The 66,856-nt window shown below is 63.5% G+C and overlaps 4 long non-coding RNA genes across 6 annotated transcripts; all 4 read left to right on the top strand.

The window, feature by feature from the left end:
• The first annotated feature begins 14,561 nt into the window (after positions 1-14,561).
• On the top strand, positions 14,562-17,810 carry LOC141961251 (uncharacterized). Of its 2 annotated transcripts, none has more exons than XR_012633750.1 (4): positions 14,562-14,642; positions 15,695-15,811; positions 16,159-16,306; positions 17,719-17,810. It is a non-coding gene; the product is annotated as an uncharacterized LOC141961251 (long non-coding RNA). The 2 variants fall into 2 exon arrangements; XR_012633751.1 differs by lacking the exon at positions 14,562-14,642 and adding an exon at positions 15,240-15,558.
• Positions 17,811-29,891: 12,081 nt separating this feature from the next.
• Positions 29,892-33,135, top strand: LOC141961250 (uncharacterized). Of its 2 annotated transcripts, none has more exons than XR_012633748.1 (4): positions 29,892-29,967; positions 31,020-31,136; positions 31,484-31,631; positions 33,044-33,135. It is a non-coding gene; the product is annotated as an uncharacterized LOC141961250 (long non-coding RNA). The 2 variants fall into 2 exon arrangements; XR_012633749.1 differs by lacking the exon at positions 29,892-29,967 and adding an exon at positions 30,565-30,883.
• Positions 33,136-44,946: 11,811 nt separating this feature from the next.
• Positions 44,947-48,230, top strand: LOC141961249 (uncharacterized). Its single transcript, XR_012633747.1, has 4 exons — positions 44,947-45,045; positions 46,114-46,230; positions 46,579-46,726; positions 48,139-48,230. It is a non-coding gene; the product is annotated as an uncharacterized LOC141961249 (long non-coding RNA).
• Positions 48,231-57,713: 9,483 nt separating this feature from the next.
• Positions 57,714-60,998, top strand: LOC141961248 (uncharacterized). The gene is made up of 4 exons (XR_012633746.1): positions 57,714-57,812; positions 58,882-58,998; positions 59,347-59,494; positions 60,907-60,998. It is a non-coding gene; the product is annotated as an uncharacterized LOC141961248 (long non-coding RNA).
• The last annotated feature ends 5,858 nt before the right edge of the window (positions 60,999-66,856 follow it).

Below are 66,856 nucleotides of genomic sequence, written 5' to 3'. Positions count from 1 at the left end.
CAGTCTCTCTGTTTTGCGGAGGAATCGCTCTGTAACTGTGGAGTCACAAGGCGGGTATGTTCATCCAGCGCCGGGCGCATGGGGGATCGCTCCACCACAAGCATGCGCGTGGTTTGCAGCTCCCGCCCGGCTGATCTGTCGCAGAATAGTGCACGTTCACAGAACGCCTGTACATACACATAGCCTACCCCCGCCTCCCCTCGCTCCTCACGGCAATCAGGTCTCCTCCCCTTGTGCCTGCGCCATGAGCTCTTCAAGTTCCGGGCAGGGGTTGCAAATTTCTGGGCAAGGGTTCTATAGATGAAGCACCTCTTCTTCCTCGCGGATGAACTTTTCACCCTGTTCCTCTGCGCAGCCTCAGTTGTTCCCTGGGCCCTGCCCAGACCGCCAGGCCAGTTTGTGCTGGAATCTCGGGTGATTTGTTGCTGGAACATACAACTTCAAGGACCAGAAGAAACTCCTCTTCAGGCTAGGAGATTGCAGCCTAGCGATGTGATCAGCACCTGGTATGTCTTTGCAAACAGCCCCATACGCCTCCTTTTGTTTTTGCACAAGTCTTGCACCATCAATCTTAAGATTATTTAGACTCCCCATCTTGTTGGAGAACGGCTTGCAGAGAGCAAGGCCATGGGTCCCTGCAGAAGCTGATTGCAGCCATCTGAGGTAAACAAAGGAAAAAACCCAGGGTACAGTTATGCCAAACAACAGACTGTTATGTTAACAAAGAGAGAAACTGAGGTACACAATGGCCTTGATGGTAAAAACAACCTTGGGAAAGGAGGCAGGCCAGAAGAGGGAAGATGTTGTGACATGTCTGAGATGCCACAGGGGGCTGGGATATTATAATGTAGCTTTTCACATGTATCCAGTAGATTTGTGAGTAGTGTGCATGATTATTGTAGAGTGCTTATATAAGGGGTGATTTTTTTCAGTAAAGCTGAAGCTTGCTCTATCATTCACATTGAATCGGCTGCTTGCTTCCTCCGCCCGCCACAAGTGGCGCACCGAACAGGGTTACCCGAACCCTGCTTTTCCACCTAACGGAACCCGGGAAGCGGCGGAACGGATTTTTCGGAGCTGGAAGGCGATAAGGTCGCTGCTGACGGCAGTAGACGTGTGCCATCTCCTAAAGCGTCGGGATTCGTAAGTCTGACATCGGGGCAGCTGGTCCGGCTTCAGGAGATTTTGGTGTCCGTGGATGGCTACCCCGGAATTGGCCGAATAGGGGTGAGACCCAGGAAAGGCCAGAGGAATTAAAGGCTGAATAGGGATTTGTTACCCAGGAAAAGCCTTCACTGGTGTCTGGCTACTTGATCGGACTTTGAGGAAGGTCGTCGAGCTGCACCAGGAATTTGTGGAATTTGTGGAATTTGAGGAATTGCTGCCCGGGCAGGAACGTGGAACGAGAGGTAGCCATTCAACTTTTACAGCGCTTTTTAGAAAAGCGGGGAGTAGGTCCGTTAAAAGACTTAGCCGCGCTGATTGGTCTGGGCAAGGCTAAGGGACACTTTAAAGAGCCAAATTTATTGTTTGAAGAAGCAGAATGGTGTGATAATCTTTTAGACCCTGATGCTGTAAATCCTGAAAAAGAATCTGGACTGTCTGGTCTGTATCCTCCTTTAATTGGGGATGATCCATAGATAAAACTGAGGCGAAAAAACCGTGAAAGTGAGGCGAAAAAAAAACTTTGGCGCAAGGGAATATGGACATTGCCAGAAAAATTCTTACTCCTGTAAGCTATGAGCCGAGTCATCAGCCACGTTGGGAAGAACGGCTTTTTTCTGTTATTAAAGATTTAAGCATTAATAAGAACGGGCTGCAAAACCTCAGACTACACCAGCTGTACTGGAGGCGACGGCTCAGGGATATCGATTGGCCCCATAAAAATTGGCTAACGCTTTTAAGAAGAAAAACCGGCATTCACGCCGGCACAGCACTCTACCTGGAAAACCGAGCGTGTGGATCTCCGTGCTCAGCGTTCGGAGCTGGCGGCGGCGGCCCGGGGCCTCCCCGACCCCACACCGCGGAGCGGCCGCCTGCGGCTGAGCCCGATCCCGCGCGCTCAGCACCCCCCACCCCCCCACCCCCCCCGCCAAAAGCGGCAGGGTTATGCAGCACAGGCTTTAGATGTGCTTAATGGAATCTTCGTATTTGTAATATTTGTCATTTTACGTTGTGAGTAATGAGTGTCAGGAGCTCCTCTGTGTAGTTGTGTGAGTGTGTGTGAGTGTGTGTGAGTGTGTGTGAGTGTGTGTGAGTGTGTGTGAGTGTGTGTGAGTGTGTGTGAGTGTGTGTGTGTGTGAGTGTGTGTGTGAGTGTGTGTGTGAGTGTGTGTGTGAGTGTGTGTGTGAGTGTGTGTGTGAGTGTGTGTGTGAGTGTGTGTGAGTGTGTGTGAGTGTGTGTGAGTGTGTGTGAGTGTGTGTGAGTGTGTGTGAGAGTGTGTGTGAGAGTGTGTGTGAGAGTGTGTGTGTGAGTGTGTGTGTGAGTGTGTGTGTGAGTGTGTGTGTGAGTGTGTGTGTGAGTGTGTGTGTGAGTGTGTGTGAGTGTGTGTGTGAGTGTGTGTGTGAGTGTGTGTGTGAGTGTGTGTGTGAGTGTGTGTGTGAGTGTGTGTGTGAGTGTGTGTGTGAGTGTGTGTGTGAGTGTGTGTGTGTGTGTGTGTGTGAGTGTGTGAGTGTGTGAGTGTGTGAGTGTGTGAGTGTGTGAGTGTGTGAGTGTGTGAGTGTGTGAGTGTGTGAGTGTGTGAGTGTGTGAGTGTGTGAGTGTGTGAGTGTGTGAGTGCGTGTGAGTGCGTGTGAGTGCGTGTGAGTGCGTGTGAGTGCGTGTGAGTGCGTGTGAGTGCGTGTGAGTGCGTGTGAGTGCGTGAGTGCGTGAGTGCGTGAGTGCGTGAGTGCGAGAGTGCGAGAGTGCGAGAGTGCGAGAGTGCGAGAGTGCGAGAGTGCGAGAGTGCGCGAGTGTGCGAGTGTGCCGCGGCCGCTGCAGCCGCGGAGTTCTCCGGCCAGGGAAGCGGCCGGCGAGGAACTGCAGGGTCCTAGTGCCCGCCCGCTGGGGCATCGGTGCTGCGGTTGGTTTGGGCTCAGTGCTCTCAGTGTCACAGGTGAAATACCTCCTCTAGCAGGAGGCAGTCATTCTGTGTTGATTGCTGTTTTGAATTTAGGCGCATACTCTGCGGGGAGAGTGCACCTCTGAACCATCTGCCTAATGGAAATATTGTTAAAAAATCATCTGCAACCTCACAGGGGTTGTTTGTTTTACCAGGGGTTGTAGATGCTGATTATGAAGAGAAAAATCAAAATCATGGTCTGTACCCCTGTGTTCTGTAACAAAAAAAAAAGTAAAAAATTGTTCAGCTTGTTAAAGAAGCTGCAATTACTCAGGATTTGGATCGGCAGGTACCCCTTAAATATTTTTGGACTAAAACAGTAACACAAGGTTAACTTCTGGTAAAATGTACTCTCGTTGAAGCTAAAAAGTCTGTCGAGCTGACAGGCATTTTAGATACTGGTGCAGATGTGACCATAATATCTGTGAGCAGATTGGCTGTTAGCCCTGGTACCTCAAATGCTTTTCAGGGTTGATGTCATGCTGTAACAATTTAAAGCAAGGATCTCATTCATGTAAGGGGCCCAGAAAATTGGGTAGCAAATATTAATCCATTTATATTGGAAAACCCCTATTGCATTTTGGGGTCGTAACTGTATGACTCAATGAGGAACTCAAATTGCATCAGATTTGTCTTAATAACCACTGTAGCACAACCCACCCTGAAACCCACCCTGACACTAACCTTGTGAACCGAATCACCTGTGTGTATTGTCCTGCAACAACTTAAAACTGTTATTAAGACTTTAAAAGTTTTACAGACACTGTTAGGAACCATAAATTAGATACAGCCGTGGGCCTAACTGATGTTGATCTGCATAGCTTATTTGATATTTTGTGAAAAGATCCTTCACTGACATCACCCAAAGTACTTACAGAGAAAGCAAAACAAGATCTTCCCCGTATAGCTAACAACCATCGCAGGTATACTGCATTCCCCCACAGGACAAACCATCGTAGAAAGAGCGCACCAGACCTTGAAAGTGCTTTTGCAAAAACAAAAGGGGGGAGAGATCTTGGCTCCAGGTCAACCGTTTGCTCTGCTGTAAAACGCATGCATTTCTTCCACCAGAATGTCAGAGCAACACAAAACCAGTTTTCTTTATCAAGGCATCCAGCTAAAAACATCACTGCAACTTGCCCTGAATACCAGAAAGACTCCATCTCTTCAAACCTTTTAAACATCTCCCCTGTGTTACAGGTGTCACCGGTATTGTGTCATTTTTCATCACAGATACCAGATCGACAAGAAGTCCAGAGCAAAGCTCAAGTGTTAACAAAAACCTAGAAAGGGGTAACTGGGAAGGACCATTTTCTTTAATAACCTGAGGAAGAGGTTATGCTTGTGTCTCCACAGGTCTCAGTCTCCAATGGTCACCGACAAGGTGTGTGCAACCACAGCTGAGGGTGAGAGGCAGCCAGCACTCAGGATCCAGCTGTGGGTGCTGTGAGTGCCCCTGTGCGGACAGTCTGCGGTCTCTTCGACTGATCTTTTAAGCAGAATGTCTGAGTAATGTTTGCTACTGCAACAGGACAAACTACACTACAGTTGCCAATTCTTTTAAGAGAAAATGCTAACAGTAACTGCAACTCCTTAATGAAATATATAGGCTTACTAGTCACTTGTGCAAGATGTAGTTTAGATAAAATATAGTTATTAATAAGGATAAGATGCTGTAAGAATGTACGTATTCCACTTTCTTTGTTTAGTAATATTAAGAGTTGAGAGCTCAAGTATTTAACCTTATTTAGAAACTCCCTTGGTTTTCCCCCTGGAGTAATGGCCAAGCTCCAGGTGGAACCCAACAGGAGGATGAAATCAGATGTTTCCGCTCAAAGGAAGTTGCCGGTTATTTTGGCCTGTTGATTTAGAGGCTGGACCTGCTTGCATCGACTTTGGATGCCTCACCTACGGATGGACGCATCACGTAGGGTTTCCAGTTTGTGAGGAAGGGCACTCTAAATTATCGCTGTATCCAGGGTTCCCTAGCAATTGCGGATCTGAATGTTAGTACCGTACTTTCCTTACTGTTTATTTTTGTACTATTTAGTCATATCCCTTAAATATGGATAGTAAAATTAGTCTTCTCTTTTTAATTAGAACTATTCTAAGTATGCTGTGTTTTGAAGTTTGTCTAACCCTTAATTGATACAGCTCTCAAACAAGTCTTGCAGGTGCCACAGCAAAACAAAGAAAGGGGAGGGCTGGAAGGCATCGCCCTCACACAACTTTTGACAAACAGCGAAGCTTTGATGAAGAACAGGCCTCGTAAGATAGATAAGAAACTGCAGAGTTGTGCCAAGGTGGCAGGGAAAGATCAATCAGGACAGTAGGCATTTTGCCTGGGCTTAGCAACTGCTGCCGACCCATCCCAGACCTGTTTGGTATGCCATTTGTACTGGTCATTATGGTTGGTAAAATCAGACAATCTGGCTGAGATGGCAAGGTGTGACTCCTTCAGCAGTACCGGTGAATAGCACTAGGTTTTGTAGTGATGTTTATACAATGAATTTACATCTTGAAGAAGGAAGAGGGTTTAATAATGATTTGACTAAAAGGTTACCAATTATTAGATGGTTAAAAAATGTTTTGTTTTTACATGGAATAACAGTTTAAATTGTCATTGTAATCCTTTTAATGATATTAACCTGTGTGTGGAAGTGTTTTATGAGAACGATGGACTGAACAATAAAAGGGGTCTGGATCACTCAAAAACAAAAAGGGGGATCTGTGGAATGCCTGGGAAACAGCGGACATGTTATGAGTGATCCAGACTGAGTGGCATCACTGTCATCAGGCTGTAGCTGTTGGGAAGAACACCGGCAAGGCCAAGAGGATGAGAAACTGCGTGAGTAGCAAAGAAATAAGGATGCCGGACTGTGGGAAATAAAATGTTTGCCTAACAGAAGAACTACGTGTGAACACCATAACGGGACCAACCATAGAGGGCGTGAAGGCTTGTGGACAGTGGTATAGAACCAATCCTAGTTTGTTTGCTTTCATGTGATTGCTCTTCGATAGTATGTGGGATGCTTTGTACTCGATAAGGTACCTTCGACAGTTTAAGGTGTGCTGTATTACAGAGTCGAGCTGCCATACACTTTCTTTTGCTTGCCCAGGGGCATGGATGTAAAGATTTTGATGGGATGTGTTGTTTTAATCTATCCGACCACAGTCAATTAATGCAAAACCAATTACAATGGATGAAGCAACGTTTACAAAAAACACAAGTGGTTGTCAATCCTTGAGACAAATGGTTACAATCTGTTTTTGGTCTGTCCCTATGGCTACAAGGTCTGTTACAAGAAGGATTGCGGTGATTAGGAATAGTACTATTGATTGTAGTAATTATTAAAATAGCATATAGTTGTATAATGACAAATATTAGTAAATTTATGCTTGTGCAGCCTGCACAAAAAGAAAAAGGGGGAATTGTTGGAGAACGGCTTGCAGAGAGCAAGGCCATGGGTCCCTGCAGAAGCTGATTGCAGCCATCTGAGGTAAACAAAGGAAAAAACCCAGGGTACAGTTATGCCAAACAACAGACTGTTATGTTAACAAAGAGAGAAACTGAGGTACACAATGGCCTTGATGGTAAAAACAACCTTGGGAAAGGAGGCAGGCCAGAAGAGGGAAGATGTTGTGACATGTCTGAGATGCCACAGGGGGCTGGGATATTATAATGTAGCTTTTCACATGTATCCAGTAGATTTGTGAGTAGTGTGCATGATTATTGTAGAGTGCTTATATAAGGGGTGATTTCTTTCAGTAAAGCTGAAGCTTGCTCTATCATTCACATCGAATCGGCTGCTTGCTTCCTCCGCCCGCCGCACCATCTCACTTTCCTAGTACAAACTCGTGCCCAGCTCCCGTGCCCTTCCCTTCTGCTCCGTGGGCCTTTCCCTTTCAGCTTGTAGCCCGTCCCGATCCCTCTCCCTTTCTCAATCTCTTGCTCTCTCATGCCTTCAATCCCTCTGTCTTCTTGACCGTCCCTTGCTCTCCCTCCTTCCCACCTTCCTTTCCCCCCACAGGTGATTTCTCTCTGTCTTTCTAGTCTCGACCCATCATTACCTCTCTTCCTCTGTCTTGCTCCGTGATCCTGTTTTGCTTCCAACATATGCCTGTAGATCCCCCCCCTTCCTTTTCTAAGTGATTTCACCGTCTCTAATTCCACCAGGGCCTCTCATCCCTTTTTGGCTATCCAGCCCTTTTCAAACACTAATGCCCATCAGAGCGTGCACCTCCTTCCGGCATCTCCGCTTTCCTGGCAGAAATTTGCCCTGTGGCGTCTAGGCCTCCACTTTCCTGCAGCCTGCCAGTCATTTTGTTCATTCCACCACATTTTGGCCTCTACTTTTTCCTGCCCTTCACTTACCCCAACTCTCCCTCCCTCCAGCAGCCTCCCTGCCTGCCTGCCTGCCTGCCTGCCTGCCTCCCTCCCTGCCTTCCTGCCTGCCTCCCTCCCTGCCTGCCTGCCTCCCTGCCTCCCTCCCTCCCTCCCTCCCTGCCTCCCTCCCTCCCTGCCTGCCTCCCTCCCTGCCTGCCTGCCTCCCTCCCTGCCTGCCTCCGGCAGCCTGCGTCCCTCCGCTTTCGGCACACCCCCCACGCGGAGAGGACAATGAGGACACTCGAGTTGACGGATGGGGACCGACCCCGAGCTTGGCAGCTTTTCTTAGGGTGAGGAGCCGAGTCCCTTCACCGTTTTGCTTTACGGGAGGGACCGGTTTCTCCCGTTCGCCCTCGGTGCCTGCGGGTCCGAGCCCCGCGGAGTGAGGAAGTGAAGGGTGCGGGCGGGCGGCCGCCGCGCCGGGGAGGGCGAGGGGGCGGGACCAGGGCGGGAACGGCGCGCGCCGACGTGAGGGGCGGAGCTTTCGCCTGAGGCGAAGGGCGGGAACGGCGCGCGCAGCAGTGAGGCGCCGCGCGGCCGCCTGAGAGGAGCGGGAGCGGCGCCCCCGGAAAAGGCTGCTCGGCGATCGGCGCCGCCTCGGCGGGGACCTCATCGGCTCGGCTCGGCTCGGGGCGGGCGGGGGTGGACCCGAGTCGCCTGTGGGGGGGCGAGCGCCATTGTCTGAGGGGCTCAGGAGAGTCCTGGACCCGCCAGGCGCGGCAAGGTGCCTGGAGCAGACGAGTGCCCGGCGCGGTCGTCCCTGCAGGAAGTGCTGGAGCAGCGGCTCTGGTGAGAAAAGCCGATCTGTGAGGTTTTTTTCGGGGGGGAAGGGGGGGTTGGAGGGCGGCCGGGGTTCGGGTGGTGCTGTGGACACTTCTCGCCGGGGACCGGCGTCCTTCTCAGACCTGACGGCACACTCCTGCCCTTGCAGCAGCTGGTGGCGGAGAAGGGAGAGATGTCCACTGCGTGTGGAAGGACCTGCGAGGCAAGAGCGAGCGGGAGGAGCAGCGGAGGAAGTCTGGGCAGCAAGAGGAAAGAGAAGGGCGCTCTGAACAAAGCGCCGCTGTGAGGGGCGGAGCGGTCGCCTGAGGGGGACCTGCCCGGGGAAGGGGCGAGCAGGAGTCGAACCTGCCTGGGGAAGTACCGGATCGACTTGGGAACGGGGGGGGGGGACGGGACGGGAGCCGCCTTGGAGAGGGGGTCGGTGTCGTCGCCTCGGCGGGGGGGGAGCAGTGTCGTCGCCTCGGCTGGGGAGGGGGGGGGGTGCAATGTCGTCGCCTCGGCGGGGGAGGGGGGGGGAGCAGTGTCGTCGCCTCGGCGGGGGGGGGGGGGTGGAGCAGTGTCGTCGCCTCGGCGGGGGAGGGGGGGGAGCAGTGTCGTCGCCTCGGCGCGGGGGAGGGGGGGGAGCAGTGTCGTCGCCTCGGCGGGGCAGGGGGGGGGAGCAGTGTCGTCGCCTCGGCGGGGGGGGGGGGGTGGAGCAGTGTCGTCGCCTCGGCGGGGGAGGGGGGGGGAGCAGTGTCGTCGCCTCGGCGCGGGGGAGGGGGGGGAGCAGTGTCGTCGCCTCGGCGGGGCAGGGGGGGGGAGCAGTGTCGTCGCCTCGGCGGGGCAGGGGGGGGGAGCAGTGTCGTCGCCTCGGCGGGGGGGGGGGGGAGCAGTGTCGTCGCCTGGTGGGGGGAAGTGGGGTGGTGTCATCACCTGGGGGGGGGAGTGTCGTCAACGGCGGGGGGTGGGGGAGCGGAGCTTCCTCAGGACCGGTGAGAGGGGACTGGAGCTGCCTGAGGAGGGACGGCCATCGCCTCAGGGGCGGTGGAGGGTCCAAGCCTCGCTGAACGCGGCCAGGAGCCCGGAGGAGAAAAGCGCCCGTCGTAGACATCCCTGCAGGAAGTGCTGGAGCATGGACTGGGTGAGGAAAGCCAATCTGTGAGTTTTTTTCGCAAGGAGGGGGGATGGTGGTGGTGGTGGGAGGGCGGCCGGGGTTCGGGTGGTGCTGTGGCCAGCTCTCGCCGGGGACCAGCATCGCTCTCGGACCTGACGGCATCCTCCTGCCCTTGCAGCAGGCGGCGGAGCGGCGTGGAGGTCTCCGTCCTGTACCGCTGCAGGCCAAGAGGGAGTGGGACGAGGCGCGGAGGAAGTCTGGGCAGCAAGAGGAGGAAGGAGAAGGGCGCTCTGGGCAAAGGGACCTCCCTGTCACCGGGGCTGTGGTCGCACCAGCGTGTCGCCAGGACCTTCGGTGCCCTGGCCGGCTTTGTGCCGGGTGACCCCCCTGTAAGCAGGGCTCGGGTCTTTGGGTTTTTGCCGGCCTTTTGCCACGTCACCCCGTGGTCAGGCTGCCGGGCAGGTGGCAACCCTCTAAGGGGGGTGAGCGGCGCCGTCTCTGCGGCCGGGGCGGGAAGCGGAGCTCCTGAAGCGCGCCGTGGTGGTGAGCCGCAGCCAGGCCGGCCGGCCTGTAACTTGGGCGCGGGGGGGGGCCTGGCAGCGGGGCCGGGGCCTCTGCTCTGTCCTCCGGGTGGGGGAGCTGGCGCCTGGCTGCGCCTTCCTTCCGAGCACCAGCTCCTCGAGAAGCAAGACAAGGCATCGTGAAGGAGCTGCGAGGCCAGAGCGAGGGAGAGGAGGAGCGGCGGGCTGAAGAGAGGGCTGGGGGGAGAGGCGGGAGCTCAGGGCAAAGGGGCCTCCCCACGGCACCGTTGCCGGCACCTTTGGTGTCCTGGCCGGCGCTGCGCCGGGTGACCTCCCTGTAAGCAGGGCTCGGGTCTCTGGCCTTTTGCCCCCTTGCCCCGACGGTTTGGCTGCCCGGAGAGAGGGGCGAGCCTGTAAGGAGAGAGCGGCACCGTCCCCGCACCGAGGGGCAAATGGGGCTCTCTGGCCCCCAAGCCCGCCCTGTAGGCAGGGGAGGGCTGTTTCCCCGGCCCTGGCGGCTTTCTGCCTGCTGGCGGCCTGGCCAGCGTGACCCCCTGGAGTCGGGGTGCGTCGCGGCACTTGTCCCTTGGTCCCCCGCGAAGCCCCGTGGCACGTTGAGTCCCTCTGGGCTCCGTGCGTCCGGGGGGTCAGGTCCGAGGCTCTGCTCTCTTGCTCGCGGGAGGGGACGGCTCCCCAGACATTGGCTGCACAGAGCTCGCTCTCTCTCCTGGGAAGTTTTCTTTCCCCAGTCCGTGTCCGTGTGCCTGCCTGTGTCCGCGTCGGTGCGAGTGAGCGAGTGAAGGAGCTTCTTGTTTAGGCCCCTGTTGAAATCGCTGCAGCGTACTTAGCTTAAACTTCCCGGGAGGGAAAGAGGGGCTCTGTGCAGCAACAGGGGGTCGGTCCCCGCTGAGCCCGCGAGCGGAGGGCGAGTCCCGGCTGGCCCCTCCTTTCCAAGGACGGAGCCAAGCCGCGCGGTCGTAGCACGGCCGACGCGTGACCCGCCCGCTCTCTGGGCCTGGGTGGCTGCCTGTCCTGCTGGCGACCTGCCAGCGTGCCGGCCCCGTACTCGGGGCGAGTGCCACGAGCCGTGGAGCCCTCTGACCCGACGGCCCTGTAAGCAGGGTTGTGCCCGTCCCCCGCCCTCGGCAGGAGGAGCGGGTAGCGAGCGGGCGTCTGCGGCCCCCGGCCTTCGAGGGCAAAGGCTCGGCAGTTGTGTCCCCTTCACCGAGAACCGCGGTAGCCTCTAGAAACGCAGGGAACGGCCCTGAGCCAAGTACCTGCCCCAGAGTCCTCGAGACCCTCCCAGAGTTGCCCAGGACGCTCTTGTCCCACAGCAGCCGTGGTGACAGGGAGGGCCCTTTGCCCGCAGCCCCTTTCTCTTTCCCCGGTTTCAGCGTGCCGCTCCTCCTCTCGCTTGCCCTCGCCTCGTAGTTTCTTCCGCAGGCCACGGATGCCTCTTCCTTCTGTCTTCTCCGGGAGCTGGTGCCTGGAAGGATGGCGCGGTCGGGCGCCAGCTCCTCTGCCTGGACGACGGGGAAGCCGGCCGCCTGAGGGACCTTCCCTCAGCGTGCTCTGGCCCCCGGCCCTCCCTCCTGCCCCCTGCCCCGGCCTGAGCCGCCTCAGACCCCATTTTCTCACCTGGTGGTGCCCGGCGGCCTGGGGGCTTAAAGCATAGAGGGAGAGGGGACAGGGGTACGGCAGGGCAGGGGGAGATTTAGGGGGACAGGCAGCACGGGTGGGCCTCAGCCGCCAGCCCCTTGCAACCAGCTGCTCCGCAGTGACGCGGCAGCTTCTCCCAAGCGATGAGGAACCCCCCTCGGGAAGTTCTGCTTCCCCAGCCCCCAGAACCTCTTGGGAAAGGGCCGCTGCTGCCGATTCACCTGCCTTCAGGGCAGACAGCGCCCAGCACTCTCGATAGTGCTTGGCTGGCGCCTTGTGTGGGGTGGCGGCCCTGTTAGCGGGGTGCGGGTCAGGGCGCCCCTGTAGCGGAGAGGAGGGGCCTCGTGGGCCTTTGGGACCGGGGCTGCCCTGTAAGTCGGGGCCTGGCCCGTGCCCTGCAGTCCCGGGCACTTTGCAGTCCCGGCAGCGGCTCGAGCCCCCTGTAAGCAGGGGCGCAGCCTCGGTGGCCGCCGCTCTGCATGCCCAGCTCCGTTTGCCCAGAGTGCCCGACTCCGAGCCCAGCTCCAGCGCCCGCCGCGACTCCACGTGTGGCAGCACCGGAGCACCGATTGGGTAAGAAAAGCCGATCTGTGAGGTTTTTTCGGGGGGGCGGGGGTATAGGGCTGTGTGAGGGCGGCCGGTGTTCAGGTGGTGCTGTGGCCAGCTCTCACCCAGGACCGTCGTCGCTCTCAGACCTGATGGCATTCTCCTGCTCTTGCAGCAGTTGGTCGTGGAGAAGAAGGGAGAGACATCCACCGCGTGCAGAAGGACCTGCGAGGCAAGAGCGAGCGGGAGGAGTAGCGGCAGCGGTCCGGCAAAGAGGCGAGAGAAAGCCTTCCTGGGCAGGGGATCTCCCTGTCACCTGGGCTGTGGTCGCCTCCAGCGTCCCTGCCCCTTTGGGGATGTTTTCTTTGCCTCGTGAGCAAGTACTCGGCTCTTGGTAGTTCTCCAGTTTTAGAACCTGCTCCCATTCCACCTGACGATGACCCAACTTCCTGAAGTTTTCTCAAAACTCCTTTCTGTACTTGGATGTGGCTGCACCAGCCGTGGGGAGCGGGAGGGCTCTGCAGCCACCCGCAGCGCCCTTTGAGGCTGCGTGGGATGCCGGGGGAAGAGCAGTCGGGAGCAGGGTTTTGGAGGTGGATTCCCCTGCTCTGAGTGCTTCTCTTTCCGCACCTGTACGGGGAAGGAAGCGGCTGGATCTCAGCCTCTGGAGGAGCACGTTCCTCTTCCCTGCCCCAAAAGGGCGTTTGTGCCCACCCTTTCCCCATCTGTTCAGTGCCGGGGGTGCTCAGTCAGATGCTTTCTCCAACTGCGTGTTCCCCATTTAGCTCCTTTTCTGCCCAACTCGGCTTTAACCGCTGCCTGCCACGTGGCGCTGCGCGTGGGATTTGAACCTTTGGCAGCCGCTGGAATGTTTGCGGCGTGTGTTGGTCCTGGCTGCTTGCAAGGGGACTCTCGGGGTGAAGCGCTAAGGCTTGGACAATAGGGCCAAGCCAGAGTTGACCTGTAGACGAGTCCTGTGTATTTTATAACTGTTAACCATTGTGCTAACAGGTATTTTACTAAGTGATAACCAACCACCTATTCCGATGTAAAAAGTGGAAGTATTGAAGCCTGAACAACAGGCCCTGAGCCGAAGCTGCTCACTCAGTATGTCATCGTTAGTGAAACAGGTGTGGAAGACGTGGCTCTCTTGAATGTACATTTATCTTTCTTTGCGTGGGGATAAAATAACCGGGTCGTGGAGACCGTAGTCTGGCCCTGTGGCCTGACGTGAGCCCTTGCACCTAGTCTGCCTGGGTAAGCAGAGGAGCTCCCTTAGCTTCTCCCCTGAGCCCTGGCCAGGCTCCGGGGGAATCTAATGTGAGATTGAAACCAGATATTTCCGCTCCAAACCAAGGTGCCAGCTCTTCTGGCTTGCCGATTTTGGGGTATAGAAGGGTGGACCCGCTCACAGCGACTTTGGAGGCCTCAGCTACGGGTGGACGCACCGCGTAGGGTTTCCCACTTGCCGGGAAAGGCTCTGCAAACCCTCGCTGTAACCGGGGCTGCCTGCGGGTCTGGGTGATGGCAACGGGTGCAGGTGCTGAGGGATCTTTTTTTAATCGCTGTTCCCTCTCTCTCAGGCAGTCAGGATTTGATGCGTTACCCTGTATTTTCCTGTCTGTGTGAGTGCACTATTCCGTCTTTCCTGACTGCGTGTTTTCCATATTCTTCTGTTATTTAGTTATTTCTAATAAAATACGCCTGCTCCTTTCACTCCGGTGTCTGAGTTGAATTGATATCCCTAATCAGCAAAACGGGGGGAGATGAGGGGGCGCTTTCCAGAGCCGAGGTCGGTGTCGGTTTGGCTTTGGGCTGAGCTGTAGCCGCCGCGGCGCTAGTTCCTGGCAAGGGGACGGACGGGGGAGCTGTCGGGGCCAGAGCTGCCGTAAATATAATCAGACAGCTTGCTCGGGTTCTCCAGCTCCTAGCGTACGCTCCAGAAGAGCGGCTGAACGCGGGCAGAAATGTTCCTGGATCTATCTGGGTTTTTTTAAAAAACTATTTCTGCTATCACCAGGATTTGAAAAACTAAATTGGAAAATGTGAGTTTAGGAAAAATATCTAACAATACGTGTGCTTTTAATAGTTACTGTACTGGTCTCCCAGGGACCGAAGTTACGCTGTTTCGTCCTTAAAACAACTCTGCGCTCCCGTGTCGCGTTGTCACAGGCTTTCCTCCCCCTTCCACCCGTCCAAAGAGCCCTGAGGCTGCTCTGACCGACACTTCGGTCACCCCGCTGAGTTCTGGGTCACAAGGCGAGACTGCGCTGCCCTGCGCTGCGGCCGTGCCGGAGCTCCTCCCTCTCCGGGGGGTTATAAGATTTGGCAGCGTCGGTCCCGTCGGCCCGCGCACCGGAGCGGTCTCGTCCAGCGGCTGCTCCCGCTGCCCGGGGAAGGTTCCCCCGGCGGGGAGAGGCGACCTGCGGCGTGCGGCTGCGCCGGGCGGCCCCCGGAGTGCGCGTGCGCGGCGGCGGCCCCGCGACCGGAGGACCGGCGGCCCGTAGAGCGCGAGCTCGGAGGAGTGACGGGCATCTCCGGCGTTTATTAACGGTGCTGGTCGCTATAGTTACCGGGGGGGGGGGGGGAGCGTGGGCCGGGCCGGAGGAGCCGCAGGGGCGGGCAGGGAGGCTGCAGGCAGCGACCCCTCCCTGTCCGGGGCCGGTGCTGGAGGAGGGGCCGGTGCGAGCCGAGGCAGGAGCGGGGCCGCGCGGCCGGGCGGCTGCGGGGAAAGGTGCGGCGGGACCGGGGGCGGAGGCCGCTCCGCGTCGGGGCCGGGCGGCGGCGGCGCTGCCCGGAGCCGCGCGGGGCTGCGCTCGGCCGGGCTTCCGGGTGCGCGGGCGGTGCGGCGGGAGCCGTAGTCACGTGCAGGGGGCTTCCGGTCGGCCATGTTGGCTCCCCGGGGCACGCCGGGAGCTGCAGTTTCTGCGCTCTCGGTTCCCCGCAGCCGCGGCGCTGGCGGGCGCGCGCGGCACGGCACAGCCCTCGGTACCGGCGCGGCCCGAGACGCGGTTTTGTGGCGGTTTCCCGCGGGCTGCCCGCGGCTCCCCGAGACGCGGTGTGCCCCCCGGCCCGGGGGTGCGCATGCGCGGCCGCGGCGTCTCCCGGGAGTGCGCGTGCGCGGCGGAGGTGAGTGTTGGGGCTGCGGCCGGGCCGGTCCGCGGCAATAAGGGTCCCTGCCGCCTCCGTGCCCCCTCCCGAGGCCGCGCGTGTCCGTTCCTGCCCCGGGGATGCCGCCGGCTGCGCCCAGCTCGGGCTGGCGTGGGGTGTCTCTGCCCGGCCTGGCGCTCCTCACGACTCGGGGGCCAGAAGGGACGGGCGGAGCCGAGCCTTCCCGGCCGTGGGCAGCGGGGCGGGAGCCGCCGCGGCTGGAGCTGGAGGGGCCGGAGAAAGGGAAGGAAGGAGAACGTCAAGGGCATGTGGGCAGCAGCCGCCTCGCCCTGCAGGGGGAGAGCGCCTGCCTCTCCGGGTGAGCGAGGAGCCCTCTGCACAGTCCGCAGCGGGCCGGACCCAGGCGCGGAACGGCCGCGGAGCGAGCGAGCGAGGCTGCGTGTGTCGGAAGCCACGTCTTGTAAGAGCCGAGAGACACCCGCGTATTCTTTTAGGGGGAGGTCAGCCGGGCGAGTGGAGTTTCAGAAGAAGAGGAGGGGCAGGAGGAAGGAAGGAGAAAGAAGCATCTGACCTGTCCAGTTCTCCCGGCAGTGCCGGGAGCGAGAGCCGCGGTGAGTCCCGGGCCCTCGGGGCCCTGTCGCCCCCCTTGTATGTCCCAGTCCCTTCCCGCCCTTCTCTTTCCCACGCTGTGATTTTTTTTTCTTCTTCTCTATATCTTTTCTTTATTTTCTTCTGCCTTGCTCCCCCTTCCTCTCTCACTTTCTCTCTCTTGTCTTGCTGCTCCCTTTTCTTTTTCTGTCTGCACTTCTGACTGCTTGTTCTGTACCTTTTGCATCACTCCTCAGTCCATTTCTCTCTCGATCCTTCCGTTCTGCTCCTCACTTCTCGGTTTCTCTCTCTTTCCTCTGTCCTACTCCTGCACGTAGTGTGTGATTGAATGAGGTTCTGTGTCTAGCAGGCCTCATCTCGTAAGAGCTGTGAGACACCTACATCTTCTCATAAGTGGAGGACAGCCAGGCACCTGGAGCTGTAGAAGAGGAAGGGAGAAGGCAAACAGAAGGAGGAGTCTGACCTGTCAAATTCTCCTGGCAGCGCGGAGAACTGCAGTAAGTCCCGAGCTCTTGGGCCCCTCTCATCCCTCTTGTGTGGCCTGGTCCCTCCCTGTCTTTCTCCTAGACTCCTCTCTTTCTGGTGCTGCTCAACTTTTTTTGCTCACCTGTATCTTCCGTCTTGCTTGGAGCATCTCCCTGTCCCCATCTTGTAGGTCTTCCCTTTCTCTGCCCTGTACCCTGCCGCTCTTGTTGCCTTTCTCCATCCCTCTCTGTCCAGCTCCCTGTTCCTGTTGATGCCCCTTTCTTCTTCCTGCACCCGCTGCTATTCCCTGCGATCTCCATCTCTCTCTTTCCTGCTCCCTGTCCCCCGTTTTTCATTCCTACCTCCGTCCCTCATAGACTGTCTGGCCTTTTTCCTCGGTGTCTTTCTCTCTGGCTGACTCCCTTCTGCTGTTTTTCATTTCCTCCCTATCCATCTTGTTGCCCATCGCTCTTTTGTCTTCTCTCTCTCCGTGTGTCGCTGTCTGTCTTCCAGTCACTGTTCTTTAATTCCTTCCTCTTCCCTGTAGCTTGCTGCTATTTTTTTTTTCCCTGTTCTCCATCATGCTCTGTCGGGTGCCCTGTCCCTGTTTATCAATTCCTCCCTCTGCCCTGCGGTCTGTCTCTTTTCACCATTTAATTTTTGCCTCGCTCTCTCTCTGTCTGGCTCCTTGTGCCGGGTTTGCGAATTCCTTCCTCTGTGCCCCGTACCCCCTGTGATCTTTGCTGCTTTGTGGCCTGTTTCTGGCTGGCGCTCTGTTACTATTCAGTAATTCCTCTCTCGATGCCTTGTCGTCTGTTGCTTTTGTCTTTTCTCCATCTCTCTGTCTCTGTTTCCCCTGTTTTAGAATACACCCCCCCACCCCCACCCCCCTTCTTTCTGTATGCATCAGGATTAGTTTTTGGCTCCAGGTCTCTTTTTTTCTGTGTCTCTGTCCCTGTTTCCTAATTCTTCCTTCTCTGCCCTGTCACATGTAGCGATGTGATTTGTTTTGTGTTCCTTCCCATGGTTTGCTGTCCTGACTCCCCATCGCTGTTGCTTTTTCCTCCCTCTGTGCCCTGTTCTCTGGAGCTTTTTGGTCTTTCTTCCATCTTGCTTGGTCTAGCTCCCTGCTCCCCCCCTTTTTTTTTTTTCCCCTCCATGTCTGTTGTGCCACCCATCCCAGCTTTTTTTTTTCTGCATCTCTATGCTGCTCCTCGTCCTTCTTTGTTGGTTTCTGTCCTGCTCCTCCTCCTTCTTTCTGCTGCCTGTTTTCTTCTCTCCCTGCTGCTTTTTTTTCTGCATATCCACGTTGGGTTCCCTGTCCCCATCCTCTCACCGCCCCATTGCTCATCTCTTGTGTTCTCTCTACCCCTGTACTAGTCAGCTAGCTGCCACCTTTCTTCTGTCTTCTTGTGTCCTGCATCTTGCTCCTCATGTTTGGCAGTTTCCAGCTCTGCCCTGCAGCTTGTTGCTCCAGGAACCGACTGACTGTTCCCGGCTGGACTGAGGAGCGTGGCTCCGGGAACAAGCGCCAAGGTGTGCCAGGGGCAGGGGCAGCATTAGGGGCCCTGAGCCCCGGAGCAGACTCACTCCCTTCTGGGACTTGTTCTGTGTGTGACTGAATAAACACTTGCTGGCTGCCGGCTGCCTTTTGTGCTTCCTTTGCCCCAGGTGAGGGGCTGGGAGGGGTGATGATGCTCTGTGGGGGTGGGTGATGGCCTCCAGCTGTGGGCTGGGGCTGGAGGGGCCCCAGGTGTGGGCAGTGAGGCTGATGGCAGCGGCCCCTCCCTGTAAAGGGCTTGCTCCGGGTGGAGGGGCGGGTGCTGCTGTTAAGAGCAAGGCAGCCGTCGGAGGGGTCGGTGTCAACCAAGGGAGGAGCAGAGCAGTCGCTGAGCATTGCTGGGCCCTGGCTGCACCGAGGGAGAAGGTGAGTGGAGCCGTGCCATCAGCTGGCAGCTCCTGGGGAGGATGGCGGTGCCTGCAGGGTGGCAGTGTTGGAGGTGGTGGCAGGGGCTGCCCCGAGCCGGTGGTGAGGCTTCTGGGTGCACTGGTGGGGGTTCGGAGGGGTGAGCAACGGTGTTGCTGCAGGGTCAGAAAGCAGAGAAAACTGCCTCTCGCAACCCAGCGGGAGCTGTGGTCCTGGCGTGTGGGGTTTCTGGCCAGCCGCGTTGGTTCCCTGGGTCACGCTGGGATGCGGGGTCTTACAGCGCTTGGCGTGCAGGCGGCCGTGCCGCGTTGGCCAGCGCGTGCCAGGAGCTGTAGGTTCTGCAGACTCGGCTGCCAGGCAGCTGCACCGCTCGTGGGCGCCCGTAGGGCGGCGCAGTCCTCGCTACCGCCGCGGCCCCTGTGGTGCAGCACGAGGGATAGTTTTGTTGCCGCTTTCACGTGGATTCCCGGGGGCTTCCAGCTGCTCCCCACCAAGCATCGTGCCCGTTCCTCGAGAGCGTGTGCGCAGTGACGTGCCGCTCGCGCGGGGGGTGGCGCTCGCCTGCGCTAACCGCCGCTGCCTGGCAAACGCCACACGGTGCTGTCGGTGGGCGACACAGAGGTGGCCCCGTGCCCCACGCTGCCACCCGCCAGCAACGTCAGTGCGATGCTCCGATGCCCGTGGGGGGGTGCGGCCACGCTCGGTGCCCCCTCCTGGTAAGGAAATGCTGCCGCCGCCCCACGTCACGCTGCCGGCGGGCGCTCGGTGCGCGAAGGGCAGGACTGCAGCGCCGGCCCCGCACAGGTGTGCGGCACCGCCAGAGCCGCCTTCCTGCTGCCGCAGCATGAGGCTTGCTGGGCGTGATTCCTGGGGGTGGGCGAGGGCCGAGGCCGCCGGTGAGGCCGGCCCGCCCCTTTGGCAGGTGTGGGGGCCCCTCCTGCCCGCTGGCCACACGGCAGCGGTGGGGCAGGAAGCTTCACACCACCCGCTGTGTCAGGCCTCGGCTCTCCTGGAGGTGATCCAGGCCGGGGGAGCCCCAGGGAGTTACCCGAGAGCTGGGACAAAGGCAGAGGGGAAGAAGATGGGTGCCTCGCGGGGGTTGGTGCTGGGTGCCTCCCCAGCTTGCCAGAGCTCCCCTTGAGCTGGCACTGGCCTCGCCCGCACCGTGTCCTGGCCCCAGGTCTCGCATCTCACCCTGAAGCCCGTCCTGTAGCCCCAGGTCACCCCCGAGCCCCGCGGGGATGGCGGCAAGCCGGCCCTTGGCGCCTCCGCAGGAGCCCCTGTGGAAGGGGGGCTCCGGCCAGGGGCGATCTATGGTAATAACGGCAGTCGCTTCACCTTCTCCCAGAGGCCTCACCGGGGCCGCGCTTGCCTGTTCCTTCCCTGGGGATGCTGTCGACTGGACCCACTTCAGAACTGTGTGGGGTTCTCTGCCTGCCCTTGTGCTCCTCGCAGCAGAGAGGTGAGAAGGGACAGGCCCCTGGGACGTTTTCTGGCTGTGGACAGGAGCTGTCACAGCTGAAGCTGCAGAGGCCTGAGAAAGGGAAAGAAGAAAATCAAGGGCATGTGGGCAGCAGCTGCCTTCCACTGCAGGAAGAGAGAGCCTGCCTCTCTGGGCGAGGCAGGAGCCCTCTGTACAGTCCGCAGCGGGCCGGACCGCCAGCGTGCGATCAGGGTCCGTGCGCGTCACCCAGAGCGCGGTACGGCCGCGCAGCGTGCGAGCGAGGCCACACGTGCAGGAAGCTGCGTTTTGTAAGAGCCGAGAGACACCCGCGTGTTCTTTGAGGTGGAGGGCAGCTGAGCGACTGCACCTCCAGAAAAGGAAGGGAGGAGAGAAGGAGAAAGAAGGGTCTGAATCGGCAAATTTTTCCTGGCAGCGCTGAGAGCGACACCTGCGGTGAGTCGCGGACCCTCGGGCCCTGTTGCCCCTCTTGGACGTTTTGGGCTGTCCCCTGGCCCCCTCTCTATCCCATGCTGCTATGATTTTTGTTGTTTTTTTCTTCCCTGTACTTCTGCTCTCGTTCGTTCCTGCTCCCACTCCCTCTTGTGTCTTCTTCTAGCTCTCCCTTTTTCTTTCTTCCAGATGCTTGGTCCTGCTCTCTCTCCTTCCTTTGTTTCATCCTCCCTTTCTCTTCTGTAACCTAGCGCTGTTATTTTCCTTGTTCAGTTCTTGTTTCAGATCGGCTTTGGGGTCTCTTTTTGCCCACAGCTTTCTCTGGCCAGTTCCCAGGCATTGTTATCCTCGGCGAGCCTGTCTGCCGCCCCATGTGCCTGCCTGCCCATTTCCCTCCCTCCTGGTAATCCCGCCTCTACGCTGTGCCCGAGCTCAGGCCGCCCCTGCTCCTGTATCTCGGCTTTCGGCACGCCCCCGACGCTTTCGGCACGCCCCCGACGCTTTCGGCACGCCCCCGACGCTTTCGGCACGCCCCCGACGCTTTCGGCACGCCCCCGACGCTTTCGGCACGCCCCCGACGCTTTCGGCACGCCCCCGACGCTTTCGGCACGCCCCCGACGCTTTCGGCACGCCCCCGACGCTTTCGGCACGCCCCCGACGCTTTCGGCACGCCCCCGACGCTTTCGGCACGCCCCCGACGCTTTCGGCACGCCCCCGACGCTTTCGGCACGCCCCCGACGCTTTCGGCACGCCCCCGACGCTTTCGGCACGCCCCCGACGCTTTCGGCACGCCCCCGACGCTTTCGGCACGCCCCCGACGCTTTCGGCACGCCCCCGACGCTTTCGGCACGCCCCCGACGCTTTCGGCACGCCCCCGACGCTTTCGGCACGCCCCCGACGCTTTCGGCACGCCCCCGACGCTTTCGGCACGCCCCCGACGCTTTCGGCACGCCCCCGACGCTTTCGGCACGCCCCCGACGCTTTCGGCACGCCCCCGACGCTTTCGGCACGCCCCCGACGCTTTCGGCACGCCCCCGACGCTTTCGGCACGCCCCCGACGCTTTCGGCACGCCCCCGACGCTTTCGGCACGCCCCCGACGCTTTCGGCACGCCCCCGACGCTTTCGGCACGCCCCCGACGCTTTCGGCACGCCCCCGACGCTTTCGGCACGCCCCCGACGCTTTCGGCACGCCCCCGACGCTTTCGGCACGCCCCCGACGCTTTCGGCACGCCCCCGACGCTTTCGGCACGCCCCCGACGCTTTCGGCACGCCCCCGACGCTTTCGGCACGCCCCCGACGCTTTCGGCACGCCCCCGACGCTTTCGGCACGCCCCCGACGCTTTCGGCACGCCCCCGACGCTTTCGGCACGCCCCCGACGCTTTCGGCACGCCCCCGACGCTTTCGGCACGCCCCCGACGCTTTCGGCACGCCCCCGACGCTTTCGGCACGCCCCCGACGCTTTCGGCACGCCCCCGACGCTTTCGGCACGCCCCCGACGCTTTCGGCACGCCCCCGACGCTTTCGGCACGCCCCCGACGCTTTCGGCACGCCCCCGACGCTTTCGGCACGCCCCCGACGCTTTCGGCACGCCCCCGACGCTTTCGGCACGCCCCCGACGCTTTCGGCACGCCCCCGACGCTTTCGGCACGCCCCCGACGCTTTCGGCACGCCCCCGACGCTTTCGGCACGCCCCCGACGCTTTCGGCACGCCCCCGACGCTTTCGGCACGCCCCCGACGCTTTCGGCACGCCCCCGACGCTTTCGGCACGCCCCCGACGCTTTCGGCACGCCCCCGACGCTTTCGGCACGCCCCCGACGCTTTCGGCACGCCCCCGACGCTTTCGGCACGCCCCCGACGCTTTCGGCACGCCCCCGACGCTTTCGGCACGCCCCCGACGCTTTCGGCACGCCCCCGACGCTTTCGGCACGCCCCCGACGCTTTCGGCACGCCCCCGACGCTTTCGGCACGCCCCCGACGCTTTCGGCACGCCCCCGACGCTTTCGGCACGCCCCCGACGCTTTCGGCACGCCCCCGACGCTTTCGGCACGCCCCCGACGCTTTCGGCACGCCCCCGACGCTTTCGGCACGCCCCCGACGCTTTCGGCACGCCCCCGACGCTTTCGGCACGCCCCCGACGCTTTCGGCACGCCCCCGACGCTTTCGGCACGCCCCCGACGCTTTCGGCACGCCCCCGACGCTTTCGGCACGCCCCCGACGCTTTCGGCACGCCCCCGACGCTTTCGGCACGCCCCCGACGCTTTCGGCACGCCCCCGACGCTTTCGGCACGCCCCCGACGCTTTCGGCACGCCCCCGACGCTTTCGGCACGCCCCCGACGCTTTCGGCACGCCCCCGACGCTTTCGGCACGCCCCCGACGCTTTCGGCACGCCCCCGACGCTTTCGGCACGCCCCCGACGCTTTCGGCACGCCCCCGACGCTTTCGGCACGCCCCCGACGCTTTCGGCACGCCCCCGACGCTTTCGGCACGCCCCCGACGCTTTCGGCACGCCCCCGACGCTTTCGGCACGCCCCCGACGCTTTCGGCACGCCCCCGACGCTTTCGGCACGCCCCCGACGCTTTCGGCACGCCCCCGACGCTTTCGGCACGCCCCCGACGCTTTCGGCACGCCCCCGACGCTTTCGGCACGCCCCCGACGCTTTCGGCACGCCCCCGACGCTTTCGGCACGCCCCCGACGCTTTCGGCACGCCCCCGACGCTTTCGGCACGCCCCCGACGCTTTCGGCACGCCCCCGACGCTTTCGGCACGCCCCCGACGCTTTCGGCACGCCCCCGACGCTTTCGGCACGCCCCCGACGCTTTCGGCACGCCCCCGACGCTTTCGGCACGCCCCCGACGCTTTCGGCACGCCCCCGACGCTTTCGGCACGCCCCCGACGCTTTCGGCACGCCCCCGACGCTTTCGGCACGCCCCCGACGCTTTCGGCACGCCCCCGACGCTTTCGGCACGCCCCCGACGCTTTCGGCACGCCCCCGACGCTTTCGGCACGCCCCCGACGCTTTCGGCACGCCCCCGACGCTTTCGGCACGCCCCCGACGCTTTCGGCACGCCCCCGACGCTTTCGGCACGCCCCCGACGCTTTCGGCACGCCCCCGACGCTTTCGGCACGCCCCCGACGCTTTCGGCACGCCCCCGACGCTTTCGGCACGCCCCCGACGCTTTCGGCACGCCCCCGACGCTTTCGGCACGCCCCCGACGCTTTCGGCACGCCCCCGACGCTTTCGGCGGGCGGGAACGCCGCGCGCCGACGTGAGGGGCGGAGCTTTCGCCTGAGGCGAAGGGCGGGAACGGCGCGCGCAGCAGTGAGGCGCCGCGCGGCCGCCTGAGAGGAGCGGGAGCGGCGCCCCCGGAAAAGGCTGCTCGGCGATCGGCGCCGCCTCGGCGGGGACCTCATCGGCTCGGCTCGGCTCGGGGCGGGCGGGGGTGGACCCGAGTCGCCTGTGGGGGGGCGAGCGCCATTGTCTGAGGGGCTCAGGAGAGTCCTGGACCCGCCAGGCGCGGCAAGGTGCCTGGAGCAGACGAGTGCCCGGCGCGGTCGTCCCTGCAGGAAGTGCTGGAGCAGCGGCTCTGGTGAGAAAAGCCGATCTGTGAGGTTTTTTTCGGGGGGGAAGGGGGGGTTGGAGGGCGGCCGGGGTTCGGGTGGTGCTGTGGGCACTTCTCGCCGGGGACCGGCGTCCTTCTCAGACCTGACGGCACACTCCTGCCCTTGCAGCAGCTGGTGGCGGAGAAGGGAGAGATGTCCACTGCGTGTGGAAGGACCTGCGAGGCAAGAGCGAGCGGGAGGAGCAGCGGAGGAAGTCTGGGCAGCAAGAGGAAAGAGAAGGGCGCTCTGAACAAAGCGCCGCTGTGAGGGGCGGAGCGGTCGCCTGAGGGGAACCTGCCCGGGGAAGGGGCGAGCAGGAGTCGAACCTGCCTGGGGAAGTACCGGATCGACTTGGGAACGGGGGAGGGGGGACGGGACGGGAGCCGCCTTGGAGAGGGGGTCGGTGTCGTCGCCTCGGCGGGGGGGGGGAGCAGTGTCGTCGCCTCGGCGGGGGGGGGGGGGGGGAAGCAGTGTCGTCGCCTCGGCGGGGGAGGGGGGGGGAGCAGTGTCGTCGCCTCGGCGGGGGAGGGGGGGGGAGCAGTGTCGTCGCCTCGGCGGGGGAGGGGGGGGGGAGCAGTGTCGTCGCCTCGGCGGGGGAGGGGGGGGGGAGCAGTGTCGTCGCCTCGGCGGGGGAGGGGGGGGAGCAGTGTCGTCGCCTCGGCGGGGGAGGGGGGGGGAGCAGTGTCGTCGCCTCGGCGGGGGGGGGGGGGGGGAGAGCAGTGTCGTCGCCTCTGTGTCTGTGTGGGGGGGGGGAGCAGTGTCGTCGCCTGGTGGGGGGAAGTGGGGTGGTGTCATCACCCTGGGGGGGGGAGTGTCGTCAACGGCGGGGGGTGGGGGAGCGGAGCTTCCTCAGGACCGGTGAGAGGGGACTGGAGCTGCCTGAGGAGGGACGGCCATCGCCTCAGGGGCGGTGGAGGGTCCAAGCCTCGCTGAACGCGGCCAGGAGCCCGGAGGAGAAAAGCGCCCGTCGTAGACATCCCTGCAGGAAGTGCTGGAGCATGGACTGGGTGAGGAAAGCCAATCTGTGAGTCTTTTTCGCAAGGAGGGGGGATGGTGGTGGTGTTGGGAGGGCGGCCGGGGTTCGGGTGGTGCTGTGGCCAGCTCTCGCCGGGGACCAGCATCGCTCTCGGACCTGACGGCATCCTCCTGCCCTTGCAGCAGGCGGCGGAGCGGCGTGGAGGTCTCCGTCCTGTACCGCTGCAGGCCAAGAGGGAGTGGGACGAGGCGCGGAGGAAGTCTGGGCAGCAAGAGGAGGAAGGAGAAGGGCGCTCTGGGCAAAGGGACCTCCCCGTCACCGGGGCTGTGGTCGCACCAGCGTGTCGCCAGGACCTTCGGTGCCCTGGCCGGCTTTGTGCCGGGTGACCCCCCTGTAAGCAGGGCTCGGGTCTTTGGGTTTTTGCTGGCCTTTTGCCACGTCACCCCGTGGTCAGGCTGCCGGGCAGGTGGCAACCCTCTAAGGGGGGTGAGCGGCGCCGTCTCTGCGGCCGGGGCGGGAAGCGGAGCTCCTGAAGCGCGCCGTGGTGGTGAGCCGCAGCCAGGCTGGCCGGCCTGTAACTTGGGCACGGGGGGGGGCCTGGCAGCGGGGCCGGGGCCTCTGCTCTGTCCTCCGGGTGGGGGAGCTGGCGCCTGGCTGCGCCTTCCTTCCGAGCACCAGCTCCTCGAGAAGCAAGACAAGGCATCGTGAAGGAGCTGCGAGGCCGGAGCGAGGGAGAGGAGGAGCGGCGGGCTGAAGAGAGGGCTGGGGGGAGAGGCGGGAGCTCAGGGCAAAGGGGCCTCCCCACGGCACCGTTGCCGGCACCTTTGGTGTCCTGGCTGGCGCTGCGCCGGGTGACCTCCCTGTAAGCAGGGCTCGGGTCTCTGGCCTTTTGCCCCCTTGCCCCGACGGTTTGGCTGCCCGGAGAGAGGGGTGACCCTGTAAGGAGAGAGCGGCACCGTCCCCGCACCGAGGGGCAAATGGGGCTCTCTGGCCCCCAAGCCCGCCCTGTAGGCAGGGGAGGGCTGTTTCCCCGGCCCTGGCGGCTTTCTGCCTGCTGGCGGCCTGGCCAGCGTGACCCCCTGGAGTCGGGGCGCGTCGCGGCACTTGTCCCTTGGTCCCCCGCGAAGGCCCGTGGCACGTTGAGTCCCTCTGGGCTCCGTGCGTCCGGGGGGACAGGTCCGAGGCTCTGCTCTCTTGCTCGCGGGAGGGGACGGCTCCCCAGACATTGGCTGCACAGAGCTCGCTCTCTCTCCTGGGAAGTTTTCTTTCCCCCTGTCCGTGTCCGTGTGCCTGCCTGTGTCCGCGTCGGTGCGAGTGAGCGAGTGAAGGAGCTTCTTGTTTAGGCCCCTGTTGAAATCGCTGCAGCGTACTTAGCTTAAACTTCCCGGGAGGGAAAGAGGGGCTCTGTGCAGCAACAGGGGGTCGGTCCCCGCTGAGCCCGCGAGCGGAGGGCGAGTCCCGGCTGGCCCCTCCTTTCCAAGGACGGAGCCAAGCCGCGCGGTCGTAGCACGGCCGACGCGTGACCCGCCCGCTCTCTGGGCCTGGGTGGCTGCCTGTCCTGCTGGCGACCTGCCAGCGTGCCGGCCCCGTACTCGGGGCGAGTGCCACGAGCCGTGGAGCCCTCTGACCCGACGGCCCTGTAAGCAGGGTTGTGCCCGTCCCCCGCCCTCGGCAGGAGGAGCGGGTAGCGAGCGGGCGTCTGCGGCCCCCGGCCTTCGAGGGCAAAGGCTCGGCAGTTGTGTCCCCTTCACCGAGAACCGCGGTAGCCTCTAGAAACGCAGGGAACGGCCCTGAGCCAAGTACCTGCCCCAGAGTCCTCGAGACCCTCCCAGAGTTGCCCAGGACGCTCTTGTCCCACAGCAGCCGTGGTGACAGGGAGGGCCCTTTGCCCGCAGCCCCTTTCTCTTTCCCCGGTTTCAGCGTGCCGCTCCTCCTCTCGCTTGCCCTCGCCTCGTAGTTTCTTCCGCAGGCCACGGATGCCTCTTCCTTCTTCCTTCTCCGGCAGCAGGTGCCTGGAAGGACGGCGCGGTCGGGCGCCAGCTCCTCTGCCTGGACGACGGGGAAGCTGGCCGCCTGAGGGACCTTCCCTCAGCGTGCTCTGGCCCCCGGCCCTCCCTCCTCCCTCCTGCCCCCTGCCCCGGCCTGAGCCGCCTCAGGCCCCATTTTCTCACCTGGTGGTGCCCGGCGGCCTGGGGGCTTAAAGCATAGAGGGAGAGGGGACAGGGGTACGGCAGGGCAGGGGGAGATTTAGGGGGACAGGCAGCACGGGTGGGCCTCAGCCGCCAGCCCCTTGCAACCAGCTGCTCCGCAGTGACGCGGCAGCTTCTCCCAAGCGATGAGGAACCCCCCTCGGGAAGTTCTGCTTCCCCAGCCCCCAGAACCTCTTGGGAAAGGGCCGCTGCTGCCGATTCACCTGCCTTCAGGGCAGACAGCGCCCAGCACTCTCGATAGTGCTTGGCTGGCGCCTTGTGTGGGGTGGCGGCCCTGTTAGCGGGGTGCGGGTCAGGGCGCCCCTGTAGCGGAGAGGAGGGGCCTCGTGGGCCTTTGGGACCGGGGCTGCCCTGTAAGTCGGGGCCTGGCCCGTGCCCTGCAGTCCCGGGCACTTTGCAGTCCCGGCAGCGGCTCGAGCCCCCTGTAAGCAGGGGCGCAGCCTCGGTGGCCGCCGCTCTGCATGCCCAGCTCCGTTTGCCCAGAGTGCCCGACTCCGAGCCCAGCTCCAGCGCCCGCCGCGACTCCACGTGTGGCAGCACCGGAGCACCGATTGGGTAAGAAAAGCCGATCTGTGAGGTTTTTTCGGGGGGGCGGGGGTATAGGGCTGTGTGAGGGCGGCCGGTGTTCAGGTGGTGCTGTGGCCAGCTCTCACCCAGGACCGTCGTCGCTCTCAGACCTGATGGCATTCTCCTGCTCTTGCAGCAGTTGGTCGTGGAGAAGAAGGGAGAGACATCCACCGCGTGCAGAAGGACCTGCGAGGCAAGAGCGAGCGGGAGGAGTAGCGGCAGCGGTCCGGCAAAGAGGCGAGAGAAAGCCTTCCTGGGCAGGGGATCTCCCTGTCACCTGGGCTGTGGTCGCCTCCAGCGTCCCTGCCCCTTTGGGGATGTTTTCTTTGCCTCGTGAGCAAGTACTCGGCTCTTGGTAGTTCTCCAGTTTTAGAACCTGCTCCCATTCCACCTGACGATGACCCAACTTCCTGAAGTTTTCTCAAAACTCCTTTCTGTACTTGGATGTGGCTGCACCAGCCGTGGGGAGCGGGAGGGCTCTGCAGCCACCCGCAGCGCCCTTTGAGGCTGCGTGGGATGCCGGGGGAAGAGCAGTCGGGAGCAGGGTTTTGGAGGTGGATTCCCCTGCTCTGAGTGCTTCTCTTTCCGCACCTGTACGGGGAAGGAAGCGGCTGGATCTCAGCCTCTGGAGGAGCACGTTCCTCTTCCCTGCCCCAAAAGGGCGTTTGTGCCCACCCTTTCCCCATCTGTTCAGTGCCGGGGGTGCTCAGTCAGATGCTTTCTCCAACTGCGTGTTCCCCATTTAGCTCCTTTTCTGCCCAACTCGGCTTTAACCGCTGCCTGCCACGTGGCGCTGCGCGTGGGATTTGAACCTTTGGCAGCCGCTGGAATGTTTGCGGCGTGTGTTGGTCCTGGCTGCTTGCAAGGGGACTCTCGGGGTGAAGCGCTAAGGCTTGGACAATAGGGCCAAGCCAGAGTTGACCTGTAGACGAGTCCTGTGTATTTTATAACTGTTAACCATTGTGCTAACAGGTATTTTACTAAGTGATAACCAACCACCTATTCCGATGTAAAAAGTGGAAGTATTGAAGCCTGAACAACAGGCCCTGAGCCGAAGCTGCTCACTCAGTATGTCATCGTTAGTGAAACAGGTGTGGAAGACGTGGCTCTCTTGAATGTACATTTATCTTTCTTTGCGTGGGGATAAAATAACCGGGTCGTGGAGACCGTAGTCTGGCCCTGTGGCCTGACGTGAGCCCTTGCACCTAGTCTGCCTGGGTAAGCAGAGGAGCTCCCTTAGCTTCTCCCCTGAGCCCTGGCCAGGCTCCGGGGGAATCTAATGTGAGATTGAAACCAGATATTTCCGCTCCAAACCAAGGTGCCAGCTCTTCTGGCTTGCCGATTTTGGGGTATAGAAGGGTGGACCCGCTCACAGCGACTTTGGAGGCCTCAGCTACGGGTGGACGCACCGCGTAGGGTTTCCCACTTGCCGGGAAAGGCTCTGCAAACCCTCGCTGTAACCGGGGCTGCCTGCGGGTCTGGGTGATGGCAACGGGTGCAGGTGCTGAGGGATCTTTTTTTAATCGCTGTTCCCTCTCTCTCAGGCAGTCAGGATTTGATGCGTTACCCTGTATTTTCCTGTCTGTGTGAGTGCACTATTCCGTCTTTCCTGACTGCGTGTTTTCCATATTCTTCTGTTATTTAGTTATTTCTAATAAAATACGCCTGCTCCTTTCACTCCGGTGTCTGAGTTGAATTGATATCCCTAATCAGCAAAACGGGGGGAGATGAGGGGGCGCTTTCCAGAGCCGAGGTCGGTGTCGGTTTGGCTTTGGGCTGAGCTGTAGCCGCCGCGGCGCTAGTTCCTGGCAAGGGGACGGACGGGGGAGCTGTCGGGGCCAGAGCTGCCGTAAATATAATCAGACAGCTTGCTCGGGTTCTCCAGCTCCTAGCGTACGCTCCAGAAGAGCGGCTGAACGCGGGCAGAAATGTTCCTGGATCTATCTGGGTTTTTTTAAAAAACTATTTCTGCTATCACCAGGATTTGAAAAACTAAATTGGAAAATGTGAGTTTAGGAAAAATATCTAACAATACGTGTGCTTTTAATAGTTACTGTACTGGTCTCCCAGGGACCGAAGTTACGCTGTTTCGTCCTTAAAACAACTCTGCGCTCCCGTGTCGCGTTGTCACAGGCTTTCCTCCCCCTTCCACCCGTCCAAAGAGCCCTGAGGCTGCTCTGACCGACACTTCGGTCACCCCGCTGAGTTCTGGGTCACAAGGCGAGACTGCGCTGCCCTGCGCTGCGGCCGTGCCGGAGCTCCTCCCTCTCCGGGGGGTTATAAGATTTGGCAGCGTCGGTCCCGTCGGCCCGCGCACCGGAGCGGTCTCGTCCAGCGGCTGCTCCCGCTGCCCGGGGAAGGTTCCCCCGGCGGGGAGAGGCGACCTGCGGCGTGCGGCTGCGCCGGGCGGCCCCCGGAGTGCGCGTGCGCGGCGGCGGCCCCGCGACCGGAGGACCGGCGGCCCGTAGAGCGCGAGCTCGGAGGAGTGACGGGCATCTCCGGCGTTTATTAACGGTGCTGGTCGCTATAGTTACCGGGGGGGGGGGGGGAGCGTGGGCCGGGCCGGAGGAGCCGCAGGGGCGGGCAGGGAGGCTGCAGGCAGCGACCCCTCCCTGTCCGGGGCCGGTGCTGGAGGAGGGGCCGGTGCGAGCCGAGGCAGGAGCGGGGCCGCGCGGCCGGGCGGCTGCGGGGAAAGGTGCGGCGGGACCGGGGGCGGAGGCCGCTCCGCGTCGGGGCCGGGCGGCGGCGGCGCTGCCCGGAGCCGCGCGGGGCTGCGCTCGGCCGGGCTTCCGGGTGCGCGGGCGGTGCGGCGGGAGCCGTAGTCACGTGCAGGGGGCTTCCGGTCGGCCATGTTGGCTCCCCGGGGCACGCCGGGAGCTGCAGTTTCTGCGCTCTCGGTTCCCCGCAGCCGCGGCGCTGGCGGGCGCGCGCGGCACGGCACAGCCCTCGGTACCGGCGCGGCCCGAGACGCGGTTTTGTGGCGGTTTCCCGCGGGCTGCCCGCGGCTCCCCGAGACGCGGTGTGCCCCCCGGCCCGGGGGTGCGCATGCGCGGCCGCGGCGTCTCCCGGGAGTGCGCGTGCGCGGCGGAGGTGAGTGTTGGGGCTGCGGCCGGGCCGGTCCGCGGCAATAAGGGTCCCTGCCGCCTCCGTGCCCCCTCCCGAGGCCGCGCGTGTCCGTTCCTGCCCCGGGGATGCCGCCGGCTGCGCCCAGCTCGGGCTGGCGTGGGGTGTCTCTGCCCGGCCTGGCGCTCCTCACGACTCGGGGGCCAGAAGGGACGGGCGGAGCCGAGCCTTCCCGGCCGTGGGCAGCGGGGCGGGAGCCGCCGCGGCTGGAGCTGGAGGGGCCGGAGAAAGGGAAGGAAGGAGAACGTCAAGGGCATGTGGGCAGCAGCCGCCTCGCCCTGCAGGGGGAGAGCGCCTGCCTCTCCGGGTGAGCGAGGAGCCCTCTGCACAGTCCGCAGCGGGCCGGACCCAGGCGCGGAACGGCCGCGGAGCGAGCGAGCGAGGCTGCGTGTGTCGGAAGCCACGTCTTGTAAGAGCCGAGAGACACCCGCGTATTCTTTTAGGGGGAGGTCAGCCGGGCGAGTGGAGTTTCAGAAGAAGAGGAGGGGCAGGAGGAAGGAAGGAGAAAGAAGCATCTGACCTGTCCAGTTCTCCCGGCAGTGCCGGGAGCGAGAGCCGCGGTGAGTCCCGGGCCCTCGGGGCCCTGTCGCCCCCCTTGTATGTCCCAGTCCCTTCCCGCCCTTCTCTTTCCCACGCTGTGATTTTTTTTTCTTCTTCTCTATATCTTTTCTTTATTTTCTTCTGCCTTGCTCCCCCTTCCTCTCTCACTTTCTCTCTCTTGTCTTGCTGCTCCCTTTTCTTTTTCTGTCTGCACTTCTGACTGCTTGTTCTGTACCTTTTGCATCACTCCTCAGTCCATTTCTCTCTCGATCCTTCCGTTCTGCTCCTCACTTCTCGGTTTCTCTCTCTTTCCTCTGTCCTACTCCTGCACGTAGTGTGTGATTGAATGAGGTTCTGTGTCTAGCAGGCCTCATCTCGTAAGAGCTGTGAGACACCTACATCTTCTCATAAGTGGAGGACAGCCAGGCACCTGGAGCTGTAGAAGAGGAAGGGAGAAGGCAAACAGAAGGAGGAGTCTGACCTGTCAAATTCTCCTGGCAGCGCGGAGAACTGCAGTAAGTCCCGAGCTCTTGGGCCCCTCTCATCCCTCTTGTGTGGCCTGGTCCCTCCCTGTCTTTCTCCTAGACTCCTCTCTTTCTGGTGCTGCTCAACTTTTTTTGCTCACCTGTATCTTCCGTCTTGCTTGGAGCATCTCCCTGTCCCCATCTTGTAGGTCTTCCCTTTCTCTGCCCTGTACCCTGCCGCTCTTGTTGCCTTTCTCCATCCCTCTCTGTCCAGCTCCCTGTTCCTGTTGATGCCCCTTTCTTCTTCCTGCACCCGCTGCTATTCCCTGCGATCTCCATCTCTCTCTTTCCTGCTCCCTGTCCCCCGTTTTTCATTCCTACCTCCGTCCCTCATAGACTGTCTGGCCTTTTTCCTCGGTGTCTTTCTCTCTGGCTGACTCCCTTCTGCTGTTTTTCATTTCCTCCCTATCCATCTTGTTGCCCATCGCTCTTTTGTCTTCTCTCTCTCCGTGTGTCGCTGTCTGTCTTCCAGTCACTGTTCTTTAATTCCTTCCTCTTCCCTGTAGCTTGCTGCTATTTTTTTTTTCCCTGTTCTCCATCATGCTCTGTCGGGTGCCCTGTCCCTGTTTATCAATTCCTCCCTCTGCCCTGCGGTCTGTCTCTTTTCACCATTTAATTTTTGCCTCGCTCTCTCTCTGTCTGGCTCCTTGTGCCGGGTTTGCGAATTCCTTCCTCTGTGCCCCGTACCCCCTGTGATCTTTGCTGCTTTGTGGCCTGTTTCTGGCTGGCGCTCTGTTACTATTCAGTAATTCCTCTCTCGATGCCTTGTCGTCTGTTGCTTTTGTCTTTTCTCCATCTCTCTGTCTCTGTTTCCCCTGTTTTAGAATACACCCCCCCACCCCCACCCCCCTTCTTTCTGTATGCATCAGGATTAGTTTTTGGCTCCAGGTCTCTTTTTTTCTGTGTCTCTGTCCCTGTTTCCTAATTCTTCCTTCTCTGCCCTGTCACATGTAGCGATGTGATTTGTTTTGTGTTCCTTCCCATGGTTTGCTGTCCTGACTCCCCATCGCTGTTGCTTTTTCCTCCCTCTGTGCCCTGTTCTCTGGAGCTTTTTGGTCTTTCTTCCATCTTGCTTGGTCTAGCTCCCTGCTCCCCCCCTTTTTTTTTTTTCCCCTCCATGTCTGTTGTGCCACCCATCCCAGCTTTTTTTTTTCTGCATCTCTATGCTGCTCCTCGTCCTTCTTTGTTGGTTTCTGTCCTGCTCCTCCTCCTTCTTTCTGCTGCCTGTTTTCTTCTCTCCCTGCTGCTTTTTTTTCTGCATATCCACGTTGGGTTCCCTGTCCCCATCCTCTCACCGCCCCATTGCTCATCTCTTGTGTTCTCTCTACCCCTGTACTAGTCAGCTAGCTGCCACCTTTCTTCTGTCTTCTTGTGTCCTGCATCTTGCTCCTCATGTTTGGCAGTTTCCAGCTCTGCCCTGCAGCTTGTTGCTCCAGGAACCGACTGACTGTTCCCGGCTGGACTGAGGAGCGTGGCTCCGGGAACAAGCGCCAAGGTGTGCCAGGGGCAGGGGCAGCATTAGGGGCCCTGAGCCCCGGAGCAGACTCACTCCCTTCTGGGACTTGTTCTGTGTGTGACTGAATAAACACTTGCTGGCTGCCGGCTGCCTTTTGTGCTTCCTTTGCCCCAGGTGAGGGGCTGGGAGGGGTGATGATGCTCTGTGGGGGTGGGTGATGGCCTCCAGCTGTGGGCTGGGGCTGGAGGGGCCCCAGGTGTGGGCAGTGAGGCTGATGGCAGCGGCCCCTCCCTGTAAAGGGCTTGCTCCGGGTGGAGGGGCGGGTGCTGCTGTTAAGAGCAAGGCAGCCGTCGGAGGGGTCGGTGTCAACCAAGGGAGGAGCAGAGCAGTCGCTGAGCATTGCTGGGCCCTGGCTGCACCGAGGGAGAAGGTGAGTGGAGCCGTGCCATCAGCTGGCAGCTCCTGGGGAGGATGGCGGTGCCTGCAGGGTGGCAGTGTTGGAGGTGGTGGCAGGGGCTGCCCCGAGCCGGTGGTGAGGCTTCTGGGTGCACTGGTGGGGGTTCGGAGGGGTGAGCAACGGTGTTGCTGCAGGGTCAGAAAGCAGAGAAAACTGCCTCTCGCAACCCAGCGGGAGCTGTGGTCCTGGCGTGTGGGGTTTCTGGCCAGCCGCGTTGGTTCCCTGGGTCACGCTGGGATGCGGGGTCTTACAGCGCTTGGCGTGCAGGCGGCCGTGCCGCGTTGGCCAGCGCGTGCCAGGAGCTGTAGGTTCTGCAGACTCGGCTGCCAGGCAGCTGCACCGCTCGTGGGCGCCCGTAGGGCGGCGCAGTCCTCGCTACCGCCGCGGCCCCTGTGGTGCAGCACGAGGGATAGTTTTGTTGCCGCTTTCACGTGGATTCCCGGGGGCTTCCAGCTGCTCCCCACCAAGCATCGTGCCCGTTCCTCGAGAGCGTGTGCGCAGTGACGTGCCGCTCGCGCGGGGGGTGGCGCTCGCCTGCGCTAACCGCCGCTGCCTGGCAAACGCCACACGGTGCTGTCGGTGGGCGACACAGAGGTGGCCCCGTGCCCCACGCTGCCACCCGCCAGCAACGTCAGTGCGATGCTCCGATGCCCGTGGGGGGGTGCGGCCACGCTCGGTGCCCCCTCCTGGTAAGGAAATGCTGCCGCCGCCCCACGTCACGCTGCCGGCGGGCGCTCGGTGCGCGAAGGGCAGGACTGCAGCGCCGGCCCCGCACAGGTGTGCGGCACCGCCAGAGCCGCCTTCCTGCTGCCGCAGCATGAGGCTTGCTGGGCGTGATTCCTGGGGGTGGGCGAGGGCCGAGGCCGCCGGTGAGGCCGGCCCGCCCCTTTGGCAGGTGTGGGGGCCCCTCCTGCCCGCTGGCCACACGGCAGCGGTGGGGCAGGAAGCTTCACACCACCCGCTGTGTCAGGCCTCGGCTCTCCTGGAGGTGATCCAGGCCGGGGGAGCCCCAGGGAGTTACCCGAGAGCTGGGACAAAGGCAGAGGGGAAGAAGATGGGTGCCTCGCGGGGGTTGGTGCTGGGTGCCTCCCCAGCTTGCCAGAGCTCCCCTTGAGCTGGCACTGGCCTCGCCCGCACCGTGTCCTGGCCCCAGGTCTCGCATCTCACCCTGAAGCCCGTCCCGTAGCCCCAGGTCACCCCCGAGCCCCGCGGGGATGGCGGCAAGCCGGCCCTTGGCGCCTCCGCAGGAGCCCCTGTGGAAGGGGGGCTCCGGCCAGGGGCGATCTATGGTAATAACGGCAGTCGCTTCACCTTCTCCCAGAGGCCTCACCGGGGCCGCGCTTGCCTGTTCCTTCCCTGGGGATGCTGTCGACTGGACCCACTTCAGAACTGTGTGGGGTTCTCTGCCTGCCCTTGTGCTCCTCGCAGCAGAGAGGTGAGAAGGGACAGGCCCCTGGGACGTTTTCTGGCTGTGGACAGGAGCTGTCACAGCTGAAGCTGCAGAGGCCTGAGAAAGGGAAAGAAGAAAATCAAGGGCATGTGGGCAGCAGCTGCCTTCCACTGCAGGAAGAGAGAGCCTGCCTCTCTGGGCGAGGCAGGAGCCCTCTGTACAGTCCGCAGCGGGCCGGACCGCCAGCGTGCGATCAGGGTCCGTGCGCGTCACCCAGAGCGCGGTACGGCCGCGCAGCGTGCGAGCGAGGCCACACGTGCAGGAAGCTGCGTTTTGTAAGAGCCGAGAGACACCCGCGTGTTCTTTGAGGTGGAGGGCAGCTGAGCGACTGCACCTCCAGAAAAGGAAGGGAGGAGAGAAGGAGAAAGAAGGGTCTGAATCGGCAAATTTTTCCTGGCAGCGCTGAGAGCGACACCTGCGGTGAGTCGCGGACCCTCGGGCCCTGTTGCCCCTCTTGGACGTTTTGGGCTGTCCCCTGGCCCCCTCTCTATCCCATGCTGCTATGATTTTTGTTGTTTTTTTCTTCCCTGTACTTCTGCTCTCGTTCGTTCCTGCTCCCACTCCCTCTTGTGTCTTCTTCTAGCTCTCCCTTTTTCTTTCTTCCAGATGCTTGGTCCTGCTCTCTCTCCTTCCTTTGTTTCATCCTCCCTTTCTCTTCTGTAACCTAGCGCTGTTATTTTCCTTGTTCAGTTCTTGTTTCAGATCGGCTTTGGGGTCTCTTTTTGCCCACAGCTTTCTCTGGCCAGTTCCCAGGCATTGTTATCCTCGGCGAGCCTGTCTGCCGCCCCATGTGCCTGCCTGCCCATTTCCCTCCCTCCTGGTAATCCCGCCTCTACGCTGTGCCCGAGCTCAGGCCGCCCCTGCTCCTGTATCTCGGCTTTCGGCACGCCCCCGACGCTTTCGGCACGCCCCCGACGCTTTCGGCACGCCCCCGACGCTTTCGGCACGCCCCCGACGCTTTCGGCACGCCCCCGACGCTTTCGGCACGCCCCCGACGCTTTCGGCACGCCCCCGACGCTTTCGGCACGCCCCCGACGCTTTCGGCACGCCCCCGACGCTTTCGGCACGCCCCCGACGCTTTCGGCACGCCCCCGACGCTTTCGGCACGCCCCCGACGCTTTCGGCACGCCCCCGACGCTTTCGGCACGCCCCCGACGCTTTCGGCACGCCCCCGACGCTTTCGGCACGCCCCCGACGCTTTCGGCACGCCCCCGACGCTTTCGGCACGCCCCCGACGCTTTCGGCACGCCCCCGACGCTTTCGGCACGCCCCCGACGCTTTCGGCACGCCCCCGACGCTTTCGGCACGCCCCCGACGCTTTCGGCACGCCCCCGACGCTTTCGGCACGCCCCCGACGCTTTCGGCACGCCCCCGACGCTTTCGGCACGCCCCCGACGCTTTCGGCACGCCCCCGACGCTTTCGGCACGCCCCCGACGCTTTCGGCACGCCCCCGACGCTTTCGGCACGCCCCCGACGCTTTCGGCACGCCCCCGACGCTTTCGGCACGCCCCCGACGCTTTCGGCACGCCCCCGACGCTTTCGGCACGCCCCCGACGCTTTCGGCACGCCCCCGACGCTTTCGGCACGCCCCCGACGCTTTCGGCACGCCCCCGACGCTTTCGGCACGCCCCCGACGCTTTCGGCACGCCCCCGACGCTTTCGGCACGCCCCCGACGCTTTCGGCACGCCCCCGACGCTTTCGGCACGCCCCCGACGCTTTCGGCACGCCCCCGACGCTTTCGGCACGCCCCCGACGCTTTCGGCACGCCCCCGACGCTTTCGGCACGCCCCCGACGCTTTCGGCACGCCCCCGACGCTTTCGGCACGCCCCCGACGCTTTCGGCACGCCCCCGACGCTTTCGGCACGCCCCCGACGCTTTCGGCACGCCCCCGACGCTTTCGGCACGCCCCCGACGCTTTCGGCACGCCCCCGACGCTTTCGGCACGCCCCCGACGCTTTCGGCACGCCCCCGACGCTTTCGGCACGCCCCCGACGCTTTCGGCACGCCCCCGACGCTTTCGGCACGCCCCCGACGCTTTCGGCACGCCCCCGACGCTTTCGGCACGCCCCCGACGCTTTCGGCACGCCCCCGACGCTTTCGGCACGCCCCCGACGCTTTCGGCACGCCCCCGACGCTTTCGGCACGCCCCCGACGCTTTCGGCACGCCCCCGACGCTTTCGGCACGCCCCCGACGCTTTCGGCACGCCCCCGACGCTTTCGGCACGCCCCCGACGCTTTCGGCACGCCCCCGACGCTTTCGGCACGCCCCCGACGCTTTCGGCACGCCCCCGACGCTTTCGGCACGCCCCCGACGCTTTCGGCACGCCCCCGACGCTTTCGGCACGCCCCCGACGCTTTCGGCACGCCCCCGACGCTTTCGGCACGCCCCCGACGCTTTCGGCACGCCCCCGACGCTTTCGGCACGCCCCCGACGCTTTCGGCACGCCCCCGACGCTTTCGGCACGCCCCCGACGCTTTCGGCACGCCCCCGACGCTTTCGGCACGCCCCCGACGCTTTCGGCACGCCCCCGACGCTTTCGGCACGCCCCCGACGCTTTCGGCACGCCCCCGACGCTTTCGGCACGCCCCCGACGCTTTCGGCACGCCCCCGACGCTTTCGGCACGCCCCCGACGCTTTCGGCACGCCCCCGACGCTTTCGGCACGCCCCCGACGCTTTCGGCACGCCCCCGACGCTTTCGGCACGCCCCCGACGCTTTCGGCACGCCCCCGACGCTTTCGGCACGCCCCCGACGCTTTCGGCACGCCCCCGACGCTTTCGGCACGCCCCCGACGCTTTCGGCACGCCCCCGACGCTTTCGGCACGCCCCCGACGCTTTCGGCACGCCCCCGACGCTTTCGGCACGCCCCCGACGCTTTCGGCACGCCCCCGACGCTTTCGGCACGCCCCCGACGCTTTCGGCACGCCCCCGACGCTTTCGGCACGCCCCCGACGCTTTCGGCACGCCCCCGACGCTTTCGGCACGCCCCCGACGCTTTCGGCACGCCCCCGACGCTTTCGGCACGCCCCCGACGCTTTCGGCACGCCCCCGACGCTTTCGGCACGCCCCCGACGCTTTCGGCACGCCCCCGACGCTTTCGGCACGCCCCCGACGCTTTCGGCACGCCCCCGACGCTTTCGGCACGCCCCCGACGCTTTCGGCACGCCCCCGACGCTTTCGGCACGCCCCCGACGCTTTCGGCACGCCCCCGACGCTTTCGGCACGCCCCCGACGCTTTCGGCACGCCCCCGACGCTTTCGGCACGCCCCCGACGCTTTCGGCACGCCCCCGACGCTTTCGGCACGCCCCCGACGCTTTCGGCACGCCCCCGACGCTTTCGGCACGCCCCCGACGCTTTCGGCACGCCCCCGACGCTTTCGGCACGCCCCCGACGCTTTCGGCACGCCCCCGACGCTTTCGGCGGGCGGGAACGCCGCGCGCCGACGTGAGGGGCGGAGCTTTCGCCTGAGGCGAAGGGCGGGAACGGCGCGCGCAGCAGTGAGGCGCCGCGCGGCCGCCTGAGAGGAGCGGGAGCGGCGCCCCCGGAAAAGGCTGCTCGGCGATCGGCGCCGCCTCGGCGGGGACCTCATCGGCTCGGCTCGGCTCGGGGCGGGCGGGGGTGGACCCGAGTCGCCTGTGGGGGGGCGAGCGCCATTGTCTGAGGGGCTCAGGAGAGTCCTGGACCCGCCAGGCGCGGCAAGGTGCCTGGAGCAGACGAGTGCCCGGCGCGGTCGTCCCTGCAGGAAGTGCTGGAGCAGCGGCTCTGGTGAGAAAAGCCGATCTGTGAGGTTTTTTTCGGGGGGGAAGGGGGGGTTGGAGGGCGGCCGGGGTTCGGGTGGTGCTGTGGGCACTTCTCGCCGGGGACCGGCGTCCTTCTCAGACCTGACGGCACACTCCTGCCCTTGCAGCAGCTGGTGGCGGAGAAGGGAGAGATGTCCACTGCGTGTGGAAGGACCTGCGAGGCAAGAGCGAGCGGGAGGAGCAGCGGAGGAAGTCTGGGCAGCAAGAGGAAAGAGAAGGGCGCTCTGAACAAAGCGCCGCTGTGAGGGGCGGAGCGGTCGCCTGAGGGGAACCTGCCCGGGGAAGGGGCGAGCAGGAGTCGAACCTGCCTGGGGAAGTACCGGATCGACTTGGGAACGGGGGGGGGGGGACGGGACGGGAGCCGCCTTGGGGAGGGGGTCGGTGTCGTCGCCTCGGCGGGGGGGGGGAGCAGTGTCGTCGCCTCGGCGGGGGAGGGGGGGGGAAGCAGTGTCGTCGCCTCGGCGGGGGAGGGGGGGGGAGCAGTGTCGTCGCCTCGGCGGGGGAGGGGGGGGGGAGCAGTGTCGTCGCCTCGGCGGGGGAGGGGGGGGGGAGCAGTGTCGTCGCCTCGGCGGGGGAGGGGGGGGGGAGCAGTGTCGTCGCCTCGGCGGGGGAGGGGGGGGAGCAGTGTCGTCGCCTCGGCGGGGGAGGGGGGGGGAGCAGTGTCGTCGCCTCGGCGGGGGGGGGGGGGGGGAGAGCAGTGTCGTCGCCTCTGTGTCTGTGTGGGGGGGGGGAGCAGTGTCGTCGCCTGGTGGGGGGAAGTGGGGTGGTGTCATCACCCTGGGGGGGGGAGTGTCGTCAACGGCGGGGGGTGGGGGAGCGGAGCTTCCTCAGGACCGGTGAGAGGGGACTGGAGCTGCCTGAGGAGGGACGGCCATCGCCTCAGGGGCGGTGGAGGGTCCAAGCCTCGCTGAACGCGGCCAGGAGCCCGGAGGAGAAAAGCGCCCGTCGTAGACATCCCTGCAGGAAGTGCTGGAGCATGGACTGGGTGAGGAAAGCCAATCTGTGAGTCTTTTTCGCAAGGAGGGGGGATGGTGGTGGTGTTGGGAGGGCGGCCGGGGTTCGGGTGGTGCTGTGGCCAGCTCTCGCCGGGGACCAGCATCGCTCTCGGACCTGACGGCATCCTCCTGCCCTTGCAGCAGGCGGCGGAGCGGCGTGGAGGTCTCCGTCCTGTACCGCTGCAGGCCAAGAGGGAGTGGGACGAGGCGCGGAGGAAGTCTGGGCAGCAAGAGGAGGAAGGAGAAGGGCGCTCTGGGCAAAGGGACCTCCCTGTCACCGGGGCTGTGGTCGCACCAGCGTGTCGCCAGGACCTTCGGTGCCCTGGCCGGCTTTGTGCCGGGTGACCCCCCTGTAAGCAGGGCTCGGGTCTTTGGGTTTTTGCTGGCCTTTTGCCACGTCACCCCGTGGTCAGGCTGCCGGGCAGGTGGCAACCCTCTAAGGGGGGTGAGCGGCGCCGTCTCTGCGGCCGGGGCGGGAAGCGGAGCTCCTGAAGCGCGCCGTGGTGGTGAGCCGCAGCCAGGCCGGCCGGCCTGTAACTTGGGCGCGGGGGGGGGCCTGGCAGCGGGGCCGGGGCCTCTGCTCTGTCCTCCGGGTGGGGGAGCTGGCGCCTGGCTGCGCCTTCCTTCCGAGCACCAGCTCCTCGAGAAGCAAGACAAGGCATCGTGAAGGAGCTGCGAGGCCGGAGCGAGGGAGAGGAGGAGCGGCGGGCTGAAGAGAGGGCTGGGGGGAGAGGCGGGAGCTCAGGGCAAAGGGGCCTCCCCACGGCACCGTTGCCGGCACCTTTGGTGTCCTGGCTGGCGCTGCGCCGGGTGACCTCCCTGTAAGCAGGGCTCGGGTCTCTGGCCTTTTGCCCCCTTGCCCCGACGGTTTGGCTGCCCGGAGAGAGGGGTGACCCTGTAAGGAGAGAGCGGCACCGTCCCCGCACCGAGGGGCAAATGGGGCTCTCTGGCCCCCAAGCCCGCCCTGTAGGCAGGGGAGGGCTGTTTCCCCGGCCCTGGCGGCTTTCTGCCTGCTGGCGGCCTGGCCAGCGTGACCCCCTGGAGTCGGGGCGCGTCGCGGCACTTGTCCCTTGGTCCCCCGCGAAGCCCCGTGGCACGTTGAGTCCCTCTGGGCTCCGTGCGTCCGGGGGGACAGGTCCGAGGCTCTGCTCTCTTGCTCGCGGGAGGGGACGGCTCCCCAGACATTGGCTGCACAGAGCTCGCTCTCTCTCCTGGGAAGTTTTCTTTCCCCCTGTCCGTGTCCGTGTGCCTGCCTGTGTCCGCGTCGGTGCGAGTGAGCGAGTGAAGGAGCTTCTTGTTTAGGCCCCTGTTGAAATCGCTGCAGCGTACTTAGCTTAAACTTCCCGGGAGGGAAAGAGGGGCTCTGTGCAGCAACAGGGGGTCGGTCCCCGCTGAGCCCGCGAGCGGAGGGCGAGTCCCGGCTGGCCCCTCCTTTCCAAGGACGGAGCCAAGCCGCGCGGTCGTAGCACGGCCGACGCGTGACCCGCCCGCTCTCTGGGCCTGGGTGGCTGCCTGTCCTGCTGGCGACCTGCCAGCGTGCCGGCCCCGTACTCGGGGCGAGTGCCACGAGCCGTGGAGCCCTCTGACCCGACGGCCCTGTAAGCAGGGTTGTGCCCGTCCCCCGCCCTCGGCAGGAGGAGCGGGTAGCGAGCGGGCGTCTGCGGCCCCCGGCCTTCGAGGGCAAAGGCTCGGCAGTTGTGTCCCCTTCACCGAGAACCGCGGTAGCCTCTAGAAACGCAGGGAATGGCCCTGAGCCAAGTACCTGCCCCAGAGTCCTCGAGACCCTCCCAGAGTTGCCCAGGACGCTCTTGTCCCACAGCAGCCGTGGTGACAGGGAGGGCCCTTTGCCCGCAGCCCCTTTCTCTTTCCCCGGTTTCAGCGTGCCGCTCCTCCTCTCGCTTGCCCTCGCCTCGTAGTTTCTTCCGCAGGCCACGGATGCTTCTTCCTTCTCCGGGAGCAGGTGCCTGGAAGGACGGCGCGGTCGGGCGCCAGCTCCTCTGCCTGGACGACGGGGAAGCTGGCCGCCTGAGGGACCTTCCCTCAGCGTGCTCTGGCCCCCGGCCCTCCCTCCTCCCTCCTGCCCCCTGCCCCGGCCTGAGCCGCCTCAGACCCCATTTTCTCACCTGGTGGTGCCCGGCGGCCTGGGGGCTTAAAGCATAGAGGGAGAGGGGACAGGGGTACGGCAGGGCAGGGGGAGATTTAGGGGGACAGGCAGCACGGGTGGGCCTCAGCCGCCAGCCCCTTGCAACCAGCTGCTCCGCAGTGACGCGGCAGCTTCTCCCAAGCGATGAGGAACCCCCCTCGGGAAGTTCTGCTTCCCCAGCCCCCAGAACCTCTTGGGAAAGGGCCGCTGCTGCCGATTCACCTGCCTTCAGGGCAGACAGCGCCCAGCACTCTCGATAGTGCTTGGCTGGCGCCTTGTGTGGGGTGGCGGCCCTGTTAGCGGGGTGCGGGTCAGGGCGCCCCTGTAGCGGAGAGGAGGGGCCTCGTGGGCCTTTGGGACCGGGGCTGCCCTGTAAGTCGGGGCCTGGCCCGTGCCCTGCAGTCCCGGGCACTTTGCAGTCCCGGCAGCGGCTCGAGCCCCCTGTAAGCAGGGGCGCAGCCTCGGTGGCCGCCGCTCTGCATGCCCAGCTCCGTTTGCCCAGAGTGCCCGACTCCGAGCCCAGCTCCAGCGCCCGCCTCGACTCCACGTGTGGCAGCACCGGAGCACCGATTGGGTAAGAAAAGCCGATCTGTGAGGTTTTTTCGGGGGGGCGGGGGTATAGGGCTGTGTGAGGGCGGCCGGTGTTCAGGTGGTGCTGTGGCCAGCTCTCACCCAGGACCGTCGTCGCTCTCAGACCTGATGGCATTCTCCTGCTCTTGCAGCAGTTGTTCGTGGAGAAGAAGGGAGAGACATCCACCGCGTGCAGAAGGACCTTCGAGGCAAGAGCGAGCGGGAGGAGTAGCGGCAGCGGTCCGCCAAAGAGGCGAGAGAAAGCCTTCCTGGGCAGGGGATCTCCCTGTCACCTGGGCTGTGGTCGCCTCAAGCGTCCCTGCCCCTTTGGGGATGTTTTCTTTGCCTCGTGAGCAAGTACGCGGCTCTTGGTAGTTCTCCAGTTTTAGAACCTGCTCCCATTCCACCTGACGATGACCCAACTTCCTGAAGTTTTCTCAAAACTCCTTTCTGTACTTGGATGTGGCTGCACCAGCCGTGGGGAGCGGGAGGGCTCTGCAGCCACCCGCAGCGCCCTTTGAGGCTGCGTGGGATGCCGGGGGAAGAGCAGTCGGGAGCAGGGTTTTGGAGGTGGATTCCCCTGCTCTGAGTGCTTCTCTTTCCGCACCTGTACGGGGAAGGAAGCGGCTGGATCTCAGCCTCTGGAGGAGCACGTTCCTCTTCCCTGCCCCAAAAGGGCGTTTGTGCCCACCCTTTCCCCATCTGTTCAGTGCCGGGGGTGCTCAATCAGATGCTTTCTCCAACTGCGTGTTCCCCATTTAGCTCCTTTTCTGCCCAACTCGGCTTTAACCGCTGCCTGCCACGTGGCGCTGCGCGTGGGATTTTAACCTTTGGCAGCCGCTGGAATGTTTGCGGCGTGTGTTGGTCCTGGCTGCTTGCAAGGGGACTCTCGGGGTGAAGCGCTAAGGCTTGGACAATAGGGCCAAGCCAGAGTTGACTTGTAGACGAGTCCTGTGTATTTTATAACTGTTAACCATTGTGCTAACAGGTATTTTACTAAGTGATAACCAACCACCTATTCCGATGTAAAAAGTGGAAGTATTGAAGCCTGAACAACAGGCCCTGAGCCGAAGCTGCTCACTCAGTATGTCATCGTTAGTGAAAGAGGTGTGGAAGACGTGGCTCTCTTGAATGTACATTTATCTTTCTTTGTGTGGGGATGAAATAACCGGGTCGTGGAGACCGTAGTCTGGCCCTGTGGCCTGACGTGAGCCCTTGCACCTAGTCTGCCTGGGTAAGCAGAGGAGCTCCCTTAGCTTCTCCCCTGAGCCCTGGCCAGGCTCCGGGGGAATCTAATGTGAGATTGAAACCAGATATTTCCGCTCCAAACCAAGGTGCCAGCTCTTCTGGCTTGCCGATTTTGGGGTATAGAAGGGTGGACCCGCTCACAGCGACTTTGGAGGCCTCACCTACGGGTGGACGCACCGCGTAGGGTTTCCCACTTGCCGGGAAAGGCTCTGCAAACCCTCGCTGTAACCGGGGCTGCCTGCGGGTCTGGGTGATGGCAACGGGTGCAGGTGCTGAGGGATCTTTTTTAATCGCTGTTCCCTCTCTCTCAGGCAGTCAGGATTTGATGCGTTACCCTGTATTTTCCTATCTGTGTGAGTGCACTCTTCCGTCTTTCCTGACTGCGTGTTTTCCATATTCTTCTGTTATTTAGTTATTTCTAATAAAATACGCCTGCTCCTTTCACTCCGGTGTCTGAGTTGAATTGATATCCCTAATCAGCAAAACGGGGGGAGATGAGGTGGCGCTTTCCAGAGCCGAGGTCGGTGTCGGTTTGGCTTTGGGCTGAGCTGTAGCCGCCGCGGCGCTAGTTCCTGGCAAGGGGACGGACGGGGGAGCTGTCGGGGCCAGAGCTGCCGTAAATATAATCAGACAGCTTGCTCGGGTTCTCCAGCTCCTAGCGTACGCTCCAGAAGAGCGGCTGAACGCGGGCAGAAATGTTCCTGGATTTATCTGGGTTTTTTTAAAAAACTATTTCTGCTATCACCAGGATTTGAAAAACTAAATTGGATAAATGTGAGTTTAGGAAAAATATCTAACAATACGTGTGCTTTTAATAGTTACTGTACTGGTCTCCCAGGGACCGAAGTTACGCTGTTTCGTCCTTAAAACAACTCTGCGCTCCCGTGTCGCGTTGTCACAGGCTTTCCTCCCCCTTCCACCCGTCCAAAGAGCCCTGAGGCTGCTCTGACCGACACTTCGGTCACCCCGCTGAGTTCTGGGTCACAAGGCGAGACTGCGCTGCCCTGCGCTGCGGCCGTGCCGGAGCTCCTCCCTCTCCGGGGGGTTATAAGATTTGGCAGCGTCGGTCCCGTCGGCCCGCGCACCGGAGCGGTCTCGCCCAGCGGCTGCTCCCGCTGGCCGGGGAAGGTTCCCCCGGCGGGGAGAGGCGACCTGCGGCGTGCGGCTGCGCCGGGCGGCCCCCGGAGTGCGCGTGCGCGGCGGCGGCCCCGCGACCGGAGGACCGGCGGCCCATAGAGCGCGAGCTCGGAGGAGTGACGGGCATCTCCGGCGTTTATTAACGGTGTTGGTCGCTATAGTTACCGGGGGGGGGGGGGGGGGGGAGCGTGGGCCGGGCCGGAGGAGCCGCAGGGGCGGGCAGGGAGGCTGCAGGCAGCGACCCCTCCCTGTCCGGGGCCGGTGCTGGAGGAGGAGCCGGTGCGAGCCGAGGCAGGAGCGGGGCCGGGCGGCTGCGGGGAAAGGTGCGGCGGGACCGGGGGCGGAGGCCGCTCCGCGTCGGGGCCGGGCGGCGGCGGCGCTGCCCGGAGCCGCGCGGGGCTGCGCTCGGCCGGGATTCCGGGTGCGCGGGCGGCGCGGCGGGAGCCGTAGTCACGTGCAGGGGGCTTCCGGTCGGCCATGTTGGCTCCCCGGGGCACGCCGGGAGCTGCAGTTTCTGCGCTCTCGGTTCCCCGCAGCTGCGGCGCTGGCGGGCGCGCGCGGCACGGCACAGCCCTCGGTACCGGCGCGGCCCGAGACGCGGTTTTGTGGCGGTTTCCCGCGGGCTGCCCGCGGCTCCCCGAGACGCGGTGTGCCCCCCGGCCCGGGGGTGCGCATGCGCGGCCGCGGCGTCTCCCGGGAGTGCGCGTGCGCGGCGGAGGTGAGCGTTGGGGCTGCGGCCGGGCCGGTCCGCGGCAATAAGGGTCCCTGCCGCCTCCGTGCCCCCTCCCGAGGCCGCGCTGGGGCCGCGCGTGTCCGTTCCTGCCCCGGGGATGCCGCCGGCTGCGCCCAGCTCGGGCTGGCGTGGGGTGTCTCTGCCCGGCCTGGCGCTTCTCACGGCTCGGGGGCCAGAAGGGACGGGCGGAGCCGAGCCTTCCCGGCCGTGGGCAGCGGGGCGGGAGCCGCCGCGGCTGGAGCTGGAGGGGCCGGAGAAAGGGAAGGAAGGAGAACGTCAAGGGCATGTGGGCAGCAGCCGCCGAGCCCTGCAGGGGGAGAGCGCCTGCCTCTCCGGGTGAGCGAGGAGCCCTCTGCACAGTCCGCAGCGGGCCGGACCCAGGCGCGGAACGGCCGCGGAGCGAGCGAGCGAGCGAGCGAGGCTGCGTGTGTCGGAAGCCACGTCTTGTAAGAGCCGAGAGACACCCGCGTATTCTTTTAGGGGGAGGTCAGCCGGGCGAGTGGAGTTTCAGAAGAAGAGGAGGGGCAGGAGGAAGGAAGGAGAAAGAAGCATCTGACCTGTCCAGTTCTCCCGGCAGTGCCGGGAGCGAGAGCCGCGGTGAGTCCCGGGCCCTCGGGGCCCTGTCGCCCCCCTTGTATGTCCCAGTCCCTTCCCGCCCTTCTCTTTCCCATGCTGTGATTTTTTTTTTCTTCTTCTCTATATCTTTTCTTTCTTTTCTTCTGCCTTGCTCCCCCTTCCTCTCTCGCTTTCTCTCTCTTGTCTTGCTGCTCCCTTTTCTTTTTCTGTCTGCACTTCTGACTGCTTGTTCTGTACCTTTTGCATCACTCCTCAGTCCATTTCTCTCTCGATCCTTCCGTTCTGCTCCTCACTTCTCGGTTTCTCTCTCTTTCCTCTGTCCTACTCCTGCACGTAGTGTGTGATTGAATGAGGTTCTGTGTCTAGCAGGCCTCATCTCGTAAGAGCTGTGAGACACCTACATCTTCTCATAAGTGGAGGACAGCCAGGCACCTGGAGCTGTAGAAGAGGAAGGGAGAAGGCAAACAGAAGGAGGAGTCTGACCTGTCAAATTCTCCTGGCAGCGCGGAGAACTGCAGTAAGTCCCGAGCTCTTGGGCCCCTCTCATCCCTCTTGTGTGGCCTGGTCCCTCCCTGTCTTTCTCCTAGACTCCTCTCTTTCTGGTGCTGCTCAACTTTTTTTGCTCACCTGTATCTTCCGTCTTGCTTGGAGCATCTCCCTGTCCCCATCTTGTAGGTCTTCCCTTTCTCTGCCCTGTACCCTGCCGCTCTTGTTGCCTTTCTCCATCCCTCTCTGTCCAGCTCCCTGTTCCTATTGATGCCCCTTTCTTCTTCCTGCACCCGCTGCTATTCCCTGCGATCTCCATCTCTCTCTTTCCTGCTCCCTGTCCCCCGTTTTTCATTCCTACCTCCGTCCCTCATAGACTGTCTGGCCTTTTTCCTCGGTGTCTTTCTCTCTGGCTGACTCCCTTCTGCTGTTTTTCATTTCCTCCCTATCCATCTTGTTGCCCATCGCTCTTTTGTCTTCTCTCTCTCCATGTGTCGCTGTCTGTCTTCCAGTCACTGGTCTTTAATTCCTCCCTCTTCCCTGTAGCTTGCTGCTATTTTTTTTTTCCCTGTTCTCCATCATGCTCTGTCGGGTGCCCTGTCCCTGTTTATCAATTCCTCCCTCTGCCCTGCGGTCTGTCTCTTTTCACCATTTAATTTTTGCCTCGCTCTCTCTCTGTCTGGCTCCTTGTGCCGGGTTTGCGAATTCCTTCCTCTGTGCCCCGTACCCCCTGTGATCTTTGCTGCTTTGTGGCCTGTTTCTGGCTGGCGCTCTGTTACTATTCAGTAATTCCTCTCTCGATGCCTTGTAGTCTGTTGCTTTTGTCTTTTCTCCATCTCTCTGTCTCTGTTTCCCCTGTTTTAGAATACACCCCCCCACCCCCACCCCCCTTCTTTCTGTATGCATCAGGATTAGTTTTTGGCTCCAGGTCTCTTTTTTTCTGTGTCTCTGTCCCTGTTTCCTAATTCTTCCTTCTCTGCCCTGTCACATGTAGCGATGTGATTTGTTTTGTGTTCCTTCCCATGGTTTGCTGTCCTGACTCCCCATCGCTGTTGCTTTTTCCTCCCTCTGTGCCCTGTTCTCTGGAGCTTTTTGGTCTTTCTTCCATCTTGCTTGGTCTAGCTCCCTGCTCCCCCCCTTTTTTTTTTTCCCCCTCCATGTCTGTTGTGCCACCCATCCCAGCTTTTTTTTTTCTGCATCTCTATGCTGCTCCTCGTCCTTCTTTGTTGGTTTCTGTCCTGCTCCTCCTCCTTCTTTCTGCTGCCTGTTTTCTTCTCTCCCTGCTGCTTTTTTTTCTGCATATCCACGCTGGGTTCCCTGTCCCCATCCTCTCACCGCCCCATTGCTCATCTCTTGTTTTCTCTCTACCCCTGTACTAGTCAGCTAGCTGCCACCTTTCTTCTGTCTTCTTGTGTCCTGCATCTTTCTCCTCATGTTTGGCAGTTTCCAGCTCTGCCCTGCAGCTTGTTGCTCCAGGAACCGACTGACTGTTCCCGGCTGGACTGAGGAGCGTGGCTCCGGGAACAAGCGCCAAGGTGTGCCAGGGGCAGGGGCAGCATTAGGGGCCCTGAGCCCCGGAGCAGACTCACTCCCTTCTGGGACTTGTTCTGTGTGTGACTGAATAAACACTTGCTGGCTGCCGGCTGCCTTTTGTGCTTCCTTTGCCCCAGGTGAGGGGCTGGGAGGGGTGATGATGCTCTGTGGGGGTGGGTGATGGCCTCCAGCTGTGGGCTGGGGCTGGAGGGGCCCCAGGTGTGGGCAGTGAGGCTGATGGCAGCGGCCCCTCCCTGTAAAGGGCTTGCTCCGGGTGGAGGGGCGGGTGCTGCTGTTAAGAGCAAGGCAGCCGTCGGAGGGGTCGGTGTCAACCAAGGGAGGAGCAGAGCAGTCGCTGAGCATTGCTGGGCCCTGGCTGCACCGAGGGAGAAGGTGAGTGGAGCCGTGCCATCAGCTGGCAGCTCCTGGGGAGGATGGCGGTGCCTGCAGGGTGGCAGTGTTGGAGGTGGTGGCAGGGGCTGCCCCGAGCCGGTGGTGAGGCTTCTGGGTGCATTGGTGGGGGTTCGGAGGGGTGAGCAACGGTGTTGCTGCAGGGTCAGAAAGCAGAGAAAACTGCCTCTCGCAACCCAGCGGGAGCTGTGGTCCTGGCGTGTGGGGTTTCTGGCCAGCCGCGTTGGTTCCCTGGGTCACGCTGGGATGCGGTGTCTTACAGCGCTTGGCGTGCAGGCGGCCGTGCCGCGTTGGCCAGCGCGTGCCAGGAGCTGTAGGTTCTGCAGACTCGGCTGCCAGGCAGCTGCACCGCTCGTGGGCGCCCGTAGCGCGGCGCAGTCCTCGCTACCGCCGCGGCCCCTGTGGCGCAGCACGAGGGATAGTTTTGTTGCCGCTTTCACGTGGATTCCCGGGGGCTTCCAGCTGCTCCCCACCAAGCGTCGTGCCCGTTCCTCGAGAGCGTGTGCGCAGTGACGTGCCGCTCGGCCGCCGCTCGCGCGGGGGGTGGCGCTCGCCCGCGCTAACCGCCGCTGCCTGGCAAACGCCACACGGTGCTGTCGGTGGGCGACACAGAGGTGGCCCCGTGCCCCACGCTGCCGCCCGCCAGCAACGTCAGTGCGATGCTCCGATGCCCGTGGGGGGGTGCGGCCACGCTCGGTGCCCCCTCCTGGTAAGGAAATGCTGCCGCCGCCCCACGTCACGCTGCCGGCGGGCGCTCGGTGCGCGAAGGGCAGGACTGCAGCGCCGGCCCCGCACAGGTGTGCGGCACCGCCAGAGCCGCCTTCCTGCTGCCGCAGCGTGAGGCTTGCTGGGCGTGATTCCTGGGGGTGGGCGAGGGCCGAGGCCGCCGGTGAGGCCGGCCCGCCCCTTTGGCAGGTGTGGGGGCCCCTCCTGCCCGCTGGCCACACGGCAGCGGTGGGGCAGGAAGCTTCACACCGCCTGCTGTGTCAGGCCTCGGCTCTCCTGGAGGTGATCCGGGCCGGGGGAGCCCCAGGGAGTTACCCGAGAGCTGGGACAAAGGCAGAGGGGAAGAAGATGGGTGTCCCCCGGGGGTTGGTGCCGGGTGCCTCCCCAGCTTGCCAGAGCTCCCCTTGAGCTGGCACTGGCCTCGCCCGCACCGTGTCCTGGCCCCAGGTCTCGCACCTCACCCTGAAGCCCGTCCCGTAGCCCCAGGTCACCCCCGAGCCCCGCGGGGATGGCGGCAAGCCGGCCCTTGGCGCCTCCGCAGGAGCCCCTGTGGAAGGGGGGCTCCGGCCAGGGGCGATCTACGGTAATAACGGCAGTCGCTTCACCTTCTCCCAGAGGCCTCACCGGGGCCGCGCTTGCCTGTTCCTTCCCTGGGGATGCTGTCGACTGGACCCACTTCAGAACTGTGTGGGGTTCTCTGCCTGCCCTTGTGCTCCTCGCAGCAGAGAGGTGAGAAGGGACAGGCCCCTGGGACGTTTTCTGGCTGTGGACAGGAGCTGTCACAGCTGAAGCTGGAGAGGCCTGAGAAAGGGAAAGAAGAAAATCAAGGGCATGTGGGCAGCAGCTGCCTTCCACTGCAGGAAGAGAGAGCCTGCCTCTCTGGGCGAGGCAGGAGCCCTCTGTACAGTCCGCAGCGGGCCGGACCGCCAGCGTGCGATCAGGGTCCGTGCGCGTCACCCAGAGCGCGGTACGGCAGCGCAGCGTGCGAGCGAGGCCACACGTGCAGGAAGCTGCGTTTTGTAAGAGCCGAGAGACACCCGCGTGTTCTTTGAGGTGGAGGGCAGCTGAGCGACTGCACCTCCAGAAAAGGAAGGGAGGAGAGAAGGAGAAAGAAGGGTCTGAATCGGCAAATTTTTCCTGGCAGCGCTGAGAGCGACAGCTGCGGTGAGTCGCGGACCCTCGGGCCCTGTTGCCCCTCTTGGACGTTTTGGGCTGTCCCCTGGCCCCCTCTCTATCCCATGCTGCTATGATTTTTGTTGTTTTTTTCTTCCCTGTACTTCTGCTCTCGTTCGTTCCTGCTCCCACTCCCTCTTGTGTCTTCTTCTAGCTCTCCCTTTTTCTTTCTTCCAGATGCTTGGTCCTGCTCTCTCTCCTTCCTTTGTTTCATCCTCCCTTTCTCTCCTGTAACCTAACGCTGTTATTTTCCTTGTTCAGTTCTTGTTTCAGATCGGCTTTGGGGTCTCTTTTTGCCCACAGCTTTCTCTGGCCAGTTCCCAGGCATTGTTATCCTCGGCGAGCCTGTCTGCCGCTCCATGTGCCTGCCTGCCCATTTCCCTCCCTCCTGGTAATCCCGCCTCTACGCTGTGCCCGAGCTCAGGCCGCCCCTGCTCCTGTATCTCGGCTTTCGGCACGCCCCCGGCGCTTTCGGCGCGCCCCCGGCGCTTTCGGCGCGCCCCCGGCGCTTTCGGCGCGCCCCCGGCGCTTTCGGCGCGCCCCCGGCGCTTTCGGCGCGCCCCCGACGCTTTCGGCGCGCCCCCGACGCTTTCGGCACGCCCCCGACGCTTTCGGCACGCCCCCGACGCTTTCGGCACGCCCCCGACGCTTTCGGCGGGCGGGAACGCCGCGCGCCGACGTGAGGGGCGGAGCTTTCGCCTGAGGCGAAGGGCGGGAACGGCGCGCGCAGCAGTGAGGCGCCGCGCGGCCGCCTGAGAGGAGCGGGAGCGGCGCCCCCGGAAAAGGCTGCTCGGCGATCGGCGCCGCCTCGGCGGGGACCTCATCGGCTCGGCTCGGCTCGGGGCGGGCGGGGGTGGACCCGAGTCGCCTGTGGGGGGGCGAGCGCCATTGTCTGAGGGGCTCAGGAGAGTCCTGGACCCGCCAGGCGCGGCAAGGTGCCTGGAGCAGACGAGTGCCCGGCGCGGTCGTCCCTGCAGGAAGTGCTGGAGCAGCGGCTCTGGTGAGAAAAGCCGATCTGTGAGGTTTTTTTCGGGGGGGAAGGGGGGGTTGGAGGGCGGCCGGGGTTCGGGTGGTGCTGTGGGCACTTCTCGCCGGGGACCGGCGTCCTTCTCAGACCTGACGGCACACTCCTGCCCTTGCAGCAGCTGGTGGCGGAGAAGGGAGAGATGTCCACTGCGTGTGGAAGGACCTGCGAGGCAAGAGCGAGCGGGAGGAGCAGCGGAGGAAGTCTGGGCAGCAAGAGGAAAGAGAAGGGCGCTCTGAACAAAGCGCCGCTGTGAGGGGCGGAGCGGTCGCCTGAGGGGAACCTGCCCGGGGAAGGGGCGAGCAGGAGTCGAACCTGCCTGGGGAAGTACCGGATCGACTTGGGAACGGGGGGGGGGGGACGGGACGGGAGCCGCCTTGGGGAGGGGGTCGGTGTCGTCGCCTCGGCGGGGGGGGGGAGCAGTGTCGTCGCCTCGGCGGGGGAGGGGGGGGGAAGCAGTGTCGTCGCCTCGGCGGGGGAGGGGGGGGGAGCAGTGTCGTCGCCTCGGCGGGGGAGGGGGGGGGGAGCAGTGTCGTCGCCTCGGCGGGGGAGGGGGGGGGGAGCAGTGTCGTCGCCTCGGCGGGGGAGGGGGGGGGGAGCAGTGTCGTCGCCTCGGCGGGGGAGGGGGGGGAGCAGTGTCGTCGCCTCGGCGGGGGAGGGGGGGGGAGCAGTGTCGTCGCCTCGGCGGGGGGGGGGGGGGGGGAGAGCAGTGTCGTCGCCTCTGTGTCTGTGTGGGGGGGGGGAGCAGTGTCGTCGCCTGGTGGGGGGAAGTGGGGTGGTGTCATCACCCTGGGGGGGGGAGTGTCGTCAACGGCGGGGGGTGGGGGAGCGGAGCTTCCTCAGGACCGGTGAGAGGGGACTGGAGCTGCCTGAGGAGGGACGGCCATCGCCTCAGGGGCGGTGGAGGGTCCAAGCCTCGCTGAACGCGGCCAGGAGCCCGGAGGAGAAAAGCGCCCGTCGTAGACATCCCTGCAGGAAGTGCTGGAGCATGGACTGGGTGAGGAAAGCCAATCTGTGAGTCTTTTTCGCAAGGAGGGGGGATGGTGGTGGTGTTGGGAGGGCGGCCGGGGTTCGGGTGGTGCTGTGGCCAGCTCTCGCCGGGGACCAGCATCGCTCTCGGACCTGACGGCATCCTCCTGCCCTTGCAGCAGGCGGCGGAGCGGCGTGGAGGTCTCCGTCCTGTACCGCTGCAGGCCAAGAGGGAGTGGGACGAGGCGCGGAGGAAGTCTGGGCAGCAAGAGGAGGAAGGAGAAGGGCGCTCTGGGCAAAGGGACCTCCCTGTCACCGGGGCTGTGGTCGCACCAGCGTGTCGCCAGGACCTTCGGTGCCCTGGCCGGCTTTGTGCCGGGTGACCCCCCTGTAAGCAGGGCTCGGGTCTTTGGGTTTTTGCTGGCCTTTTGCCACGTCACCCCGTGGTCAGGCTGCCGGGCAGGTGGCAACCCTCTAAGGGGGGTGAGCGGCGCCGTCTCTGCGGCCGGGGCGGGAAGCGGAGCTCCTGAAGCGCGCCGTGGTGGTGAGCCGCAGCCAGGCCGGCCGGCCTGTAACTTGGGCGCGGGGGGGGGCCTGGCAGCGGGGCCGGGGCCTCTGCTCTGTCCTCCGGGTGGGGGAGCTGGCGCCTGGCTGCGCCTTCCTTCCGAGCACCAGCTCCTCGAGAAGCAAGACAAGGCATCGTGAAGGAGCTGCGAGGCCGGAGCGAGGGAGAGGAGGAGCGGCGGGCTGAAGAGAGGGCTGGGGGGAGAGGCGGGAGCTCAGGGCAAAGGGGCCTCCCCACGGCACCGTTGCCGGCACCTTTGGTGTCCTGGCTGGCGCTGCGCCGGGTGACCTCCCTGTAAGCAGGGCTCGGGTCTCTGGCCTTTTGCCCCCTTGCCCCGACGGTTTGGCTGCCCGGAGAGAGGGGTGACCCTGTAAGGAGAGAGCGGCACCGTCCCCGCACCGAGGGGCAAATGGGGCTCTCTGGCCCCCAAGCCCGCCCTGTAGGCAGGGGAGGGCTGTTTCCCCGGCCCTGGCGGCTTTCTGCCTGCTGGCGGCCTGGCCAGCGTGACCCCCTGGAGTCGGGGCGCGTCGCGGCACTTGTCCCTTGGTCCCCCGCGAAGCCCCGTGGCACGTTGAGTCCCTCTGGGCTCCGTGCGTCCGGGGGGACAGGTCCGAGGCTCTGCTCTCTTGCTCGCGGGAGGGGACGGCTCCCCAGACATTGGCTGCACAGAGCTCGCTCTCTCTCCTGGGAAGTTTTCTTTCCCCCTGTCCGTGTCCGTGTGCCTGCCTGTGTCCGCGTCGGTGCGAGTGAGCGAGTGAAGGAGCTTCTTGTTTAGGCCCCTGTTGAAATCGCTGCAGCGTACTTAGCTTAAACTTCCCGGGAGGGAAAGAGGGGCTCTGTGCAGCAACAGGGGGTCGGTCCCCGCTGAGCCCGCGAGCGGAGGGCGAGTCCCGGCTGGCCCCTCCTTTCCAAGGACGGAGCCAAGCCGCGCGGTCGTAGCACGGCCGACGCGTGACCCGCCCGCTCTCTGGGCCTGGGTGGCTGCCTGTCCTGCTGGCGACCTGCCAGCGTGCCGGCCCCGTACTCGGGGCGAGTGCCACGAGCCGTGGAGCCCTCTGACCCGACGGCCCTGTAAGCAGGGTTGTGCCCGTCCCCCGCCCTCGGCAGGAGGAGCGGGTAGCGAGCGGGCGTCTGCGGCCCCCGGCCTTCGAGGGCAAAGGCTCGGCAGTTGTGTCCCCTTCACCGAGAACCGCGGTAGCCTCTAGAAACGCAGGGAATGGCCCTGAGCCAAGTACCTGCCCCAGAGTCCTCGAGACCCTCCCAGAGTTGCCCAGGACGCTCTTGTCCCACAGCAGCCGTGGTGACAGGGAGGGCCCTTTGCCCGCAGCCCCTTTCTCTTTCCCCGGTTTCAGCGTGCCGCTCCTCCTCTCGCTTGCCCTCGCCTCGTAGTTTCTTCCGCAGGCCACGGATGCTTCTTCCTTCTCCGGGAGCAGGTGCCTGGAAGGACGGCGCGGTCGGGCGCCAGCTCCTCTGCCTGGACGACGGGGAAGCTGGCCGCCTGAGGGACCTTCCCTCAGCGTGCTCTGGCCCCCGGCCCTCCCTCCTCCCTCCTGCCCCCTGCCCCGGCCTGAGCCGCCTCAGACCCCATTTTCTCACCTGGTGGTGCCCGGCGGCCTGGGGGCTTAAAGCATAGAGGGAGAGGGGACAGGGGTACGGCAGGGCAGGGGGAGATTTAGGGGGACAGGCAGCACGGGTGGGCCTCAGCCGCCAGCCCCTTGCAACCAGCTGCTCCGCAGTGACGCGGCAGCTTCTCCCAAGCGATGAGGAACCCCCCTCGGGAAGTTCTGCTTCCCCAGCCCCCAGAACCTCTTGGGAAAGGGCCGCTGCTGCCGATTCACCTGCCTTCAGGGCAGACAGCGCCCAGCACTCTCGATAGTGCTTGGCTGGCGCCTTGTGTGGGGTGGCGGCCCTGTTAGCGGGGTGCGGGTCAGGGCGCCCCTGTAGCGGAGAGGAGGGGCCTCGTGGGCCTTTGGGACCGGGGCTGCCCTGTAAGTCGGGGCCTGGCCCGTGCCCTGCAGTCCCGGGCACTTTGCAGTCCCGGCAGCGGCTCGAGCCCCCTGTAAGCAGGGGCGCAGCCTCGGTGGCCGCCGCTCTGCATGCCCAGCTCCGTTTGCCCAGAGTGCCCGACTCCGAGCCCAGCTCCAGCGCCCGCCTCGACTCCACGTGTGGCAGCACCGGAGCACCGATTGGGTAAGAAAAGCCGATCTGTGAGGTTTTTTCGGGGGGGCGGGGGTATAGGGCTGTGTGAGGGCGGCCGGTGTTCAGGTGGTGCTGTGGCCAGCTCTCACCCAGGACCGTCGTCGCTCTCAGACCTGATGGCATTCTCCTGCTCTTGCAGCAGTTGTTCGTGGAGAAGAAGGGAGAGACATCCACCGCGTGCAGAAGGACCTTCGAGGCAAGAGCGAGCGGGAGGAGTAGCGGCAGCGGTCCGCCAAAGAGGCGAGAGAAAGCCTTCCTGGGCAGGGGATCTCCCTGTCACCTGGGCTGTGGTCGCCTCAAGCGTCCCTGCCCCTTTGGGGATGTTTTCTTTGCCTCGTGAGCAAGTACTCGGCTCTTGGTAGTTCTCCAGTTTTAGAACCTGCTCCCATTCCACCTGACGATGACCCAACTTCCTGAAGTTTTCTCAAAACTCCTTTCTGTACTTGGATGTGGCTGCACCAGCCGTGGGGAGCGGGAGGGCTCTGCAGCCACCCGCAGCGCCCTTTGAGGCTGCGTGGGATGCCGGGGGAAGAGCAGTCGGGAGCAGGGTTTTGGAGGTGGATTCCCCTGCTCTGAGTGCTTCTCTTTCCGCACCTGTACGGGGAAGGAAGCGGCTGGATCTCAGCCTCTGGAGGAGCACGTTCCTCTTCCCTGCCCCAAAAGGGCGTTTGTGCCCACCCTTTCCCCATCTGTTCAGTGCCGGGGGTGCTCAATCAGATGCTTTCTCCAACTGCGTGTTCCCCATTTAGCTCCTTTTCTGCCCAACTCGGCTTTAACCGCTGCCTGCCACGTGGCGCTGCGCGTGGGATTTTAACCTTTGGCAGCCGCTGGAATGTTTGCGGCGTGTGTTGGTCCTGGCTGCTTGCAAGGGGACTCTCGGGGTGAAGCGCTAAGGCTTGGACAATAGGGCCAAGCCAGAGTTGACTTGTAGACGAGTCCTGTGTATTTTATAACTGTTAACCATTGTGCTAACAGGTATTTTACTAAGTGATAACCAACCACCTATTCCGATGTAAAAAGTGGAAGTATTGAAGCCTGAACAACAGGCCCTGAGCCGAAGCTGCTCACTCAGTATGTCATCGTTAGTGAAAGAGGTGTGGAAGACGTGGCTCTCTTGAATGTACATTTATCTTTCTTTGTGTGGGGATGAAATAACCGGGTCGTGGAGACCGTAGTCTGGCCCTGTGGCCTGACGTGAGCCCTTGCACCTAGTCTGCCTGGGTAAGCAGAGGAGCTCCCTTAGCTTCTCCCCTGAGCCCTGGCCAGGCTCCGGGGGAATCTAATGTGAGATTGAAACCAGATATTTCCGCTCCAAACCAAGGTGCCAGCTCTTCTGGCTTGCCGATTTTGGGGTATAGAAGGGTGGACCCGCTCACAGCGACTTTGGAGGCCTCACCTACGGGTGGACGCACCGCGTAGGGTTTCCCACTTGCCGGGAAAGGCTCTGCAAACCCTCGCTGTAACCGGGGCTGCCTGCGGGTCTGGGTGATGGCAACGGGTGCAGGTGCTGAGGGATCTTTTTTAATCGCTGTTCCCTCTCTCTCAGGCAGTCAGGATTTGATGCGTTACCCTGTATTTTCCTATCTGTGTGAGTGCACTCTTCCGTCTTTCCTGACTGCGTGTTTTCCATATTCTTCTGTTATTTAGTTATTTCTAATAAAATACGCCTGCTCCTTTCACTCCGGTGTCTGAGTTGAATTGATATCCCTAATCAGCAAAACGGGGGGAGATGAGGTGGCGCTTTCCAGAGCCGAGGTCGGTGTCGGTTTGGCTTTGGGCTGAGCTGTAGCCGCCGCGGCGCTAGTTCCTGGCAAGGGGACGGACGGGGGAGCTGTCGGGGCCAGAGCTGCCGTAAATATAATCAGACAGCTTGCTCGGGTTCTCCAGCTCCTAGCGTACGCTCCAGAAGAGCGGCTGAACGCGGGCAGAAATGTTCCTGGATTTATCTGGGTTTTTTTAAAAAACTATTTCTGCTATCACCAGGATTTGAAAAACTAAATTGGATAAATGTGAGTTTAGGAAAAATATCTAACAATACGTGTGCTTTTAATAGTTACTGTACTGGTCTCCCAGGGACCGAAGTTACGCTGTTTCGTCCTTAAAACAACTCTGCGCTCCCGTGTCGCGTTGTCACAGGCTTTCCTCCCCCTTCCACCCGTCCAAAGAGCCCTGAGGCTGCTCTGACCGACACTTCGGTCACCCCGCTGAGTTCTGGGTCACAAGGCGAGACTGCGCTGCCCTGCGCTGCGGCCGTGCCGGAGCTCCTCCCTCTCCGGGGGGTTATAAGATTTGGCAGCGTCGGTCCCGTCGGCCCGCGCACCGGAGCGGTCTCGCCCAGCGGCTGCTCCCGCTGGCCGGGGAAGGTTCCCCCGGCGGGGAGAGGCGACCTGCGGCGTGCGGCTGCGCCGGGCGGCCCCCGGAGTGCGCGTGCGCGGCGGCGGCCCCGCGACCGGAGGACCGGCGGCCCATAGAGCGCGAGCTCGGAGGAGTGACGGGCATCTCCGGCGTTTATTAACGGTGTTGGTCGCTATAGTTACCGGGGGGGGGGGGGGGGGGGGAGCGTGGGCCGGGCCGGAGGAGCCGCAGGGGCGGGCAGGGAGGCTGCAGGCAGCGACCCCTCCCTGTCCGGGGCCGGTGCTGGAGGAGGAGCCGGTGCGAGCCGAGGCAGGAGCGGGGCCGGGCGGCTGCGGGGAAAGGTGCGGCGGGACCGGGGGCGGAGGCCGCTCCGCGTCGGGGCCGGGCGGCGGCGGCGCTGCCCGGAGCCGCGCGGGGCTGCGCTCGGCCGGGATTCCGGGTGCGCGGGCGGCGCGGCGGGAGCCGTAGTCACGTGCAGGGGGCTTCCGGTCGGCCATGTTGGCTCCCCGGGGCACGCCGGGAGCTGCAGTTTCTGCGCTCTCGGTTCCCCGCAGCTGCGGCGCTGGCGGGCGCGCGCGGCACGGCACAGCCCTCGGTACCGGCGCGGCCCGAGACGCGGTTTTGTGGCGGTTTCCCGCGGGCTGCCCGCGGCTCCCCGAGACGCGGTGTGCCCCCCGGCCCGGGGGTGCGCATGCGCGGCCGCGGCGTCTCCCGGGAGTGCGCGTGCGCGGCGGAGGTGAGCGTTGGGGCTGCGGCCGGGCCGGTCCGCGGCAATAAGGGTCCCTGCCGCCTCCGTGCCCCCTCCCGAGGCCGCGCTGGGGCCGCGCGTGTCCGTTCCTGCCCCGGGGATGCCGCCGGCTGCGCCCAGCTCGGGCTGGCGTGGGGTGTCTCTGCCCGGCCTGGCGCTTCTCACGGCTCGGGGGCCAGAAGGGACGGGCGGAGCCGAGCCTTCCCGGCCGTGGGCAGCGGGGCGGGAGCCGCCGCGGCTGGAGCTGGAGGGGCCGGAGAAAGGGAAGGAAGGAGAACGTCAAGGGCATGTGGGCAGCAGCCGCCTCGCCCTGCAGGGGGAGAGCGCCTGCCTCTCCGGGTGAGCGAGGAGCCCTCTGCACAGTCCGCAGCGGGCCGGACCCAGGCGCGGAACGGCCGCGGAGCGAGCGAGCGAGCGAGCGAGGCTGCGTGTGTCGGAAGCCACGTCTTGTAAGAGCCGAGAGACACCCGCGTATTCTTTTAGGGGGAGGTCAGCCGGGCGAGTGGAGTTTCAGAAGAAGAGGAGGGGCAGGAGGAAGGAAGGAGAAAGAAGCATCTGACCTGTCCAGTTCTCCCGGCAGTGCCGGGAGCGAGAGCCGCGGTGAGTCCCGGGCCCTCGGGGCCCTGTCGCCCCCCTTGTATGTCCCAGTCCCTTCCCGCCCTTCTCTTTCCCATGCTGTGATTTTTTTTTTCTTCTTCTCTATATCTTTTCTTTCTTTTCTTCTGCCTTGCTCCCCCTTCCTCTCTCGCTTTCTCTCTCTTGTCTTGCTGCTCCCTTTTCTTTTTCTGTCTGCACTTCTGACTGCTTGTTCTGTACCTTTTGCATCACTCCTCAGTCCATTTCTCTCTCGATCCTTCCGTTCTGCTCCTCACTTCTCGGTTTCTCTCTCTTTCCTCTGTCCTACTCCTGCACGTAGTGTGTGATTGAATGAGGTTCTGTGTCTAGCAGGCCTCATCTCGTAAGAGCTGTGAGACACCTACATCTTCTCATAAGTGGAGGACAGCCAGGCACCTGGAGCTGTAGAAGAGGAAGGGAGAAGGCAAACAGAAGGAGGAGTCTGACCTGTCAAATTCTCCTGGCAGCGCGGAGAACTGCAGTAAGTCCCGAGCTCTTGGGCCCCTCTCATCCCTCTTGTGTGGCCTGGTCCCTCCCTGTCTTTCTCCTAGACTCCTCTCTTTCTGGTGCTGCTCAACTTTTTTTGCTCACCTGTATCTTCCGTCTTGCTTGGAGCATCTCCCTGTCCCCATCTTGTAGGTCTTCCCTTTCTCTGCCCTGTACCCTGCCGCTCTTGTTGCCTTTCTCCATCCCTCTCTGTCCAGCTCCCTGTTCCTATTGATGCCCCTTTCTTCTTCCTGCACCCGCTGCTATTCCCTGCGATCTCCATCTCTCTCTTTCCTGCTCCCTGTCCCCCGTTTTTCATTCCTACCTCCGTCCCTCATAGACTGTCTGGCCTTTTTCCTCGGTGTCTTTCTCTCTGGCTGACTCCCTTCTGCTGTTTTTCATTTCCTCCCTATCCATCTTGTTGCCCATCGCTCTTTTGTCTTCTCTCTCTCCATGTGTCGCTGTCTGTCTTCCAGTCACTGTTCTTTAATTCCTCCCTCTTCCCTGTAGCTTGCTGCTATTTTTTTTTTCCCTGTTCTCCATCATGCTCTGTCGGGTGCCCTGTCCCTGTTTATCAGTTCCTCCCTCTGCCCTGCGGTCTGTCTCTTTTCACCATTTAATTTTTGCCTCGCTCTCTCTCTGTCTGGCTCCTTGTGCCGGGTTTGCGAATTCCTTCCTCTGTGCCCCGTACCCCCTGTGATCTTTGCTGCTTTGTGGCCTGTTTCTGGCTGGCGCTCTGTTACTATTCAGTAATTCCTCTCTCGATGCCTTGTCGTCTGTTGCTTTTGTCTTTTCTCCATCTCTCTGTCTCTGTTTCCCCTGTTTTAGAATACACCCCCCCACCCCCACCCCCCTTCTTTCTGTATGCATCAGGATTAGTTTTTGGCTCCAGGTCTCTTTTTTTCTGTGTCTCTGTCCCTGTTTCCTAATTCTTCCTTCTCTGCCCTGTCACATGTAGCGATGTGATTTGTTTTGTGTTCCTTCCCATGGTTTGCTGTCCTGACTCCCCATCGCTGTTGCTTTTTCCTCCCTCTGTGCCCTGTTCTCTGGAGCTTTTTGGTCTTTCTTCCATCTTGCTTGGTCTAGCTCCCTGCTCCCCCCCTTTTTTTTTTTCCCCCTCCATGTCTGTTGTGCCACCCATCCCAGCTTTTTTTTTTCTGCATCTCTATGCTGCTCCTCGTCCTTCTTTGTTGGTTTCTGTCCTGCTCCTCCTCCTTCTTTCTGCTGCCTGTTTTCTTCTCTCCCTGCTGCTTTTTTTTCTGCATATCCACGCTGGGTTCCCTGTCCCCATCCTCTCACCGCCCCATTGCTCATCTCTTGTTTTCTCTCTACCCCTGTACTAGTCAGCTAGCTGCCACCTTTCTTCTGTCTTCTTGTGTCCTGCATCTTTCTCCTCATGTTTGGCAGTTTCCAGCTCTGCCCTGCAGCTTGTTGCTCCAGGAACCGACTGACTGTTCCCGGCTGGACTGAGGAGCGTGGCTCCGGGAACAAGCGCCAAGGTGTGCCAGGGGCAGGGGCAGCATTAGGGGCCCTGAGCCCCGGAGCAGACTCACTCCCTTCTGGGACTTGTTCTGTGTGTGACTGAATAAACACTTGCTGGCTGCCGGCTGCCTTTTGTGCTTCCTTTGCCCCAGGTGAGGGGCTGGGAGGGGTGATGATGCTCTGTGGGGGTGGGTGATGGCCTCCAGCTGTGGGCTGGGGCTGGAGGGGCCCCAGGTGTGGGCAGTGAGGCTGATGGCAGCGGCCCCTCCCTGTAAAGGGCTTGCTCCGGGTGGAGGGGCGGGTGCTGCTGTTAAGAGCAAGGCAGCCGTCGGAGGGGTCGGTGTCAACCAAGGGAGGAGCAGAGCAGTCGCTGAGCATTGCTGGGCCCTGGCTGCACCGAGGGAGAAGGTGAGTGGAGCCGTGCCATCAGCTGGCAGCTCCTGGGGAGGATGGCGGTGCCTGCAGGGTGGCAGTGTTGGAGGTGGTGGCAGGGGCTGCCCCGAGCCGGTGGTGAGGCTTCTGGGTGCATTGGTGGGGGTTCGGAGGGGTGAGCAACGGTGTTGCTGCAGGGTCAGAAAGCAGAGAAAACTGCCTCTCGCAACCCAGCGGGAGCTGTGGTCCTGGCGTGTGGGGTTTCTGGCCAGCCGCGTTGGTTCCCTGGGTCACGCTGGGATGCGGTGTCTTACAGCGCTTGGCGTGCAGGCGGCCGTGCCGCGTTGGCCAGCGCGTGCCAGGAGCTGTAGGTTCTGCAGACTCGGCTGCCAGGCAGCTGCACCGCTCGTGGGCGCCCGTAGCGCGGCGCAGTCCTCGCTACCGCCGCGGCCCCTGTGGCGCAGCACGAGGGATAGTTTTGTTGCCGCTTTCACGTGGATTCCCGGGGGCTTCCAGCTGCTCCCCACCAAGCGTCGTGCCCGTTCCTCGAGAGCGTGTGCGCAGTGACGTGCCGCTCGGCCGCCGCTCGCGCGGGGGGTGGCGCTCGCCCGCGCTAACCGCCGCTGCCTGGCAAACGCCACACGGTGCTGTCGGTGGGCGACACAGAGGTGGCCCCGTGCCCCACGCTGCCGCCCGCCAGCAACGTCAGTGCGATGCTCCGATGCCCGTGGGGGGGTGCGGCCACGCTCGGTGCCCCCTCCTGGTAAGGAAATGCTGCCGCCGCCCCACGTCACGCTGCCGGCGGGCGCTCGGTGCGCGAAGGGCAGGACTGCAGCGCCGGCCCCGCACAGGTGTGCGGCACCGCCAGAGCCGCCTTCCTGCTGCCGCAGCGTGAGGCTTGCTGGGCGTGATTCCTGGGGGTGGGCGAGGGCCGAGGCCGCCGGTGAGGCCGGCCCGCCCCTTTGGCAGGTGTGGGGGCCCCTCCTGCCCGCTGGCCACACGGCAGCGGTGGGGCAGGAAGCTTCACACCGCCTGCTGTGTCAGGCCTCGGCTCTCCTGGAGGTGATCCGGGCCGGGGGAGCCCCAGGGAGTTACCCGAGAGCTGGGACAAAGGCAGAGGGGAAGAAGATGGGTGTCCCCCGGGGGTTGGTGCCGGGTGCCTCCCCAGCTTGCCAGAGCTCCCCTTGAGCTGGCACTGGCCTCGCCCGCACCGTGTCCTGGCCCCAGGTCTCGCACCTCACCCTGAAGCCCGTCCCGTAGCCCCAGGTCACCCCCGAGCCCCGCGGGGATGGCGGCAAGCCGGCCCTTGGCGCCTCCGCAGGAGCCCCTGTGGAAGGGGGGCTCCGGCCAGGGGCGATCTACGGTAATAACGGCAGTCGCTTCACCTTCTCCCAGAGGCCTCACCGGGGCCGCGCTTGCCTGTTCCTTCCCTGGGGATGCTGTCGACTGGACCCACTTCAGAACTGTGTGGGGTTCTCTGCCTGCCCTTGTGCTCCTCGCAGCAGAGAGGTGAGAAGGGACAGGCCCCTGGGACGTTTTCTGGCTGTGGACAGGAGCTGTCACAGCTGAAGCTGGAGAGGCCTGAGAAAGGGAAAGAAGAAAATCAAGGGCATGTGGGCAGCAGCTGCCTTCCACTGCAGGAAGAGAGAGCCTGCCTCTCTGGGCGAGGCAGGAGCCCTCTGTACAGTCCGCAGCGGGCCGGACCGCCAGCGTGCGATCAGGGTCCGTGCGCGTCACCCAGAGCGCGGTACGGCAGCGCAGCGTGCGAGCGAGGCCACACGTGCAGGAAGCTGCGTTTTGTAAGAGCCGAGAGACACCCGCGTGTTCTTTGAGGTGGAGGGCAGCTGAGCGACTGCACCTCCAGAAAAGGAAGGGAGGAGAGAAGGAGAAAGAAGGGTCTGAATCGGCAAATTTTTCCTGGCAGCGCTGAGAGCGACAGCTGCGGTGAGTCGCGGACCCTCGGGCCCTGTTGCCCCTCTTGGACGTTTTGGGCTGTCCCCTGGCCCCCTCTCTATCCCATGCTGCTATGATTTTTGTTGTTTTTTTCTTCCCTGTACTTCTGCTCTCGTTCGTTCCTTATCCCACTCCCTCTTGTGTCTTCTTCTAGCTCTCCCTTTTTCTTTCTTCCAGATGCTTGGTCCTGCTCTCTCTCCTTCCTTTGTTTCATCCTCCCTTTCTCTCCTGTAACCTAACGCTGTTATTTTCCTTGTTCAGTTCTTGTTTCAGATCGGCTTTGGGGTCTCTTTTTGCCCACAGCTTTCTCTGGCCAGTTCCCAGGCATTGTTATCCTCGGCGAGCCTGTCTGCCGCTCCATGTGCCTGCCTGCCCATTTCCCTCCCTCCTGGTAATCCCGCCTCTACGCTGTGCCCGAGCTCAGGCCGCCCCTGCTCCTGTATCTCGGCTTTCGGCACGCCCCCGGCGCTTTCGGCACGCCCCCGGCGCTTTCGGCACGCCCCCGGCGCTTTCGGCACGCCCCCGGCGCTTTCGGCGCGCCCCCGGCGCTTTCGGCGCGCCCCCGACGCTTTCGGCGCGCCCCCGACGCTTTCGGCGCGCCCCCGACGCTTTCGGCGCGCCCCCGACGCTTTCGGCGCGCCCCCGACGCTTTCGGCGCGCCCCCGACGCTTTCGGCGCGCCCCCGACGCTTTCGGCACGCCCCCGACGCTTTCGGCACGCCCCCGACGCTTTCGGCACGCCCCCGACGCTTTCGGCGGGCGGGAACGCCGCGCGCCGACGTGAGGGGCGGAGCTTTCGCCTGAGGCGAAGGGCGGGAACGGCGCGCGCAGCAGTGAGGCGCCGCGCGGCCGCCTGAGAGGAGCGGGAGCGGCGCCCCCGGAAAAGGCTGCTCGGCGATCGGCGCCGCCTCGGCGGGGACCTCATCGGCTCGGCTCGGCTCGGGGCGGGCGGGGGTGGACCCGAGTCGCCTGTGGGGGGGCGAGCGCCATTGTCTGAGGGGCTCAGGAGAGTCCTGGACCCGCCAGGCGCGGCAAGGTGCCTGGAGCAGACGAGTGCCCGGCGCGGTCGTCCCTGCAGGAAGTGCTGGAGCAGCGGCTCTGGTGAGAAAAGCCGATCTGTGAGGTTTTTTTCGGGGGGGAAGGGGGGGTTGGAGGGCGGCCGGGGTTCGGGTGGTGCTGTGGGCACTTCTCGCCGGGGACCGGCGTCCTTCTCAGACCTGACGGCACACTCCTGCCCTTGCAGCAGCTGGTGGCGGAGAAGGGAGAGATGTCCACTGCGTGTGGAAGGACCTGCGAGGCAAGAGCGAGCGGGAGGAGCAGCGGAGGAAGTCTGGGCAGCAAGAGGAAAGAGAAGGGCGCTCTGAACAAAGCGCCGCTGTGAGGGGCGGAGCGGTCGCCTGAGGGGAACCTGCCCGGGGAAGGGGCGAGCAGGAGTCGAACCTGCCTGGGGAAGTACCGGATCGACTTGGGAACGGGGGGGGGGGGACGGGACGGGAGCCGCCTTGGGGAGGGGGTCGGTGTCGTCGCCTCGGCGGGGGGGGGGAGCAGTGTCGTCGCCTCGGCGGGGGGGGGGGGGGGAAGCAGTGTCGTCGCCTCGGCGGGGGAGGGGGGGGGAGCAGTGTCGTCGCCTCGGCGGGGGAGGGGGGGGGGAGCAGTGTCGTCGCCTCGGCGGGGGAGGGGGGGGGGAGCAGTGTCGTCGCCTCGGCGGGGGAGGGGGGGGGGAGCAGTGTCGTCGCCTCGGCGGGGGAGGGGGGGGGGAGCAGTGTCGTCGCCTCGGCGGGGGAGGGGGGGGAGCAGTGTCGTCGCCTCGGCGGGGGAGGGGGGGGGAGCAGTGTCGTCGCCTCGGCGGGGGGGGGGGGGGGGGGAGAGCAGTGTCGTCGCCTCTGTGTCTGTGTGGGGGGGGGGAGCAGTGTCGTCGCCTGGTGGGGGGAAGTGGGGTGGTGTCATCACCCTGGGGGGGGGAGTGTCGTCAACGGCGGGGGGTGGGGGAGCGGAGCTTCCTCAGGACCGGTGAGAGGGGACTGGAGCTGCCTGAGGAGGGACGGCCATCGCCTCAGGGGCGGTGGAGGGTCCAAGCCTCGCTGAACGCGGCCAGGAGCCCGGAGGAGAAAAGCGCCCGTCGTAGACATCCCTGCAGGAAGTGCTGGAGCATGGACTGGGTGAGGAAAGCCAATCTGTGAGTCTTTTTCGCAAGGAGGGGGGATGGTGGTGGTGTTGGGAGGGCGGCCGGGGTTCGGGTGGTGCTGTGGCCAGCTCTCGCCGGGGACCAGCATCGCTCTCGGACCTGACGGCATCCTCCTGCCCTTGCAGCAGGCGGCGGAGCGGCGTGGAGGTCTCCGTCCTGTACCGCTGCAGGCCAAGAGGGAGTGGGACGAGGCGCGGAGGAAGTCTGGGCAGCAAGAGGAGGCAGGAGAAGGGCGCTCTGGGCAAAGGGACCTCCCTGTCACCGGGGCTGTGGTCGCACCAGCGTGTCGCCAGGACCTTTGGTGCCCTGGCCGGCTTTGTGCCGGGTGACCCCCCTGTAAGCAGGGCTCGGGTCTTTGGGTTTTTGCTGGCCTTTTGCCACGTCACCCCGTGGTCAGGCTGCCGGGCAGGTGGCAACCCTCTAAGGGGGGTGAGCGGCGCCGTCTCTGCGGCCGGGGCGGGAAGCGGAGCTCCTGAAGCGCGCCGTGGTGGTGAGCCGCAGCCAGGCCGGCCGGCCTGTAACTTGGGCGCGGGGGGGGGCCTGGCAGCGGGGCCGGGGCCTCTGCTCTGTCCTCCGGGTGGGGGAGCTGGCGCCTGGCTGCGCCTTCCTTCCGAGCACCAGCTCCTCGAGAAGCAAGACAAGGCATCGTGAAGGAGCTGCGAGGCCGGAGCGAGGGAGAGGAGGAGCGGCGGGCTGAAGAGAGGGCTGGGGGGAGAGGCGGGAGCTCAGGGCAAAGGGGCCTCCCCACGGCACCGTTGCCGGCACCTTTGGTGTCCTGGCCGGCGCTGCGCCGGGTGACCTCCCTGTAAGCAGGGCTCGGGTCTCTGGCCTTTTGCCCCCTTGCCCCGACGGTTTGGCTGCCCGGAGAGAGGGGTGACCCTGTAAGGAGAGAGCGGCACCGTCCCCGCACCGAGGGGCAAATGGGGCTCTCTGGCCCCCAAGCCCGCCCTGTAGGCAGGGGAGGGCTGTTTCCCCGGCCCTGGCGGCTTTCTGCCTGCTGGCGGCCTGGCCAGCGTGACCCCCTGGAGTCGGGGCGCGTCGCGGCACTTGTCCCTTGGTCCCCCGCGAAGCCCCGTGGCACGTTGAGTCCCTCTGGGCTCCGTGCGTCCGGGGGGACAGGTCCGAGGCTCTGCTCTCTTGCTCGCGGGAGGGGACGGCTCCCCAGACATTGGCTGCACAGAGCTCGCTCTCTCTCCTGGGAAGTTTTCTTTCCCCCTGTCCGTGTCCGTGTGCCTGCCTGTGTCCGCGTCGGTGCGAGTGAGCGAGTGAAGGAGCTTCTTGTTTAGGCCCCTGTTGAAATCGCTGCAGCGTACTTAGCTTAAACTTCCCGGGAGGGAAAGAGGGGCTCTGTGCAGCAACAGGGGGT

The sequence above is a fragment of the Athene noctua genome, chromosome 5, assembly GCF_965140245.1.
Source record: "Athene noctua chromosome 5, bAthNoc1.hap1.1, whole genome shotgun sequence".
Taxonomy (NCBI): Eukaryota; Metazoa; Chordata; class Aves; order Strigiformes; family Strigidae; genus Athene; species Athene noctua.
Note: the sequence above shows the minus strand (reverse complement) of the source record. Positions and strands in the feature narration are given on the sequence as shown.